Here is a 72,089-nt window from a genome sequence, read left to right on the forward strand (position 1 = left end):
CATTGAAAATGAATATTGCTTTCCACCCTGCAACCGATAGACAGATTGAGATTACTAACGGAATTTATGTTGAAAACCCGTGTTATTGACTTTAAGGGTAATTGGGAAAACCACCTAGAGTCGATTGAATTTCTTGCAACAATAGTTACTATGCGAGCTTTAAGATGTCACATGTTGAGGCATTGTGTGGAAAGAGAGTAGAAATCCTACTTGCTACGATTTTAGTCGAAATATACGTTGGGCACATGATTCGTTGAAATAGAAATATCCAAACTTATTCCCTGAGATGAGTTACGAGGGCGTAACTCGTTTTCTTTAAGAGGGGTAGAATGCGATAGAAATTCGCGCTTTTTACCTATTTTTTATAGAAATTTTATGCATTTTATGCTCATTTTTAGCAACTTATACTTGTTGATGCAAAATAAAGATATTCTTTGCATAAGAAAATGTGTTCTTGAGTAACACAAACAACTTTAAGTTGGCAAAAGAGTGCACATGAGTGGCACAAGTACTTCTCTAGTAAGAATGAGTTAAAGACTTTTGAAAATGTGTGAGTTTTTGTGTCAAGTTTCGGGACGAAACTTCTTTTAAGAAGGGTAGATTGTAATCCCCCGTAAATTTATAAATTTTATTAATATATTTTAACGTACAGTTATTTATTTTAAATGAAATTTATGAATTTTATTAATATATTTATTATTTAATGTATATTTATATTATTTAAATACATTCTAAATATTTTAACGATTTATGCAACCAAACATTTTTAGAATTATATTTCGAAGACAATTTGAAATATATAAAAACTTTTGATTTTGGAAAAGTATTTCTAATCGGGTTGTACTCAAAGCTTTTTAAAATTAGAAAAGAAATTCTAATCCTAACCCAATTAGATTCCTAGGCCCATAAACTCCAAAAGAAAAGAAAAATAACCCACAACTAATTTCTCTCTTCTCTCTCACTATTCTCACGTACGTGATTTCTTTTCTCTGTTCATCCTTCACGCCTCTTTTTCTTCTTCTCTTCCCTGCCCAGCCAACCTCCACGAGCACCACCACTCGGCACCGTGCCGCCCTACCGCCGGCGTCCTTGCCGCGTCGCCCACTTGCTGTTGCACCACTGCATAGACCGTTGGTTGCCTCTTCCCTTTCTGTTTTCCTCGTTACTTCTCGCCCTAGCCACCACCATCAGCCTTCGCACCACCGCCCTGCGCCACCAGTAGCTTCCACCTGACCAACGTACCCGTCGCCGCTGCCCTGCTCAGCCGTCGGCCTCTCTTACTCTCTCCCTTCGCTTTCGCAAACACCAGAACTCTCTCCTCCCTTTTCGTGCTTCTCTCATAACCACCACCATCACCAAGTGTCGCCCAACCTCCGCGACCACCTGCACCGCCTTCGCGCCGCCAGCCTCCGCGACTACCTGTACTTGCTGCCGCGCAGTCCACCGTCGGCCGACCTCCCTCTCTTCTCTTTTTGGTTATTTCTTTAACCCTAAAACTATTTAATTCTTTAATTTGGTTTTAGTAATTTAATTAATGTTTTCATGCTTTAAATCTATGGTTTTAATTATGTAAATATAGAAATCAGATTTCATATTTTGCATAATGAATTATTTAATTTTCAGATTTATTAATTTTGTTAAATAAGGGTTTTAAATTATTAAAGCTTGAAATTTTAAGGTTTTATTAGTTAGAAAATCATAGTATGATGTTTGTGGATTATTAAAATTATTGTTTCAACGTTCTAGCATGTTAAATTGGCCTTGGCGAAGTTTTAAACGAGTTTATATTGCTGAAATTTAAAGTATGTCTTTTGCGAAAAGTTTTCAACGAATTTCAATCACTAATTCAATAATTATGATGCTAGTAAATCAAATGTTCGAGTTTTAATGTTGGGGAAGGTTCTAAATTTGTTTAGGACGCATTTAGAACGCTTTATTATGATCGCCAATGATTAGAAATTGATTGGGATTATTTGTTGGTTGTTTTAGGCGGAGAATTCCCTTTAGGCGACTTTTGAAAGTGTTAAAGTGATCTATCAGTTTGTTTACATAAGGTACGTACATACCTGTGTGCTTGGAATGTGTGCTAATTGTTGAAACCATGTTGAACTTGTTGGTGAACTTGGTTATGTTGATATTATTGATGAACTTGGTTATGTTGAAAGTGCATGTTTAATATTGTTGGATGGACATGTTAAGCATATATATTTCGTTATGAGAATTATAGCATGTTGGTATGGATGATTGATACAGACATGTTGGTTGGGAACACTAGATTATTTTATATACATTGATTCAGATCGATTGATCGTTGTTCCCTTTTTAGCTTTTCACTACTTTATGAGGGCCGAGGACCTCATTTAGTAAGTTGAAACCTTATACCCATATACAGGGTTGATCAGTATTAAAAGAAGGATTGGAGTTAATTGGAATGAGTCTGGTTTGATGCCTTTGTGATCACTTACTTAATTCCAAGATAAAAACAGTTGTAAATAAATGTGGATTGTATGCCTTATGTGATTGTTGAGTCATAACAGGGTGTCAATTTGTAAATCATGTAAAGTGAAACTGAGTAGCAATAGCTTTAGACTGTGCACGTCTAAAGTGACGGACAAACAGGAGTTGGGGTTCATGGTGGTAGCCCATGGCCTTTAATTCGGACCGGATTGATCACCGTGTCCTATTTTTATTCAAACGTTCCTCGATATCGCAGGTCATTGAGGTTACGGAGTCGCGCCCGTACCTCGTCTTCCTTAGTGAAGCATCTAGCTAGAAAACTCGGTCCATTGTCTATTTCAATTAAAATAATATTATTGTTATAAAAGTCCAGTCCAGTCCAGTCTAGCCTAGCCTAGTTAAGTATGGTCGTTAAATTATCATATTTTGTCTGCCCTTGTTTATGTTCATTAGTATCATGTTAGGGTTGTTCGTTAATAGTATCATATTAGGATTATTATTGTTTTAGTATGTAGTACTCAGCTTTGCTGATTACGTGCTTTGTTTGTGTGTGTTGATCATGGCTATGCCTTATTGATCCTGTGATGACCCATCTTTGGTGAGCAGTCTCTAAGGATCAATAAGCGTTGCCCATCTACAGGTTTGAAGATGATGCATCATTGGGATCGGGATTAGAGAGCTTGTAGTTATATTTTCTTTATTAAGTGATTTGGTTTGTTAACTTAAATTTGAAATTTGTCGTACTATTCGTATTTCCTTATTTCAGTTAATTGGTTTTGGACCTAATATGTAATAAGATTATTTATGAACCTAAAAGTTAGTTTTATGTTTTCCGCTGCAAAATTCTGAATAAGCCGTACGTTTTCACACGGGCGATAATACTTTGATAATTCCCTACAGTTATATTTAAAAAGGGTTATTTTAGAAAATGGGAATTGTCGGGGTGTTACAAAGTGGTATTTTAGAGCTATAGGTTTTATTGATTTTTCGTGTTTACTTTTTAAATTTTTAGGCGCATAAACTAACTATTTTTCCTAAAACGAATTTCCTAGAATTGAGCTTCTACTTATTATATCATTAAAAAAAATGCGTACTTTTTTTTTGGGGACCAACTTCATTTTATTTTGTTCGAAAGTATATTAACATTTCTTATTTAAGTTCGGAATTAACTTATTTATTCGAAACTTTTCGTTTATGTGAATTAAGTGCGTTTTTCTTTATTTTCGAAATTAAATTAAATATTTTCAAAAAAAATAAAATAAAAATCTTATTCCTTAAGTATATTTATTCGTTTAATATTTATTCGTTTAATAATATTTATTCGTTTATTATTTATTCGTTTAATAAAAATTTCTTATTATTTATTCGTTTAAAAAAAAAAAATATTCGTTTATTATTTATTCGTTTAATAATTTTTTTTTTTTTTTTTTTTTTAATCGTACTTGTTTTATTCTTTAAATTCTTCAATGTTTGACCTATTATGATTTATTATGAGAGATGGGTTATATAGGAAAGGGCATATAGGATAGAATTATATGTGCATTAGTAGTTAATTGCTAGCATAAGAATTAATTGCTATGTGCATGTGTTAAATGTTTAACTGTTGCATGTAAATGTGCATAGAAATTGTTTGATTCCACCAAACTTATTGTTTTATTGAATTCTGATTATGCTTTGGTTGGGAAATCGTTAGTAAGATCTTAAGTTGTTTGTTTCATGAATAAAACGCTTCTTTCCAAGTACACCAACATAAGATCCTTTGAGAAGATCGACGAATACTGAGGATCTAGATTTCACTTCACAAATTTCCAAGGAAAGAACAGATAGACAAGATGTCTTAAACATTTGAAGTTGTAATAGTTAGTTTGTTCTTAAATGTTTTGGAGAATAAGTAGCAAAGCTACAACAGTTTAAAGTTAAAGCAATAAGAGTTTAAGTTATTCTTTATTCTTTTCAAGGATGTATTAAACCTCTATAGAGTTAGTAATAAAAGTTAAAGTATTCTTTTCGTTTTGAGAATTCTATATTACTTCCAAGTTGCGCTCTAGGATGACCAACAATAATGACCTAGCTGCTGTTATTCGCCTTTTGGCGGAAAAACTGACCCTACCTTTTTAGAAAACCGGGTTGGAGAGTTTGAGAAATCGTTTGGGGTTGTGAACCGTCCTTAGAATATGAGAGTGAGTCAAGTTGTCATGTATTTGAAAGATGAAGCTGATTTATGGTGGAGAGAGAATAGAGTTAGGTTTAGCACTGCTGAGAGATTCAATTAGGATTCAATTGTTACTGCCTTAAGGGAAAGTTTTACCCTACCTTTTATGAGAAAGCAAAAAGTTTGGGAATTCATAAACCTTAGTATGGGGAGCATGACCATTGTCGATTACTATAGCAAATTTATAGCACTGTCGTGGTTTGCACCTGAGGTTGTAGCCACAGAGGAGCTAAAGGCTCTGAGGTTTAAGCAATGTTTGACTGAGGAGATCCAATTAGGATTAGGTGGGGAAACCTTTACATCTTTGGATATTGTGTATGGGAAAGCTGCTCATATTTATGGTTTGTAGTCTAGAAGGGACAAAAAAAAAAAAAAAATCTTGGGGAGAAAAGAAAAGAGTTTAATGCTGGGGAAAACCAAGGGAATTTCAAGAGGAATATGAATGAAAACGGGAATGGGAATGGATATGGAAACTTTCAAGGAAGGAACAAACAAGGGCACAACAATAGGAATCAATATGAGAGAGTGTAGTACTGTAAGATGTGCAGTAACAACCATCCTGGTAGAAACTACAAATGGAGAATTAGTCACCTGCAACTATTGTCAGAAAAAGGGACATAGGGAGTATGAATGCTTTACTAAAGCAGAAAAAGGAGCATAGTGGTAATGGGAGTGGTAACCAGGTGAATACGGGATTTAACCAATCAAGAAATTAGGGTTCAAAGCATGTAGGAGCGCAATACAACCAAGGGAACCTCAATAAGTCTGCCAATGAGAATAACAACCATAATAAGGCTCCGGGTAAACTGTTCGCAATGATTCGAAATGAAGCTGAGCTATCTGTTGACGTAGTTTCTGGTACTTTCCTATTAACTTCATACTAGTTAGAAAGTTATTTGATTCGGGGGCAACTTATTCTTTTGTTTCGTCATCTGTTGTTAAGAGTCTGAATTTAGTAGATTTTGAGGTGATTGATTTACCTTTTAGTACCTACTGGTGTAACCTTAAGGTGTACCAAGTTGTTTAAGAACTTGCCTTTGAAGATAAAAGATTGCGTTTTCCTTCTGATTTGATAAGGTTTAATCTGAGGGACCTAGATGTAATTCCTGGGATGGACTGGCTAAGTTTGTGCAAGGCTAAGGTAGACTGTGAAATTCAGAAAATAAGTTTAAGGAACCCTATTGGAAGGTTGGCCTCGTGTGGATGTTTTGAGAAGTCCAAAAACCTTTAGTTATTTCTGGAATGCGAGTGAGGAAATTGATGAATAGAAAGTGTGAACTATTTTCCTGTAGTGTGTTAGAGGTGAGTAAAGAAGTGGAGTGAAAATTAAGGATGTTTGCCATTGTGAGTGGATTCATTGATGTGTTTCCGAGTGAAATTGCAAGTATGTTATCTGTTAGAGCCTTTGAGTTCATTATAGACTTAGTTCCTAGAATGACGCATATATCTAGAGCACCATATAGAATGACACCTCCTGAAATGAGCTAATTAAGACAAAGTTGCAAAAGTTGTTTGGTCAAGGAATATATTAGGCCTAGTGCCTCACCGTGGGGAGCTCCTGTGTTGTTTGTTAAGGAGAAAGATAAGAGTATGGAATTATGCATCGATTTTAGGGAGCTAAACACCATCAAGAACAAGTATCCCTTGCCTAAGATAGATGACATATTAGACCAATTGAATTGGGCGAGTGTGTTCTCGAAGACTGATTTGGGTTTAAAGTACTACCGATTGGGAGTAGCTGATAAGAATATACTTAAGACCTCATTAGGATTCGTTATTGTCATTAAGGGTTTAGAGTAACGTCTTTTGGGTTAACCAATGCACCTGCATTAATTGTGGATTTGATGAATGAGATTTTCTACGAATTCTGAATTAAGTTCGTTATTATGTTATTGATGATATCCCGATTTGTTCAAGGAATGAGAAAGAGCATGACAAACACTTGAGAATTACTTGGAGACGCTTAGAAAGAATCTAGTTTTATTAAATGAAGTATACAAATCTTGAAGTCATATGTGTATAAGTGACACCGACGGAAAAGTGAAGGACTAAATTGATTGAGAACTATGTTACGTAAGGGAATAAAATTTAGAGAAGATTCGAGTGGTCCAGTATCGTTAGGAATCGTGTGTTGTCTTGAAAAGATGGGAGGAATTATATGAATTAGTGAAAGAGCTAAGAGTTAAGCCCAAAAGTTATACATCCATGAAAGGTGTAATGAAGTTTAGTAAAAAAAAAAGGAAAAGTTGACCAGAAGGAGTCTCTGTAGATCCTGCTAAGATTCAAGCTGTGAGTAAGTGACCTATTCCAAGAACGCGTCCGATATCTGAAGTTTTCTAGGCTTAGATGACCATTATAGGAGGTTGTGGAAGACTTTTGGAAGAAAGAAAAACCAATGACCAACTTGTTGAAAAAGGAATCGAAATTCGAGTGAAGTGAGAAATGTGAGGAAGCTTTCTAGATTTAGTTGTTGTAGCGTCAATTGACACCTTATAAGGCTAATTACCAAACCCATGACCTAGAGTTAGCTGTTATGGTGTTATCTACGAATATTTGGAGACATTACCTTTATAGGGCAACATGTAAGATCCTTACCGAGAACAAAAGGCTGAAATTTTTGCAATAAGGTCCAGTTGAATCTTGGGGACAACATTGAAAATGAATATTGCTTTCCACCCTGCAACCGATAGACAGATTGAGATTACTAACGGAATTTATGTTGAAAACCCGTGTTATTGACTTTAAGGGTAATTGGGAAAACCACCTAGAGTCGATTGAATTTCTTGCAACAATAGTTACTATGCGAGCTTTAAGATGTCACATGTTGAGGCATTGTGTGGAAAGAGAGTAGAAATCCTACTTGCTACGATTTTAGTCGAAATATACGTTGGGCACATGATTCGTTGAAATAGAAATATCCAAACTTATTCCCTGAGATGAGTTACGAGGGCGTAACTCGTTTTCTTTAAGAGGGGTAGAATGCGATAGAAATTCGCGCTTTTTACCTATTTTTTATAGAAATTTTATGCATTTTATGCTCATTTTTAGCAACTTATACTTGTTGATGCAAAATAAAGATATTCTTTGCATAAGAAAATGTGTTCTTGAGTAACACAAACAACTTTAAGTTGGCAAAAGAGTGCACATGAGTGGCACAAGTACTTCTCTAGTAAGAATGAGTTAAAGACTTTTGAAAATGTGTGAGTTTTTGTGTCAAGTTTCGGGACGAAACTTCTTTTAAGAAGGGTAGATTGTAATCCCCCGTAAATTTATAAATTTTATTAATATATTTTAACGTACAGTTATTTATTTTAAATGAAATTTATGAATTTTATTAATATATTTATTATTTAATGTATATTTATATTATTTAAATACATTCTAAATATTTTAACGATTTATGCAACCAAACATTTTTAGAATTATATTTCGAAGACAATTTGAAATATATAAAAACTTTTGATTTTGGAAAAGTATTTCTAATCGGGTTGTACTCAAAGCTTTTTAAAATTAGAAAAGAAATTCTAATCCTAACCCAATTAGATTCCTAGGCCCATAAACTCCAAAAGAAAAGAAAAATAACCCACAACTAATTTCTCTCTTCTCTCTCACTATTCTCACGTACGTGATTTCTTTTCTCTGTTCATCCTTCACGCCTCTTTTTCTTCTTCTCTTCCCTGCCCAGCCAACCTCCACGAGCACCACCACTCGGCACCGTGCCGCCCTACCGCCGGCGTCCTTGCCGCGTCGCCCACTTGCTGTTGCACCACTGCATAGACCGTTGGTTGCCTCTTCCCTTTCTGTTTTCCTCGTTACTTCTCGCCCTAGCCACCACCATCAGCCTTCGCACCACCGCCCTGCGCCACCAGTAGCTTCCACCTGACCAACGTACCCGTCGCCGCTGCCCTGCTCAGCCGTCGGCCTCTCTTACTCTCTCCCTTCGCTTTCGCAAACACCAGAACTCTCTCCTCCCTTTTCGTGCTTCTCTCATAACCACCACCATCACCAAGTGTCGCCCAACCTCCGCGACCACCTGCACCGCCTTCGCGCCGCCAGCCTCCGCGACTACCTGTACTTGCTGCCGCGCAGTCCACCGTCGGCCGACCTCCCTCTCTTCTCTTTTTGGTTATTTCTTTAACCCTAAAACTATTTAATTCTTTAATTTGGTTTTAGTAATTTAATTAATGTTTTCATGCTTTAAATCTATGGTTTTAATTATGTAAATATAGAAATCAGATTTCATATTTTGCATAATGAATTATTTAATTTTCAGATTTATTAATTTTGTTAAATAAGGGTTTTAAATTATTAAAGCTTGAAATTTTAAGGTTTTATTAGTTAGAAAATCATAGTATGATGTTTGTGGATTATTAAAATTATTGTTTCAACGTTCTAGCATGTTAAATTGGCCTTGGCGAAGTTTTAAACGAGTTTATATTGCTGAAATTTAAAGTATGTCTTTTGCGAAAAGTTTTCAACGAATTTCAATCACTAATTCAATAATTATGATGCTAGTAAATCAAATGTTCGAGTTTTAATGTTGGGGAAGGTTCTAAATTTGTTTAGGACGCATTTAGAACGCTTTATTATGATCGCCAATGATTAGAAATTGATTGGGATTATTTGTTGGTTGTTTTAGGCGGAGAATTCCCTTTAGGCGACTTTTGAAAGTGTTAAAGTGATCTATCAGTTTGTTTACATAAGGTACGTACATACCTGTGTGCTTGGAATGTGTGCTAATTGTTGAAACCATGTTGAACTTGTTGGTGAACTTGGTTATGTTGATATTATTGATGAACTTGGTTATGTTGAAAGTGCATGTTTAATATTGTTGGATGGACATGTTAAGCATATATATTTCGTTATGAGAATTATAGCATGTTGGTATGGATGATTGATACAGACATGTTGGTTGGGAACACTAGATTATTTTATATACATTGATTCAGATCGATTGATCGTTGTTCCCTTTTTAGCTTTTCACTACTTTATGAGGGCCGAGGACCTCATTTAGTAAGTTGAAACCTTATACCCATATACAGGGTTGATCAGTATTAAAAGAAGGATTGGAGTTAATTGGAATGAGTCTGGTTTGATGCCTTTGTGATCACTTACTTAATTCCAAGATAAAAACAGTTGTAAATAAATGTGGATTGTATGCCTTATGTGATTGTTGAGTCATAACAGGGTGTCAATTTGTAAATCATGTAAAGTGAAACTGAGTAGCAATAGCTTTAGACTGTGCACGTCTAAAGTGACGGACAAACAGGAGTTGGGGTTCATGGTGGTAGCCCATGGCCTTTAATTCGGACCGGATTGATCACCGTGTCCTATTTTTATTCAAACGTTCCTCGATATCGCAGGTCATTGAGGTTACGGAGTCGCGCCCGTACCTCGTCTTCCTTAGTGAAGCATCTAGCTAGAAAACTCGGTCCATTGTCTATTTCAATTAAAATAATATTATTGTTATAAAAGTCCAGTCCAGTCCAGTCTAGCCTAGCCTAGTTAAGTATGGTCGTTAAATTATCATATTTTGTCTGCCCTTGTTTATGTTCATTAGTATCATGTTAGGGTTGTTCGTTAATAGTATCATATTAGGATTATTATTGTTTTAGTATGTAGTACTCAGCTTTGCTGATTACGTGCTTTGTTTGTGTGTGTTGATCATGGCTATGCCTTATTGATCCTGTGATGACCCATCTTTGGTGAGCAGTCTCTAAGGATCAATAAGCGTTGCCCATCTACAGGTTTGAAGATGATGCATCATTGGGATCGGGATTAGAGAGCTTGTAGTTATATTTTCTTTATTAAGTGATTTGGTTTGTTAACTTAAATTTGAAATTTGTCGTACTATTCGTATTTCCTTATTTTAGTTAATTGGTTTTGGACCTAATATGTAATAAGATTATTTATGAACCTAAAAGTTAGTTTTATGTTTTCCGCTGCAAAATTCTGAATAAGCCGTACGTTTTCACACGGGCGATAATACTTTGATAATTCCCTACAGTTATATTTAAAAAGGGTTATTTTAGAAAATGGGAATTGTCGGGGTGTTACAGCTACACATTATTTTCATAATAGGTGCCGCAAAAATTAAATACTTTGGTGTCTAACTCTAATATTTACATTGACATTACCTTTTACTATTTAAAGTAGTTGTCAAACATGTTACCCCCTCCATTCCTATTTAAGTGTCCACTTTCCAAAAATAGCGTTCTCTTATAAGTGTATGTTTTCCATTTTTAGACTACACTTTTCCCACTTTTCCATATACTTTTCTCACTTTTTCATACACCTTTCTCACTTTTCCATAAATCATGATTGTTTTTTATTCCACATTCTACATTTTTCTCACTTTTCCATCCCAACATCCACTTTTATTTGTACTTTATCAATAAACAATTATCTACTTTATCCTTTTCCAAAAAAAAAAAACAATCTCAATAATTGTTTTTCTTACACACTTTTCATTTTCCTTAATTACCGTGAATTCCTCCAAAGTGGACACTTAAATAGGAACGGAGTGAGTATTTAAAATTTGAGGCACGCATCACGAGCATTTAGATCCAATCATAAGCATGTTGTACCACATGTGCACTTGTACCCGTGAAATATATGCAATATACACGGTTTACAAATCCAAATACCTAATTTGTACAATATCAAATAAGTTTAGTATAATGAAAATTGTTATATTCCCTCCGTTTTTTGTTGGTTACACTTTTTAATTTCATTCTTTTTGTAGGTTACACTGATTAGTCCTTCTATTTAATTGTAGGTATTATTTTTTTGTTTCAAAAAAAAAAGAATTTAAGAAAGACTCATGGCAACCATTCGAGCAGATGAAATTAGCAAAATTATCCGTGAACGTATTGAAGGATATAATCGAGAAGTAAATGTTGTAAATACCGGTACAGTGCTTCAAGTGGGTGACGGCAATGCTCGTATTCACGGTCTTGATGAAGTAATGGCAGGTGAATTAGTAGAATTTGAAGAGGGAACAATAGGTATTGCTCTGAATTTGGAATCAAATAATGTTGGTGTTGTATTAATAGGTGACGGGTTGATGATACAAGAGGGAAGTTCTGTAAAAGCAACAGGAAGAATTGCTCAGATACCCGTGAGTGAGGCTTATTTAGGGCGTGTTATAAATGCCCTAGCTAAACCTATTGATGGTAGGGGTGAAATTACAGCTTCTGAATCTCGGTTAATTGAATCTCCCGCTCCTGGTATTATTTCCAGACGTTCCGTGTATGAGCCTCTTCAAACCAGACTTATTTCTATTGATGCAATGATCCCTGTAGGGCGTGGTCAGCGAGAATTAATTATCGGGGACAGACAAACTGGTAAAACAGCAGTAGCCACAGATACGATTCTCAATCAACAAGGACAAAATGTAATATGTGTTTATGTAGCTATTGGACAAAAAGCATCTTCTGTGGTGCAGTTAGTTACTAACTTCCAGGAAAGGGGAGCAATGGAATACACTATTGTGGTAGCCGAAACAGCGGATTCCCCCGCTACATTACAGTATCTCGCTCCTTATACCGGAGCGGCGCTGGCGGAATATTTTATGTACCGTGAACGACACACTTTAATCATTTATGATGATCTTTCCAAACAAGCACAAGCTTATCGACAAATGTCTCTTCTATTACGAAGACCGCCTGGACGTGAAGCTTATCCGGGAGATGCCTTTTATTTGCATTCACGACTTTTGGAAAGAGCCGCTAAATTAAGTTCTCTTTTAGGTGAAGGAAGTATGACCGCTTTACCAATAGTCGAGACCCAAGCAGGAGATGTTTCAGCTTATATTCCTACTAATGTAATTTCCATTACAGATGGACAAATATTCTTATCCGTCGATCTATTCAATGCTGGAATCAGACCTCCCACGTTTAGCTTCTAGTTCATTCCTATTTTTGAAAATTTTTGTCTCCTAATACCACTCTAACCGTAAATAAAATTAACGAAGGGAGTGCTATTTTATAGTTGACATATTAGTCACATATTCATATCATATTGATTGCCACAATTTGAATGATCAATAGATGTATTATTAAATTGTTCCATCGAGTAATTCATAAATATAGTTAATCGGTTTGAATAAAATTTCATTTCCTCCATATCTCTCCTAATTTAACCACTTTCCCATTGGAGGGAATAAATCTAAAAGAATAGTTAAGTTTATAGGTTAACACTATATCGAAACATTAATTATGATACTAAATGGATAGGAAGGAAGGATCCTAGGTGCTTGTGCTTTATTTAAATTATCAATTTTAAATGTTATATTTCTATAAAATAAAAATAAAATTAAATGTTACATATGTTTAATTTTTGGTTTTATGTGATGCTTCTAATACTTTAAATGTTTGGTACTTTTAAATTTCCAATATGATTCAAATCTTCATTTTAAATATATATAAATATTGGTGATTAAGATAAAATTATTTGGTTTTCACATGGTATTGGGGTTTTCTTTTGATATGAGATATTGGTAATCAAGAATAGAATATTTGAAACAAAATATTTTAGATTGTAAGGTACTTTAAATATTGAGGAATATCAGGAAAGCGCGGATCTTTCTTACTCCATATTACATCAAATTAGCAAGATTGTACTATGTACCAATACCCTTTTGAGTGAGCAAATTTCATGTGGGTTGTAATTTGGTACTTCCCAAAGTATTAATATTCTCACTTTTCTTTTCGAATTCTCTTGGTTACCACTAATCATAGCCTCAATAATAAATAATGAACTAAATTTAAAAAGTAAATTTAGATTATATTTGAACGAAATTTATTCAAACAAAAGGAAAGATTGTAAAGTTAATTAAAAATAGGAAAAATATGCACAAAATCTTTATCCCTAAATATATTATCCTATTCAAACCCTTCTTTTTAACGGGCATTGAGGAAAATTTTCACCCCTTAAATCAATTTCATACTCTTGACTAACATTCTTATTAGTCATATAATGCAATTAAACACTTTAAAATAATATTAAACAGTACTGCACAAAATAAAATAAAGGATTATCGTAGGTGTTTTGTATGGTCACCAGCTTTCTTTGGTTTCACCAACATGTCGTCGATGTACACCTCCATCGTGTCTCCATGCTGATCTTTGAACATCTTGTTGACCAGTCGCTGGTACGTTGCACCTGCATTCTTAAGACCAAAAGGCATGACTTTATAACAATATATTCCTCTATCTGTTACAAAAGCTGTGTTTTCTTGATCCTCGGGGTGCATGAGGATCTGATATATCCAGAATAAGCATCCATAAATGCCAGCAACTCATGACCGGCTATGGCGGCCACCATGGCGTCCATATGCGACAAAAGGAAAAGGATCCTTAGGGCACGCTTTGTTGATGTCGGTGAAGTCTATGCAAACCCTCCATTTTCCATTCTTTTTGCTGATGATGACCACATTTGCTTACCAATCCGGGTACCTGACTTCTTGAATCTTCCCCATCTCAATCAGCTTCTGGACCTCTTCATCTATGATCTTGTTTCTTCCAGGTGCAAACTTTTGTCTTTTCTGCTTGACTGGCTTGAAGTTGGGGTCGACGGAGCTTATGGGTGATGACATATGGGCTGATTCTTGTCATACCTTCGTGCTACCAAGCGAAGAAGTCCAAGTTTTCTCTTAGGAATGTCACTATCTGACTTTTGATGTTGTCATGGAGCGAAGCTCCAATCCTTACGACCTGGTCTGGCTTAGCTTGGTCTAACACGATCTCGTCGATATGTTGGTCGTCTGGCTCGCCTGCTGTTGACCCTTGTTGTAATTGCTAGATAGATGACTTTGATGGCTTTAGTGCAGTCTCGTAGTAGCGTTTGGCTTTGCATTGTTGTCCTTTGATTTCCATGATTCCCCACTTGGTAGGGAAATTGATTGACTAATTATAGGTGGATAGAACTGCTTTCATCTTCTGGATCCATGGTCTCCCCAAAATGACGTTGTATGCTGACGTGCAGTCGACGACGTTGAATTGGTTATCATGTTGACACCTTCTACGTAGGTGGGTAGGGATATCTCGCCCACCGTGCGCAGAGAATCTCAACTGAATCCAACCAGAACAGATCTCCTGATTATGTTTTTCTCAACGATCCCCATCTCTTGCAGAGCTTCGAGAAACAACACATTTGCGGAACTTCCATTGTCGATTAATATCCTTTTGATTAGAGTGTTCCCGGTGGGGAGCGATATCACCAATCCGCCGTGATGTTCATGGTGCACGTCGACTGAATGTGAGTCATGAAAGGTAATTGACATAGCCGCAAGGGACTTGTCGAGCGCGATCTCATCCTCAGTCTTTGACGTCTCCAGATTCTCCTCTGTTAATTTTCTTAGTTGCAGAAGAGGTTAGTCCACAAATATCTGAACCACTAGAAATAACATTTACCACTTTATTGTATTGAGGTGGGACATGTCGGTCGCTACTAGGCGTTGGGCTGGCCTGGTTGGTCTTTTCTTTGTTGTAGGTCTCCTTCCCTTTGTCGCTTAATAGTTCCTTTCAGTGTCCACGCTTCAACAAGTATGCGACCTCCTTTTTGAGGGAGATGCAATCTTCAGTTTTGTGGTCGTTGTCGCGGTGGAATTCACACCACTTGCTCATGTCGTCTTTCATGGATTATGGCTTGTCACTCCTTCTTGGCCACCTGATGTTCCCGCCAATGTTTTGAAGGGCGTTGACGACGCCTCCACTATTGACGTTGAAACCGTGCTCTGATATATCCGGGTAGTCGGGCCACTCATTCTTGTAACCACTGTTAGTATCATCATAGTGATTGACATTTTGTACCTGGTTTTGGCTATTATATGGTTGATGTCGCCAATTGTTGTTCCTTGGTGTGTACGACCGCCTGTCGCTGGTGCCCCTGCTGGTTGTGGCGTTGACGCCCGGATTGCTTCATCGTCCTCTAGATGCATTTGGGCGCAAGCCTTGAACCTGACCTCTTCGAAAGTCGCACAGGGATATTTGGTGATCTCACAGTATAATTCCGAGTTAGGGATGAGACCTCTCTTCAAGGCTTCGATAGCTATCTTGATATCACAATTTTTTATACTGATTTTTTCACAATTAAATTGACTGAAATAATTACGTACCAACTCGGTGGGAGCTTGGACCAACCGATAAAGGTCACTAGTTTGCTTTTCTAGCTGATGACTGCTGGCGAACTGTTGGTAAAAGGCATTGATCAGGTCAGCAAGACAGGCGACGGAGCCGGGTGTGATGTTGATAAGCCATTCTAGCGTTGTTCCAGTAAGGGTTGCTCCAAACGATTTAAACATAACAGGTTCTACCAGGTCCCACGGGATACCGATCTGCCACATCTGCTGCTTGTAGACATTGACATGGTGATAAGGGTCTGTCGTTTCGTCGTATAGGGTGGTCCAGACGGGAATACTTAGTTGGGGTGGGACGGTTACTTTGGCAATCTCCTCGCAGAAGGGCGATGCAACGTACCCATTGGATGGTTCAGTCTCCACCTGCGTTGGAGCCCCTGGAAGTTTGGACATCAACTTCAACATCAACGAACTTTGCTTCTCCAAGAACTTCAGGCGACGAGCCAGGGGGTCGTGGCCTGGTTCATCATGATCATTGTTTTTGGGTGAGGGTGGCTCTTCCTCAGAGGCGACGTCCTTTCCTTCGTCATCGGTGAATTCATGGAAGATCTAGTGAGTTTTCCTGGGAGACTTGGATCGAGATTGGTACTTTGAGCTTTCCGAAGACTCCATCTCCTTCTGGAGGTTCTCGACAGAAGCCTTTGAGGAAACATTTTCTGACGTTAGTCGCTCGTTTTCTACCTTTTGGCGAGCCAACTCGGCTTGGGCCTGGACATAGGCGACCCGCATCTCCTCGAGTGTCATATCTATGGAAGTCATTTTTTGAGAGAGTTGTTTTTTTGAGGTAAACCTAGATAATTTCCCCACAGACGGCGCCAAACTGTTGATGTCAAATTTCATCTAAGGGGCGACACTTGGCTTGAGTTGACACTAACTAAGCAAAGAAGTAAAGAAAGAAAGAAAAGAGAGACGACACAAGGAGATGGTGACGCGGAAAACCCAGAAATAAAGAGAAAACCCGTGGGTGGAAATGAGTCCACCAATCCACTATAATCCCTAAGATAATCCAAGTAAAAATGAATAAGTGTTTGCAATAAAGAGATACAATGATAGTAAATAATTGCTAGAATGCTATCGAGAATAAGAGTGCTTGATTGCTTCCGAACTTGTCCTTGATGTTGAGCCGACTAGGTCTTTTTATACTGCTAGGGCAACGACTACATTAGTTGGGAATATCCCGAAGAAGTAGGAGTCAGTTGGCCAGCCAACTCCTCCACGTCTTCTGCTCATGCATAGTAGTTTACTTAGTCTCTTGTGTTGTTTTGACTCGATCAACTCTCTAGGCGGCGCTTATGGCTTGGATCTTGGCCCATGCTTGTAACCTATTTTCCCGTCGTCTGCTTTCTATCGTCGGTCGCTTACTTCTACTCATGACCTACCCAGGCGACACATCAAGACCTATAGACACGACGATACCTGGCGACATGACATGATCAAACGGCAAACGGTTACGATGTTAGTACAAAAAAAGGGATAAAAATTATTAAATTATTATTATTATTATTATAGTAAGTCTCTTTTTCCCATAATAAAAATCTTGTCTTCCCCTGAATATGATGTTAGGTGATGAAGATGGAGGTGGTCAGGGGCGGACCTATGGTGCCCTCATAGGGTCCATGGGGACCCCCGAACCCCCATTAATTTTGAATTTTTTTAGAAAGTATATGTATTTTGGGAAAAAAATAAAAAATTATATTTAAAAAGGAAAAACAATAATGAGTAGGACAAATAGATTGTTGGAAAGTGGAAAAGTGGGACAATAATTCCCTTTTCAAGGCCAGTCACGTGAGTCATGGTATACCAACAATATAATTAACATTTTTATTCAATAAAAAATCAAAATAGTAAAATCAAAACCTCAAAAGTCTATGCTCTCCCATTCTCTTTCACAATTCTAAAATCAACGACTCCAAACAACAACCTCCCTCTCTTAGTCTCTGATGTTGTAGCTCGCCTGCCGCTCGCCTTCTCTGTCGCCACCCTGCCGATTCTGAGCGCTCTTCGTCGCCGCCTTTTTGATCTCCTTCATTGGTCCCTGGAGTTTTATCATCACCATTTCATATTCTCATGGTATTTATTAGAAGAAGGAAGTATTATAACGTAATTGCTTGATTGTTATTACTGTGAACTTGTCAATATATACAAGGAATTTACTTAGCCTTTACACAGATGTATGCGTGATATACTCCTACTATCAAGGAGTTAATTGACTACAAGAACACTAATTATCCTACAATTATGTAATTGTACGTTAGATTATTCTAGGTAATATTGACTAAATATAATACAAAATATTGCATATTCGATCAGGAAGTTTCGTGTAATTAGGAACCTAATATTGTAAAATATTATGCCATATATTATCTTTATTTAGTTTCCCTGATGGGCTACATTATCAATCATTTATTTCATTTCCGTTATTTAGGCCCTTGTTTGCATTGAACAACAAGGATCGCATATTAGTATTAGAAGGATTAGAATTATGAAAATGAGCTTATGAAATTTATCTGTTACTTATTAGTGATGATAATATTATGAAGCGGTTTTGAGGAATGCAAAATCGTCGCAGATAATTGTACTTTTTGTAATAATTATCATTTGTTTACTTGTATCTTATGAACAAATTATTATTTTGGATTTTGAAATATGTAGGTGGATTTTTTTTTTTTTTTTGTACAATGAAGCTGTATCAAATTTTAGACCCCTATTTTATAATTCCCGAGTCCTCCCCTGACGGTGGTCAGATGGTAGTGAAGAGGGGTGATGGTGATGGTGGTGATGACAATAAGAAGTGAAGGATGAGGTGAGAACTGAGAAATTATTACAAAATAAATGAGATGGGAGGGGGTGAACAATAGAAGGAAAAATCATATTTTCAATTTTTCCTACACTAATTACGAAAGTTTTTAAAAAATGTGGACGTCGAATAACGATACTCTTCTAATTAAAAGAAGTAAAAATCCCATGTATTAATGTATACTTTCATACTGATTTAAAATAGAATCGCGATGTTGGGACTTGGGACTCGGGGGAAGAATTATGTTGACCCCACCAACTATGATGGTTACAACAAACCAGCACCACAGAAAACCCAAATAAAAATAGTTGTGTTTCTTCTCTCATCTTTTGCCTATGGCTAGGAACGAAGAACCCAAGTAATCAAACAAAACTGCAAAATTGGTGAAGAAATGGTAACACCAGCAACTTCTGGGCTTCATTCTCCATTTGTTTGTTCATCTCGCAAACTATCTGCGTTCAACTCTTCTTCCATTTTACCCTCTAAATTACCAAGAAATCAACGCTCACCAACTTCTTATCCATGCATTCGAGCTGCTGATCTTGATCAAAACACAGTATGTAATTTAATTATAAATCCCTCTAATTAATCAAATTAATATTCAATTTGATTTGTAATAATAATGCTATTTGTTTTTTGCAGATAGTAGCAATTTCAGTTGGAGTTGTGAGTGTTGCCATTGGGATTGGCATTCCTGTTTTTTATGAAACACAAATTAACAATGCTGTAAGTCTTTTTTGTTTTGTTTTGTTTGGTTAATTTAAAGTGTTTAATAGAAGTATAAAATACCACTTGTGCTCTGTAATCAAGTTACTCAATGGTAAGCTCATTATTTTAGAGTGATGATTAAGTCATTATTACCCGATTCGCTAGTATCAGATTGGTACGAGTTTGCAGTTCGTTGCCTAATTTGCATTTTCATGTTATAATTGGCCTTTTTGTGGAGTGATTAAGGAATGAGGTAACATTGAGTTACTAGAGTGGGAGTCACATTGGTTTCTTAAGAGCGACACCTATTTAGGAACGTATGAAGTTAGTTAAAGCGACAAATATTTAGGAACGTATGAAGTTAGTTAAAGCGACAAATATTTAGGAACGTATGAAGTTAGTTAAAGCGACAAATATTTAGGAACGGGGGAGCATCAGGGCATACATCAGTTAAACTTCATACGGAGCATTACTTTGTAGTCAATTTTCGTTTGCTATTTTCAAATTATAATCTGCAGATGTTTGTACCATTACTTATGTTTGTAAATTCAATTCACATAATTTCTTGTTCAGACTTACAAGTTGATGTTGTTCATCAAATAGGCCGAGTTCGATTCTCAAGTTATTTTCTAAATAAAATTTTCAGTTCAGTTGAAAAATGGAAAGATAACAACAACAAATCTAGGGAGAAAAACACAAGGTTCTTCGAGTAATTTGCGATTATAAGCACAATCCCTCTTTTTTTTCGTGTTTTGTCTGTGAATGCGCAAGAAAACAGAAATGGGGCGTGTTATTTTGACATTATGAGATTGAATATGATGGCTTGTTTGTTGTAGGCAAAGCGAGAGAACACACAACCTTGCTTTCCATGCAACGGCTCTGGAGCTCGTAAGTCTCCCTCCCTCCCTCCATCACTATTGTTTTTGATATTTGTAGAAACTCTAGTTTCATTGCAGCCTGTAATGCAAGATCAGTTCCTTATTTTCTACTTGGTACTAGACAGTAGACCATGTATTTCAAATTGAGGTGTAAAAAGATGGAAAAGAGCAACTACTATAAATGATTAAATGGTACTTCAGTGTAAATCACAGCATACTTGGTACTGAAATTTCTGGCAATGTGTTGTTGATTAATGACTATGCAAAACTTGGGATACTATACTTGGACAAAGTAAAGCATATCACAGTTAGAACATTCAATAGATAGTGATCATGTATAAGTTGTTCAAGCTAAGGATATATTTCCTTCCCTAGAGAAATGCAGGTTCTGCGCAGGGACGGGCAATGTGACAGTAGATCTTGGTGGGGATGAGAAAGAAGTTTCTAAATGTATCAACTGTGATGCCCTTGGTTCTCTAACATGCACTACATGTCAAGGCTCAGGAATTCAACCTAGGTATCTTGACCGAAGGTATGCTTTTTAGTTTTTACAATCATCAAACCTTTCCACCTTACAAAATTAAGTTTCTCCACAAGTTACAATAGTTCAGATCTGAACAATTTGCCGCGTTTTTCTTGGTAATCAGGGAATTCAAAGATGACGACTAAACATCTTTGCACGGCGGATATTCAACATAAGGATCGAACCAGAGTCGGGCAGTTAATCTTGTCTTGCCAAATACCATAGATTTTTTTGTAATATGTTATACCTATTCTAACAGCATTTTTCTTCAACCTGGAAATACTTGTCAATCTTCTCATTCGATTTATCGATTAATGAACTCATTATGTTTCCCTTGTAAATCAAAAAGTTTGTCATTTTTGATGTTGTTAATCCCTGCACCATTTTGTTTCCTCTTTGTGTATACCATTGAGTGATGTTAATCACAGGTCATAGCCCCAGTAAAAGCGATCATCCCTCATTTATCATATCAAAAAACTATGTACAAAATGAGATATGATTTACTTACTTGGGATAAGAAAAGCCTAGCCTTGAACTGCAGCTTGATTTGCCATGACAGTTGAAAACAGGACAAAAGGCTACTCGAATATAAATGACAAGGACATCATTTAAGCTACAAAAAACTCCGACATGCTTTTGCAGCCTTTTTGGTAAGCGGTAATAAATAATGGTAATGATAAGAGTGAATATGTAACTTTGTACGAAAACTCCAATCTCAATATCCATGGTAAGGAACTTGGTTTCTAAATGTCCATGGTAAGGAGAAAGAGAAGTACATGCTAGTATGTGCATGACCATGTTAATTAGTTGACATGTATATAAGATGAATACTATTATCACCATTTACCGTCTATCAAAGGCCATTTACCGTCTATTAAAGGGGCCGCTAGAGTATAATTATACTAGAGGCAGATTGACTGCTGATGAAGCTGCCTTGTACTCCATGTAGTGTTGATGAGTGAGGAAGGCCAAATAATGGTTGGGAGCCTTTTGCTTTCCACTAGATGAGGGAAATCAATTGTATAGTGAAGACCACGACTCTCGGTTCTTGATAAAGCACTGCTGACTACCAACTTGGCACAACAAAAGAGATTCCTCATTTCACAAGCTTCAAGTCCAACCATTGTTGGTTTCCATCCATGTTGAAACAAGTATTCCTCCCATTTCACTTCTAATTTGGCTATTTTCTTCTCTGCAGTTGTTAATCTAGCAGTTGACCTTACAATACCAACATATTTCCACATGATAGCCTGTAATTCTTTCCTTATCCCGTTTGTCTTTCTTATGAGTTTTCTGAGTACATCATCACCAAGTGATGTAGAGACCATTGGTAGGGCCCACCCATCCGAAGCAGCTTTTAAATTGACTACTGTCAAGTTACTCATATGGTCGATTGAAGGCTGAACAGCTCTTCTTGCAAAAACTAAGGCTTCTAGTAATGAATTACTGGCGAGCCTATTTGCCCCATGCAAGCCTGTGCAAGCTACCTCTCCTGCAACGTAAAGGCCCTTCACATTGGTTTCCCCCTGTAGCCCTGTTCTAACTCCCCCGCACATGTAATGAGCAGCGGGGACCACAGGAATTGGTTGCTTCGTAATGTCAATCCCATACTTAAGACATTCTACTGCTATGTTGGGGAAATGAGATAAGATCTCTTCTCGTGGCTTGTGACTTATGTCAAGGAGAACGTATTTCTCATTTCTCTTTTTCAGTTGATCGTCTATGCTTCGTGCTACAACATCTCGTGGTGCAAGTTCCAACCTGTCGTCATACTGTGGCATAAATCTGTCCATGTCTAAGTTATATAGGATCCCTCCATCTCCCCTCACAGCTTCTGTTATGAGAAACGCATTGTCTCTGGCCTTTTCCGGTGTTACAGGAAGCCCTTCATCTGCTAAGGCTGTTGGGTGAAACTGAACAAACCTTGTACATCAAGCTATAAGTCAGATGTATGTTTAGCTAAAGAGAGCCATTGTCAAAATAGTGAAAGCAACAACGTACAGCAATTCTTACTCCATATTTGCGATTACAGCTTGAGCTCGATGTGCCATAGCAACTCCATCTCCAGTTGCTACCTACATTTTTTTTCATCCCTTAACTAATTAAGGATTGCATGTAACTATTTACAATTTGGTTGCATAATAAGACATGTAATCTGATTCTTTTATAAAGGAAGTAACTATTACCAGAGGATTTGTTGTGGTTGGATAGACATGACCAGCACCACCAGATGCAAGCAAAGTCACCTTTGATAGAAAACGCACCACCTGTTACTAGCAACGAAAATATAGTTAGTAAGTTTGAACTACTCCACATACAATAATGGAAGTTAACACTTTTTTTTTCCAGTTACCTCAAGTGTTTCAGTATTTATAGTGTCAACACCATGACAAACAGTGTCCGAGCCATCCTGTAAAAACAACATCATCAGTCTTCTTATGACATAAGGAGGATTTTCAGAATGTGAACGGCAATGGAAATCCATAGATCTCAGTTAAGGTTCAGAACCATTTTTGCGATATGAAATTTCTAATGCTACCTGTTCTTTTCTGCTAAACATCTAAAATTGAAACTTTTACAATGTGCGCACATTGTGGGAGAGAAGGGGGGGGGGGGGGGGGGGGGATTAATTTCATGATATGTGTCTCGCAGTGTGTGCGTGTGTAACCAAACTACCGACAACTTGGGAACAGTTTGTTAACTTTCACCCTTAAGTTGGTGCCTTTCTGAAACTACCTGTAAGCATATATCTGTTCATTTAACACCTTAGTGAAATTTCAAAAACTGCCACCAGAATGATCACAATTTTAGCCAAAAACAATTCCACTTACAGTCATTAACAGCGTTAAACAAGATTTGATAAATGGATGACATGAGTTCACAGAATGCACTCATTAATCCTTATGTACTTAGAGTTTGGACCCAAATAAAAAAAAACAATCTAATTGACAATAACTCAACATGGTTCTTTTGTTTAGGATGCTAAACCATATAATGTGAGCCAAAGAGCGGCAACAGAAAAATGACTTGAAGAAATTTAACCTGGGAAGTCAATAGATCGATTGCAAAATGATGTCGAAACAAGAAGATATTAGGATCCCTGATAGCTGCTTCTAATAGTGCCCTCTCTATCTCCCTACCAGTCATATCAGCCGCATGAACAATTCTGTGATGAGAGTGGCCACCCTCCCTTGCTAAGTGCAAATTTCCATCATCGCCATGATCAAAGGATGCACCCATTGCAATCAGTTCTCTAATTCTCTCTGGCCCTTCTGTGCACACCACCTGAAGAAAACCAAACATGTTCAGCAATAAACTCAAAATAGCATTACAAAAAAAACTACTACCAGGAAATTATATAAGTAAAACTAAACATACAATTAGAAGCCAAAAGATATGACAATAATCCTATTCTTACACTCCTACCCATAAAACAAATCTTTATAACATGGAATTTGACTGATAACTGGAAACCTTTGTGCAACCATACTATAATTTAATTGCTTGATCTCAAAAAATATTGGTGATGGAAAAATGTATTTCATATCCCTCAATATACATGCCACTCAGGAGAAGTTTCCTTCCCTAAGACATTGTCGCCACTCCAAGTCCAAGGTTCGTGTAAAATTTGAGTTTGGAAGAATTTGCCCGAACCAGTTTTCAAAGAAAAAACTCCGTATGAAGAGATTCATTCAAATAAGCTGAAGGTAAAAGAAAATTCAGGGTAAACTATAGTAGATAACCAACTATTGACCTGAAGCAATATACAAGTATATATTGTTCGATACAAAGTGGATTGAAAGGGAAAGGTACAGTTGCTGAGGTTCAGGGATGGAGAAATTTTGACGATTGCAGAGGTTGTCTTACAAGAAGTGTCAAGCAGACAAGCACGCCGTAAGTTAACAACTAACTAAGGTACAGGCATGAAATCACAATCAAATCTGTCCATAGTATAATTTTAAAGGGAATCTGAGGTCATGACGTGAAAAAATTTCATCTAGAGAAAAAGAACTAGCATTGCCTCGCAACCATGAGAAGACATAATGCTTGATCAAGAAAATAGCTTTCGTTTCTTTACGGAATATTTTTTTTAAGGAAAAGTTATTACAGATTTATTTTCATCCCCAACGCAAAAAATTACAGATAGCAAATATCTGTTTTTCCAGTGAGCTGTAAGTCTGAAACTCTTTAAGAGTCCAACAACCCGTTATTAAACATCAGACTTCCAAATACAGGAACAGGGCGGATGAATAAAAAATATCTGCAGCCATTTATAAAAGTAAACTACATGACCACACAAGCACACACTCAACCACAAAGAAGCGGACTCAAGAGTGCTAAAAAGTTTGTGAACTCTCCCAACTCCTATACAAGAGGAGATTTTTGCTACATATTAAGTGATCTTCTTAGCTAAATCAGTAAGCAACTATTAAGGAAAACAAGTAACCAGACAGTAATGTAAGAGGAATCTTAAGAACTTGTATTAGATGACAGCAGAAATCAAACTAAGTACAAGTCCAAGCTAATTACTCTTCAAGAGGCGATTTGCCTCCCAATGTATTTTCTCTCGCTACAACCCATATATCCACTAATAGTGCTCTCTCCCCATTCGTTACAACAGCTCATCTCTACCTCACTGCACAATATCCTCCTAACAAACTCCTCACTGATTACCACACATTTTTTCCTTTCTAACGATCTCTGAAAATAACCAACTACTTTATGCTTTTCCCATTCTACCCTTAGGATGCTTTCTGGAATAAGTCTGTATATTGGGAGGTCTAGGCTGATCAGTAGCAATTTTAAGGCCAGGGATACTTTACCACCAAAAATATTATAGAAAAAGGCATAATGGGCCATGGACGAGGAGAGGGAATGAAAATAAGTCGCTCCAATGTCCAAAATCACTTTGCTTTGTCTCTTTATTTCAATGGTTTAACCCATTACGCACAGGATACACTATATCATTGATCCTTGATCAGACACAGTTTGCTCGACTAATTAACAAACGGTGAATCAAATGACATACTGATTTGTCTCGCTTTGTCTGTATGATTATGATGAGTTTGGGGGGGCAATGGATGGCCTCTATGAACACGTAAGCTAGTAAAGTTATAATAATCATAGCAGATACTGATTTTCTGATGTAAAATTCAAAAGGCAGAATAGTCTGAGGTGTGTATAGTCTGTATACAATGCTAATTGCAAACTAACAACATATGCTTCATCCTCTAAAACAAGACCTGCACTGATGTACACTTGGCCTCCAAAACTTGGAGCAGCACTCCAAGTTTGGCAAACACACTGAAAGCAGATCACATCTTATGAACTCAATTGGAAACCCGAGAAGGCCAACACTTCTTAGTTAGTGCCTTAGTGGTAATTTCTGACATTGCAAAAACCACAATCAATAAGGAAATTTTGCAACCTCAATCATTGAATCACCTGGTGTGCTTTTTCTTGACAATTAAGTCTTTTTCGATAGATGCAAGACTTAGGTGATGATGACAAAAGGTGTACAATTTGTCTTTCACATGCCAACTATAGGATTATTGAAGATGATGCTATGTCACTATAATTTACCATGATTATCTCTTCTCATAGACAATCCCCCATAAGTTGTAGGCAAAATAAGGAATGTGCTGCTCAAACTTACCCTGACAGTCTCCTCATCACAAAGATAAGCTCCCGCAATAATGGTATCTTGCATGTGACTTTCTACAGAATCCGAAGGGGACAGCACTGCACTAACACCACCTTGAGCATAGTTTGTGTTGCTCTCATGAGCTTCAGCCTTGGTTATCACAGCAACAGTTCCATGCTTTGAAACTTCAAGAGCATACCGAAGGCCAGCAACCCCACTACCAATAACTGCAAAATCAAAGTACATCGATGTTTTATCGCTCATACAAGATGCAGATATTGTTCCTAGAATTTTCTTCTGGTTTCTCATGTGAGAAAGCCAAACATTTTGATGAGGGTGAAACAATTTGGATCGCGTCACTGCACAAGACCTGGAGATTTCATGAATTTCATTGGTGTTAGGAACAAGTCATATGCTGAAATAAGTGGGGACATCCAATAAACCTTTTTGTGACAACATAGATATGCAAATGAAACAGCAACAGGAACTGCAAACTGCTAAATGACAGTCAGATAACTAGACAAGACAATAACAATAGCCTCGATCCATAGATAATGAAACTGTCGTTCTTCAATGTATCTAATATGGTTCTTCAAAAATCCTCTAGAATACGACAAAATCTTGTATGAGATTGTATCACAATTAACATAAACTATATTTTCTTGAAATAACAATTAACTTCTCAGATTGAAAGTGAGAGACGATGATCTCACTTAGAAGATAATCATCCAAGAACAAAATGTCCATGTGCAAGATACAATCTTCAAAGATGAGTTTAAAGCATTGTTACCTGATTCGCTAGCATGAGATTAGGTACGGGTTCACAATTCGCTATCTAATTTGCTAAATTAGACCAAAAGTATCATTTCATGTTATAAGTCGCTTTTACGGTACGCGGTTAGTGGGGTGATTAGGGAACTAGGCAACACTGGTTTAAAGAGCTTAAACTATCTTAAACAAGGCAGCAAATCAAAGAACTTCGAAAAGCACAAAACCAAAAGTAAAAGTTACAAATATAATCATAAGCAAGAGAAAGAAAATGCACAATCTGAATACCTACTACTACATCACACAAGAAACAAAATCCATATTGTCCCCTCCATGGAGCATTGGAGCCTATGTTAATATCCGATAGTGATCAATCTCACACAGTCACACATATGAACAAGGTAAAACCGGTAATTCAGGTAGTTCGTACCATGAAAGCTCCAATCTTGTTGATCCGGCGAATGCAATTTGAGAATTCCTCAAAGTAGAGTTGAAACCACCTTGACCTTGTCCTTTAAAAAGGGTTTTCTCAAATAGCAAATGCCTACTTCCTGTTCCTGCTGCTGCCACACTTGCTGCTGCCATTTTTTTATATATAATTTACTCCCTACAAACAAACCCACATCAAACATACAATACTTTAACTAAACAAATCAAATAAATATACAAGTACCATCATGAAGAATTAAGCCAAAAAAAATTAACATTATCATATGTAGAAACTGAATTTCACTCCTTACGCATGCCTTGCATGCTATTGCCGAACAACAAATCTTTACCCACTTCAATGTGAAAACTCCTTGCACAATTAAATCTTGCATTGCAATAATTTTTATTATTCCTAAATTTAAGGGGCATAATTCACTATTTTTAATAATTCAACGCCAAATAAAATTAATTATATATAATTGATGAAATTATATTTATTTACAAAAAAAAAAAGAAAAGAAAAAGGACAGCAAACTCACAGTTTAAACTCTCAAAAAAAAAATCAAAATTCGCCACAGTCTAAAAATTAATAACAGAGTAATCGCATGCAGACAACAAAAAATACATAATAATAAGAGTAAAATTGTGAGAAATTTACAAGATAGAAAGAGTAATTTGCACGAACCTCTGAATGTTTGTTGGAAGAGAGAGAGAGAATTCAGAGGATGTTTGAATTGAATTGGCTGCGTTAGAACTCAATCAGAATATGAATATGAATAAGAATTTGGTGGGGTGCATTTTCTTCTCCCTTTTCCACTTTCTTCACACTTTTTTTTTATTTTTTTTATTTTTTATTATTGTTTTCTATTGATATATTTATCGGACAAATTAATTTTTTCATTTCATTAAAAAAAAAAAACTACTCCGTACTTGTTTTTTAGATTCGGGTGATGCCAAGTTGTAACTACCTTAATTTCATAATATATATTTTTTTCGGAATATAATAATCAAGTCCCTTGGTTTATTGATAAATTTCAATTAGCATATTGAATGTATGTTTTATCTTTATCATAATAAAATTATATCTTACTCATAAAATAATAATAATAAAAAAAATATTTTACTCGTAATAATAAAACTATGTGACATATAAAGCAGTACCGAAGTTGTTCTATTCACCTTATTTTTACTTATTTTAGATCTAATAACATTAACTTTAGATAAATTCGAGGCAAATAGATTCAGGAAAGATTAGCTAAATACATTATCATTCAGATAAAATAGCTAAACAATTTAGATTAATTAGTTCAGATAAGTTGAGACTATGTTTTTTTGTAGGTTCGAATTATTTTAACCTACTTTAGACAAAATAAGTTAACATAAGTTTTTATTAAGTTTAAATGTTCACTTAAATTTAGATTAAGTTCAGTTAAGTTTAGTTCATCAAAAATAAGTTTTTTTCGAATATTTTCACACACAAATAAATTTATTTCAGATAAAATAAGTTAAGATAAATTCAGTAAATTCAGATAATATAAATTTAGATAAAATAAGTCGAATATAACAGGGCTTTAATCAACAAATATTATAGACAAAATTCGACCTACATTTTAGGTATCCTCCATTCAAAACTTGAACTATTAATCTAGTTGGTGAAAATGATGATGGATGCTTACTTTGTCGAAGGCCCGTGGCTACCGGGAATTGAGAAGAAGTCTTGAAAGACGTGCCTTTGAAATTGGTAGGCTCTTGCTGTGGATAAAAAAGCATAAAAAAAGGTGTTCAAGTTGACTAGTAGTATTAACCGACTAACCGTAGTTGACAATGACACTAATAAACAATTTCCTTGTCCTACCTTTGTTGTTTGCCTATTTGGGTTGGATTTCGTGACCTTGTATTGGAAAAGGTAAGAGTTAGTGTAGGGAGTACTACTTTAGATTTCCTCCACTTGAATAAAAAGTGAAAAAGTGCATTGAAGTGGTCAAGTGTTTCATTGTGTGGTTTCGTAGTGAGCCGATTTCAAGTGAAAGTCTACATCACCGGGTTACATATCTGTGGGTATCAATCGGGTAAACGGGTAGAGTCTTGATTGACTACAATGAATCGGGTATAAGTCGAGTCGAGTCCATTCAAGTCTAAGTCTGGGTCGGATTAGGTCAAGGCCATTCGGGTCGTGCATTAATTCGGTTGGCCTCTTATCGGACTTGGTTCACCCGATTCGTGTTTGAACGAGTCAAATTGGGTTCGGTTACACTTTTAGTCGAGTAAGTTATGTTTCGAGTAGATAACGGAGCAAGTTACAATCGTGTAATTATCGAATCGTTATTGAATCATTCTCTATATTGCATCATTATCGAATTGTAATAGGTCATTGTTTGGATCCAACCATTGTCGGATCACTTGCTCTTAACCATCAATGAAAATTGCAATATGATTATATAAACACCCAATCATTAAAAGTATGAAAATCATATTTTTTTAATTAACTACGGGGTCACTTAGCATGTTGCATCGGTTTTTGATCGCCCCACATAGGGGCAGCAAAAAAATTAAGGTACCCTAAACTAAAATATGAACCTGTTAAGAACCAGCGGTTCCAATTTCGAGTACACAAACTTTTAGGAAAGACGGCCTAATGTTTAGACCACTTTTATGCACTGGACCAATTAGTTATGCACTTTAACTAATTAGTTAACCACTGAAACCAATTAATTAAGTATGAAATTCAATTAGTTAAGCAACAAAACCAATTAGTTATGCAACCGAAACAATTAGTTAAACAACTAGTATAGTACCCGTGCGATACACGATTTTTAATCCAAATATAAATTTATATGAAATATGATATAAAATTATCATCAAAATAGAGCTTATTGATATTCTCCAATTTAAAGTTAATGATGGATAGATTAGTTATTGCTCATTCGGTGTCTTATTTATTAAAACAACTAGATTAGATCCCGTGCACGCACGGATTTTGATAATTTTTTTCACAAAAAATTAACTGAATATCTCCCAAACTACTATACAGTTATAATTTTTTTAACATACTCGTTTAAATTTATTTATCTAATATGCATATTTAAAATGCTAATATGATAAATTAACCAAAATATTGAGTGATATATTTTCCATTATTAATATAGCAATTTGACTAAAATATTACCAATTTAGAATAATTACCATTACTTCGTATCTATTATTGTCATAATTTATAAACTAAATTTTGTTTCCATACATAAATAGTTTATAAAAAAAGGTAGAGAATAAAAATAAAATAAAACAGATACATTTTTTTTAGAAAGTGGTTTTTGGCGGGAAAAAATCGCACCAGGAATTGACACGTGTCATTCCTGGTGTCTCTTTTAATATCTAGTGGAGTAATAGATAAAATAAAACAGATACATTTTTTTTAGAAAGTGGTTTTTGGCGGGAAAAAATCGCACCAGGAATTTACACGTGTCATTCCTGGTGTCTTTTTTAGTATATAGTAATAGATTAAAACAAATAAGGTACATAAACAAAGTTATTAATTTTCATTCTCATTCACCACACGTGTCATTGTGTCAAACATAAAGTTATCTCACCCACCCTTCATTTTGATACTTCGTAATAATACCCCCTTAAAACTCGCACAATCGCCTCATCAATATCATTACCCAATCACTTAACACCTACTTACACCATTTACTTTATTCAGTTAGAGATGACTTTAAGGTGGACAGGGGTTGCACATCCGTAACCTCCAACAATTCTTTTCACCCCATCATCCACGATTGGAACGTTACCACCCCTTGTAATCCCCGTCTTGAGAAGTGCAAAATAGAATTCATCCCCTCTTCATCACCCCCCCCCTCCCGTGTATCCTCACCAGCCTCAAACCCACCCCTAGACTCAATATTTTTTTTTATATATATATAAGAGATTTTAGAATTTTAGAACTCTATTCTAGAGTCTTTGCTATTTGTTTGGTTGATTAGAGTAATTGAGTAAATTAAAAAAACATTACAATATGTAAGCAATAACCGTATTCAAGAAAATATTTTTAATTCTTGTTTCAAATTAATTTTTTCAAAGCATTTTTTGTTATTTAATATAAAATAATATTTTATTGATGAAAATGACTATATATTAGAGTTAATGTATTTTTTTAAAAAAAACAAACTATTCTTCCGCTATCATCCGATCCACCTGTTTCATATGCGGATGATGGATGGGTGGACGCATGTGATGGGTTAAGCGGGTGACTGATGGATACGGGTGGAGCAGATTGATAAACTGGTGGATGCGGGTGAAGCTCCACCCAATCCGAATCCGGCCCATCTATATATAGTGTCGTCTTCTAACGAACTTGCATATGAAATATTCCTCATATATCTTTGCCTAGCTACTTTGATTTTAGATTTTTAGTGTTTTGTTCATGTATTTTGCACGTTCATCCTAATTAACATACGAAGTATTAATCAACCCCTTGTATTTTTTTATTTTTTCTAACATAGGCTTAATTTTATATAAATTAAGATGTTTACACACTAAACAGAGTATTAGGGTCTTTATAGATCATTACACGTACTACAAAACAAACTAAATGCATAAGCAACTCTTCTCCGTTGGACCCTCGATTGTTGACTTGGCTTTGTTTACAACGCCAGACCACACATAGCGTGCCAAAACATTTTTTAGTGCGTTCCTTGAAGATTGAATTGCTGGGGAGGTAAACTATTGGAGGCGACCTTAAGAACCTGTAAAACTTGACATACAAGGAAAGAAGTAGAAGAGTAGTAACGACACGAGCCGATTGCAAATAGCCTGAGATTTGCTCACAAGCTATATGAATCACCAAAAGTGACTCGGAAAGCATGCTATGAACCCCCCGTAGAACGGGGAGCGGCGTTGAAATAAAAGTTTTTGAAAGCGATAAACAAAGTCATGCTAACCTAAATTGAGAATTAACATTAGTTAATCTCAACAACGAACAGACAACCATGACCCATGAATACCAAAACCCCCTCCCACACATAAGTATTAATCAACCCCTTGTAACTTAAAATTTCACGTGAGTCTAAGCTTGTAAACTACGTATATGAAATAATTTTTTTTGGGTGTGAATAATAGCAATACGAACTATAAATGGGGAAGAAGACTTGAACTTATGACCTATCGTATAGAATTCCTCAATCTTAACAAATATGTCAAGATCATTAATATTGAAATTACTCCCTCCGTCTCTTTTTGCTCTTTACGTTTTTCTTTTTGGGTGTCTAAAAAATGTAAAGAACATGTTGTTTTGTCTCAAAAATGTAAAGAATATTTTGTTTTATAAAAAGAACATTTTATAAATATCTTACTATGTACTCCGTGTAATGGTTAATTATATTATAAAAAGATAATCATATTGGTTATATTTGTTAACAAAATATAGAAAAGATTTTACAAAATATTCCACATGTATAGAATAGCATCAAATACTTTATAAGGAAAATGTTAACAAAATATTTTAATTTTTTAATTTTTTTATATCCATAAGAGAGGCTAATCAGAGAGTGACATTTGTCAGCTCCACATTGATTTCCTCTATTTTAGTATAATACTCGTGCGATGCACGGTTTACATATTTTAAAATTTAAGTGTAAAGTTCAATTAATTTAGAAAAAATAACATAGATAAATACGTAGATTTTTTTATTCCTTTTCACGCACCACACATGGTTTCATGTTAGGTATAAAAATCAGTTATCATCCTGTATTATGAGATGTAAATTCTCAAGTTAAACCGTTGAACTCGCTGGGTTGGTCCGATCGTTATGAACCCAAACCGTTAATAACCCGCGAGCTGTAACCCAAGACCCGATCCTATTATATTCAACCCGAATCGATGGGAAAATATTAACCCGATTAAGATCTGAAACTCGATAACAAACCTGTTCCACAGCAACCCGATTCGTTTCAACCCGAACCGAATGGATCTGAAAGCCGTTAGTGACCCAATTCGTTTCAATCCAAACCGTTTGAACCCGAGGAAAACGCGTTTACAATAGAAGTTGTTTTAACGCGTAATCCGCTTAGTTTGAACCGTTTACAACCCGTAACATGTTTAATTCGAATCGTTTATAACCCATAACACTTTTAATCCCGCTATTTATCGTAAATTATTAACACTTTTAAATTTTAGTTATTGCCTTTGTCCCCTAATTAAGGCCTCAAACATTAGAATTTATAAACGTATTAAAAATTGTGATTTTATAATTTGGAATCGAATTCACCTGACCCGAAGTACAACCCTCTACCCATTTCATTTCGCACTGATTTATCCACATTGTATGAACCTATCGGTAAAAACCTGAACCAAGATAAACTTGAACCCGATGTAACCCAGCCATACATGTTCAACCCGACCCATTTCTGAACCCATATTAAGTTCAAATACTATCTCATCCTGTATTATGTTACCCATACTCATTTTAAATACCCGGCCAATCTCAAGTTTATTCTCTTGAAATCAAGTCTGATCAAATCCACAAATTTCATTAGATTTAGTCAGTTCCGACCCTAGTAAGTTTAGATAAGTTCAGATAAATTCGAAAAATTTATTTTCAAATAAGGTGAAGAGAACGCATCTCCCCCTCCATTTTTCTTTTTTCTACTAAATTATTATATATGTGGTCAAAATAATAAATAAATAAATAGTTATACTTTGTGGAGTATTTATAAGAAATTATGTTTGCTAAAATGCAAAAACAAAGAAAACCCACATACCACTTACCACATCACCACGAAAAATATAATTTTATCTCTATAAATGTCCATCACTCGTCGAATCACTACTTATATATTCCCGTACGTCTAATAGGGTGGAGGCAGACAAATGTTCATTCAACTCACTTCACCGACTTTATTATTTTAGTTTGTGACATAAAATATTTTATGGAGATATTAAAGATAATAATATCATGGAATTGAGAATACCCCATACTCGTAAATTCATAAGATTCAGATATTAGTAAATTTATTTGGTAATAGTTTTCATATCTTATTGATGTGTTTCCAATATGGTAATAAATAGCAGGACAACTTCATATTTTTAAAACGTTAATAATAAAAATTAAAGTAGCCAATAGAAAAGTATGTATAACACCTAATTGTTTTAGTTGTCAAATCGGTTTATATATTTTTCCATAAAAAATTTTACGTCGCACTTACAAGTTAAAATTTGTAAGTCGTGCATCACACGGGTCTTATTTTTCATATATGCAAAGATATTCATAATTTCATTGTATAAATGCGTGAGAATGTATCATGAGATTGTATAAAGGATTAAAGGAGTATGTATGTATATTAGTAATATTGTCAATAATATTATTGTGTATAAATGTAGTACACAAAATTGTATTCCAAATAAAATGTCCATGATACGTTATTAAGTAAAATATACTAAGATAGGATTATGTCAGGTAATACTCTTTATGATTAAGATATTATGCATGAGATTGACTACGTAAAACATTGTATTTCATGGAATTTTGCATATTGATAAGTCGTTGTTATCATTCAGTCAGCCTAATCTGACAATAATATATCAATTAATTAGTTTATGTGTAATATATACTTTTTTTTTATATATATAATAATATAAACAAATAAAAGATATTTTTTAAAATGATATATATTACCTACTTATTATATATCATATAGTACCCTTGAAACTCCACTATAAAGATTTTTTTTTTTTTAAATATGGTTCATTATAACATAAAGTATAGAACTCGTTTAGATTATTACTAAAACGTTTGCAATTATTGAAGCCATATACTATCCATACGGGTAATTTTGAAAACGTTTACCAAACATTTAGATTATTACTAAAAGGATTTTTCATGAAATCCTCTGCAATTGCATAAGTTTATCGGCCTAATATAGTACCCATTTTAAAAAATAGATTCGGAGTATTTAGATTATTACATTGAATCTACAATTATTTCACATTCAATAGTTGGTTTATTACGTAACTCAAGCAATATAAATCATACTCCATAATATTCCACATTCAATAGTTGCATTTTTAGGTCGAATTTATATTTTAAAATGTTATATTATGTATAAGATATTATACATTATTAGTTATATTTGGTCATTCTAAATTTGTTTGGAATCATAATTATTTAAGGTTAACCAAATAATAGATCGATCATTATATTAGGAAACTCTTGTTAAGTATGACAAAGTAATAGAATTATTTTATTTTTTCAAATACTCCGTATATGATAAAATAGATTTGTAAAAGATATTGATCGATTACCTTAAATAATTATTTAATATATTTGTAAGTAAAAAAAGTAAATAAAAAATACTAAAAGACTGGGACACGTGTCAGTTTCATAGATAGTGTCATGTCTTTTAGTATGGTATATAGATAGATATAGATATATAGATGTTACTCAATAACTAATAGTGTCTTATATATTTATGGGAGTACGTAGTATGGTGCAAACCCTAGACAATTCAATATAAGTAATTATTTGGTATCAGTTTTTTATTGGCATATAGTTGTACACTTGTACGACAATATCAACAGATTTTATACGGTATATGAATTTGGTTAGATCTATTTATTTTAAGTTTGCAGCCATGTTTTTTATTGCACTTAAATCAATAAAATACCAAATTCATGTATTGTATAAAATCTTTTCTAGAATCAAAAGATTTCCTAACTATAATCTAACGTATCTAATAATGTAAGTTTGCTACACACAACGTAAAAAGTAGATTGAATATTATATAATAGATCATAGTAGATTTTATAGTAGATTTATAAGCTAATTAATCCGTGCACATTGAATATTCTACAGTAGATATAGTAGATTAAATATTCTATAGTGAATTATACCAAAAGTACATAACGTATTTAATAATGTAAATTTGGTAGAATTTAGTTAAATAAAAAAAATGCAAATGTTAGAGTAATTGAGGAATAATCGGAATAATCTACATATTGAACCCATGCATAGCAATATCATTTTTAAGGCTTTCCTCATGTTCATTATCAGATTCATCATGTTTAATATTAAGCCTTTAAAATGATATTGCACGAGTCTCGAATTTAGTGCTATTGTAAAAAAACATTCTAGAATAACTTTTCACTTAGATTCATATTCTATATATTGAATCGTAACATCTTAATATTTTATAGTAGTTTATATTGTATTGCCATCTAAATATTTTATAGTAGATTGCTAACTATATTTAAATATCATCCGAATATTCTATATTAGATTGCGAAATATATTCTTACGTATCTAATTATGTAAATAATAATAACAATTTAGTTTTTCAAAATTAATTATATTTTTTACACAGGGACACTTGTCAGCTCTAGACTGAGCGCCCTGTGTTTTAGTAGAGTATATAGATATATAGATTAAACTGATTAGTTTAACCAATATGAAATCAATTAGTTAAGATTTTATGAGTTTAAGTTTGTTAAAAAATAATCATTATTCGACTCATAAGTTTAACTATTTGCCTTTATACCTTAACTCTTTTATTATTCAATTAGTTATGATTTTATTACTTTTAGTTATGTTTTACACTAATTTAGTTAGTACCAAAAAAGTGGTCTAACCTTAGGCGGTCTTAAACAAAAGTTTCTGGTGTAAAAATTGATTTCAATTTCGAGTATCCAAAATCTGGAACCGGAAACGGATGAAAAGCTATACTCCCTCCGTCCCGGAATACTTGACCTGTTTTCCTTATCGGGCCGTTCCTTAATACTTGACCTGTTTCTAAAAATGGAAATATTCTAACAATATTATATTATTTCTCACTCCACCCCTATTAACCCACCTACCCCCTACTCCATACAAAAAATAATTAAAAATTCAACACCTACTCTCCCCCAACCCCACCTCTTAACCCACCTCCCACTAACTACATTAAAATAATACCCCACACTATCAACTACTACCTATTAAATTAAATAAGTCAATTCAAGTCCCTTAAACTCTGTGCCGGTCAAATCGGATCGAATATTCCGGGACGGAGGGAGTATAAGCCTAAATCATAAAACGATTGAAGCTCATTGTCTAATCATTATTCGCAGAAGCAGAGATTAAAAAAAAAAAAAGGTAATAACCAATAAGAGTTTTTGGTTTGCGTCTGCAAAACGAAAATAAATGAAGTCTAACAAAGTAGTTCGTATTATTTTCGCAGCACTACGAGAATGAATGCAAGAAATGCAGGCAACTATTGACTAACCGCTGTATATCCTACGAAATGTTAACGCTGCTTCAATGTAGCATATAAATTACCTATCTGTAGCTCATCTACATTCAAGGTTGAATAAGAGACTGTAAATTTTCAAACAAAATTGATACATATTCTCAGATTATTGACATCTACAGATGTATACTACACGTGCAACTTTTGAACTCAATCATAATACAAAGATGTCCCTCGTTAACATGTGAATAATCGTCAGTATAAACCCATTAACCCTCTATCCTCGTCATTTTTAAGCGTTTGTTTGGATGAAATATCAAGAAGCAGCTCTATTTCAGTGCAGCAGCCTCTTCTTCCTCCTCGTCCAACTCTTGTTCCACCCCTTTGACCTTAAAGTAGAAATCAAGAACTTTCAGCAAAAAAGTAAAATAATAAGGACAATTCTGAGTCTGAACACAAATTTTGTTTATAACATACTTCGTATGTCATTGGAGTACACACATGACACGACTTCATATGCAAAAACTAGAAGAGGTTCTTTTTTCTTTTCTTTTTTTTAAAAAAATCTATGGGTTGACTGAATTCTCCATTAAAGCCTTTGCATCCAAGCCTCAAAGGGTTGATATATAGAGGAAGCTACTCCTATATTTGAGATGAAGGGGCAAGAAGAAACAAGTGTTGAAGCTCAAAGAGGATCTATATGGCTTTAAGCAGGCTTCAATACCTTAGTAAAGTTGGATAAATGACTTTTTGAGTACAAAGGCTTTGAAAGATATCTTAGGCTCTGTTTGACTCAACATATTGATTCTGAACTTTTTGTCTATAATTGTTTTATTTTGTGTGTAAAATGTCTGAAACAAACTTATTTTGCCTGAAATAAGTGAAAACAAGTTGAACCAAACAGGGCTTGAGTACGCGCACACTTTAAATTAGAAACAGGGAAGCACAATGATGAGAGATACTTGATATTGTAATCAGTCTCACTGATCTATCAAAAAAACAAAAAAAACACAGATGGTAACAATCCCAGTTGTACTTCTGCTTTTGAGAGAGATGATGCAGTGCTATGAGATGACAGATCTAAAGGTATTTTCGTTAACTAATAAGTATGCAGGAGACTGAAGAAGATCGATGGAGAATTAGCATCCTAAAAAAACACTACTTCAAAGTTCAAACTAATAAGGACCAATGCATGGTTGAAGGATTTAACAAGGCCCATTAGGAAGTTCTCAAAAACATAATGGATAACTTGCTCAATCTTGCAGCAACTAAAACAGGTATCAGATATGTCCATCTGATATAGCAATCTGTGTTTTGGTTTTGAAGTTTGTGCAAAATCCTAGTCAATTCACTTAAGAGGTCGTCAGGAGGTATTCTTGAGTTATATATGTCAAACAATCTAAGAGCTATATTTCACACAATGATTGAGACAGTTTCCTAGACAGCTTGAAAAAAATAGCTGCAAATTCATGTATCTTCATGTCTGTCAAACAAGCGAGACAGCACAATCCACAAAAATCATGTTTATCTAATTATCTTGTCTGATCTAAGGGAGTTATACATATCTCTTGTCTGATCTATAAGACAATTGACGGCATCCATAGCAAAGAAACTTGTTTCCATCGCAAAACCAAGCATATAAGGTGAAGCATCCATAAATAAGAGAAGCTGAAATAAAAGGTCGAAGTTAAACATGTTCAATGCAAGGGAGAGGACCAACTAGCAGAAAATACTTCTAAATGTAGGCTTGGCTGGTTTAAGCAAATGCTCAGGATGAGAAACAAGATATCCACGGAACGTTGAAATGTGGACCTCTGCTTATTATCTACACTCACAAGGTAAGAAATAATTGCTAGTCTATGTTATAACCCTTTATAGAAAGATACAAGTGAAGATTCGTCAGTCACACATAGAATATTAACCAAGCACAAGCAGATTGGCTCCACAAACTGCAACTTCTAGTCCACAGAAGAATTAATGTAAACATAAAAAAGTACAGTATATACAAATAGGTGGTAATTGTGAACTAATTTATCATTTATCTTTTACATTCTCATACGTGGTATCAATCTAAATGACGTAAGAAAGGAGGCTCACCTCAGGCACATAGTGCATTAGCATGTTCTCAATGCCAGATTTTAAAGTCACAGATGAACTAGGACAGCCACTGCATGCTCCCTGCATCTGCAATTTGACTATTCCAGTCTCCCTGGGGAAAAAACCAAAAAGTGTCAAATGCGATAAACACTAAGATTAGACCAAAGAACATTCCTAAATTTTGTGCAGAGACACAGAAACATACGTATCAAATCCTCTATACACAATATCACCACCATCATCCTGCACTGCTGGCCGTATGCGAGTCTCCAAAAGCTCTTTTATCATAGCAACAGTTTCTGAATCATCCTGCAATATAGCTTATTTACCATGAACAAATTGCCTGAGAGTAAGACAGCTCACAGTTGTTTAATGGGCCTTACAGTCTCTGCTCTGAGCTTAAGCAAAGTTTCTGCTGGTTTTCAAAGTTCAAAAGAACTGTATTGAATGGGATGCAAGTTTTCTGAATTACAAATTCCAGATCTTTAACTTACAAAATAGTGTTTCAGGAAAAATAAGTTCAAACAAAATAAGTTACAAATTTATTTCAGTCAAAATCAGGTGAACCGAAAGAACCCTTAACAGTAACAGAACATGAGAAAATGGAAGGTCCAAGCACTTACTTCATGAATAGCTGTGTCCTTGGAAGCTGCGGTGCTTTCATCCAGAAACAAAGGCTGACCAGATGTATAGAAATCCATAACTGCAGCAAAAATCTCCGGTTTCAGAAGATCCCATGAAATGTCATCAGACTTTGTGACTGTTACAAAGTCGGACCCAAAGAAGACTCGTGTAACTCCTGTAAAATGAGTAACTTATATGGTCACAACAAACATCATCGAATGTCAAAATAGCATTGAGTATTTAAAATTTCACCCATATACGTCTACCATGATTTTTAGAGTAGCAGATTAAGCCACTGACTAACTCGGTAGAAAAGACTTGTTAAGAAAAATAGAGCAAAAGCCAAGCACACAAAACGACGAAATTGTAATTATGAGGTATTTGGTACCCACGTTTTAAGAAAATAAAAGAGAATCAGCAGCCTTTTTGATGTTTTCCTTAGCTAGTGTCTAGTTGCCGCGGTATGACCTAAGCCTGACCGAAACCATCATTATAGTGTCAACAACCACCTTCCACCAAAAGGTGCCACAACCTAAGCACCACCATCACTAGCCTGCCCAAAAGTTCTAAACCCGAATTACCACCAACATAGCCACCATCTAAACCACGAAATCAATACACTGCACACCATTAAACCTGAATTACCATCATGGTAATCACTAAAATAGGAACTGCCAGAAAATCACCACCACAAGGACAATGAGAGAGCACTTATGAACCAACCGAACAATTAAGGAATCATTACTCACCAACCCAATCAAGAATGATAAAAGTTGGTTTTTAAATCGGTCGTTAAGGTTTCAGATCTGTTACGGCCGACCACCAAAGACTAAAATCTTGCCCAACCTATACATTGTGCAGCTGAGAAACAATGAGATTACGGTGGTTTCACGGTGATTGTGGTGAATGTGTGAGAGAGAGGACAGAGATGGTGAGAAAGAGAATGAGGATGCAATATGTTTAACGGAGCACCTGTAGCATATGTTGTCAAAGAGAGGTATGGTGGTGCGATGAAAGCTAAAGATTGAACATGGACATGGGGATGGGGATGTCAAATTGCAAGTTTGACAAGTTGATTTGTTTTTCAAAAGCACTAAAGGTACAAACTGTTAAAAGTTAAGCTCAAAATTAGTGTGCTAGTGTCCCTTAATTTTAGGAACACTATTATTTATGAATATTATTAGTGGGCAATAATGTGTAGGTGGGTTATTCCACATTCTAGCACTGTAGTATGTTTTATGAGCCTATAAAGGTCTTTTAATGTAACTTAATTAATTGGATTGAATGAAATAGTAGTATAACTTTGCTATATTCTTTCCCCTCTAATCTCTATTATAATTTCAACATGGTATCAGCGTCGGGTTAGATCCCTAAAAACAAGGTGAGAGAAAGAATGAGAAGTAAACCATCGCAGGCCATATTCCATTTGTGAGCGAAAAACTGAATGGGCAAACCACCATGGAAAAGGTGGTTGAAAAAAAAATGTAGATGATGATGATGATTATGTGCATCGTGGTGAAGAGAAGTCCTTCACAAGTTCATGCGGAGAGAGGTGCTTCGAAGACATGACGTTGGTGATAATGTGCACACTAATTTTGAGCATTAGGGTGTTTCTCTTCTTTCTCTCTCTAAAAACTATTTGAAAATGTAGGAAATTAAATGTACATACAAAGAAGCTACCCTAAAACTACTTATAGCCTCAGAAAATGAATCAATGCCACCAGCAAGTTATACCAAAACAACCTCTGGGTAGGTTCGACCGAAGTACTCATCAGATTTGGTCAAACAACCTACAAATCTCTAGCGGGAGTAGAGAGCTTTTATATTTACTAATCGTCATCCTTTTTAATCTATGCATCAAACTTATTTGGAATTCAAGTCAAAGATGATTAACATGAGGCAATAATTCATGCACCATTCCACTCTTTGATCTTCTTTATTCTCATCTCAAACTCGTATTTATCCAAAAAGATGTTTTAGGTTGTCACGTAGAGTATGGTGGTATGAAGCTGAAGGTTGGGACCAGTGTTTAAAAAAGCGCGCTTAAGCCCTGAAGCTCAAAGCTCTAGGGAAAAACGCTTAATTAGGTCCGAGCGAAGCTCTTGTGATTAAGCCCGCCGAAGCGCTTAAGCACATGAAGCCCGCAAAGCGCAAAAAGCGCGCTTTTGGCGCTTCATTGAAATTCTTTTATTTTTTTATTACTTTACGTTGAAAGCTTGTTTATATGTTGTTATTGTGTTTTGGACCACTCCCTATTAATCCTTAACAATAAAAAGTAGACCAAGAGTCCAAAAGAAAAGGAAAAAGAAGAAAAGAAGAAGACAACAGTCACAACAGCCGACCCTAGCTTTTGGATAAACACAATGTTATATGCTTTATTTTTGTTAAAGCAAAGAGTAATATTTTGGAAGCAAATATAGTGTTTACATATTTTTATGATTATTTTAGTAAGATATATATGCATAATAGTAAAAAAACCTTTAGTTCTTTAAAAGTGCGCTTCACTTCTATGAAGCGTGCACCTTGCGCTTGCGCTTAAGCTTTAGGACTCATATCGCTTTAGTGCGCTTTGCGCTTTTTTATACACTGGTTGGGACTGGGGTTGATGATGGTCGAAGAGAAGATTTGTGGGGTAGATAATGGTGGCCTAAAGAGTAAGTTTATGATGATGACAATGATAAGGAAAGAAGTTCAAAATTGATTGAAAAAAGTCAATTTTGTTTTCTTAAACCAAATATTTAAGAAGGAATCCCTTACTAAACTCAAACAAGCATAAAACTTCCTTGTCTTGATTTCTTTCCCTTTCCTTTTGTGTAAACTAAATGTCCCCTTTCAAAAAATACATGAGCATATCTTTTTCTCTCTTTTGGGGATAAGTGATAAGAACATGCTAAAAACAAGCATCAAAGGGATACCAATTGTTTACGGAAAAGGAAAAATAACACGAAAGGCGGCTTCTCAACCTCCTAAGCATAAAAGGCGTAGAAATGTAAAATGATAATGTTTTCAAGCTAAATCAAGAGAATTCTTTTTCCCCGTCTTTCTTTGAGATAAGGAAATTACCACTAGTGGGGGGAGAATAGATAAAACCATTGAGGCAAGTAGTCTTGTCACGAATTTGGAAACAGTAGAAAATGAGAGAGAATGAGAAAGAAAGAAAGAAAGAAAGAAAGAAAGAAAGAAAGAAAGAGAGATTACAAGGTCACAACAATCACCTATCCTAGAAAGAAGCGCCGTTAAGGGTTTGTTTTGGCCAAGCTTCTTAGAAAATAATTTTCATTTCCCAGGAGTTGTTTTCCAAAACTGTTCTGGAGAAACATTTGTGACAAAATATTTTGTGTGGCCACAAAATAAGCACTCTCAAGAAATAGAAACCGTTTACTTTGTTTGGCCCATTGTACCAAGTGCCAACCGGAATTTTTAGCAAAGTTAACTTTTTGTTGTAAGAAAAAAATATACTTTTAAGTATATTTTTAGTACTTATAATGCAGTATTCTTTCACCAATTATGTAAGCTTTAATATTCCCCTAAAAGAAGGTAAGATGAGAACTAAAATTATTATAATATAAATTAATAGTATCATGGGCTTTATGGCCCTTGGATTAAGTGATGCTCCCTCCGTCTCAGTTTAATTGTCACACTTATGGCATGGAGCTACAAATACTTTTACCTCTCTCTTCCCACTATCATAAGTCATGGCCCCACAACCTCTCTCTTCCCACTATCATAAGCCTTAATCCCAAAATGATTATTAAAATGTCCCACACGTTTTAATTCTCTAGCACCAGCTTGGCATATTTTGTGGAAATCATATCTCATCGGAGGCTACTATGAGATTCGATGTTTTCAATGGACAAAGTGAAATTGTTAGGCTGAATCGAAGGGTGAAAGGGGGGGAAGAAATACTACAACAAAGCCTTAATTGGTGCTTCTGGTCAAACTGTTTCCTTCTTTGAAAGTGTCCGAGATGACGAATGAGGGTGCATCTAACTAGGGATTCTCTTCATTAGGAAATCCCTAGCAATCTTCCAACAAACCAAGGAATAAACTAAACTAGATGCAAGTCTCCTCATCTTAGTAGGAAATAGGTAGCCTGGTCACAAAGTATTGACATGCCAAGTCAATAACGCATCAGAGTAGTATTTCTATGTTTTTGCATAATAGTCAACTGTCATCTTGGGCACTCTTCCTTGCACTATGCCAAATCCAGCTTCTGTATCAAAGAGCATTACACACAATAATCCATAATAAACACCAAAGTCTGTCTAGCAGTAGCCACAATATCCAACAAAGACTGTCTAACATATAGAATAAATCATGCTCGATAATTAACATCCAACCAAACTATCAATTTCAAGTAAGGCATAGGCTTCAAGATGACGGGTCACCTTTTATGGTTAAGACGTTAAGTATGCTAGGAAAAAAGTAACAAAAATAAAAACAAAAGAAACACGCTTTCACTAATCATCCAAACGCTATGCCCTCCAGTCCTCCATCCTAAATATACCATTTTGTTTCTATTAAATCCCTTCATCATCCAAAAAAAAGTTTACACAATGAAGTAAAATATATCTTACCCCCCTCAAATTTTTTACATGATTTAACCAAGTAACCAATTCAATTGCCAGAAATCCCTCACTCCCTAACCACTAGTCTTTGTGAGCCTCTGAATAGTCTCCCTTTTTAGGCCTCCAACATCCCCATAAACATTGTTCTGCAAATTAAACCTATCCTTTGACAGATTTTGACTTCCTCATAAATCTAAAAACTCTACTCCTCTTCACATTCTTGTCAGTACTCAGTACTCCAGAACTTAAATAACATCCGAGAGAGTTTACTACAAGCTCTCTAAAGAAAGGGGGTAGACCACACTAACCTAGAAGACTCCAAACTTAGAGGGAAATGATAAGAAACAACTCTTTATCTTCTACAAAATACACCAAATTCAAGAAATCCTCCACAAAACAGTACATTCCATTCCCGAGACCATGACACTGAGCATTCTGAAGAGGTAAGTCAACAAGACTACAATTACCAGCTTGACCGAATAAAGACCCTAATGCTGCCATCAAGTATTAAATTCTACTAAACATTAGATGGTTACTAAGGAGCAGGAGGGAAAAAGGATCCAAAGTAATATACCAAATGAGATACCCTCCCAAGATAGAAGTACAAGCTTTGTGTATCTGTAGGTTACCAAGAACAAAAGACCCCAAAAACATAAGCATGCAAATTGGCATCCTTTTTTTTGTAAACCACACAAAATTGGGAATTCTTTAGGGGCAACCATCAATGTAAGGGAAAAAACAGTCACATGTGCTACTAGAAACCGTAAAAATCAAGTAAATATGAAATGAGTAGATTGGTTACCGAGGAGTGGAACATCAAAAATAGAAAGTCAAAACTCAAGAGATGCACAATTTCTATACCAAAAACCTTTGAATTTTGTAGTCAATAACGTCAAACATAACAACCAAAATGATGTTATTGCTAAGAAACCTCATCACAGGGGCTCCCATTGTCCCTCAATAATAGGCCACAATCCTATTTTAGGTCATCCCAAAACACAAACCTTTCTACATATGGTTTTTAAAGTAAAAAATTGAATGTTCCTTGTGTTACCACAATAACTCCATTCACATTTCGAATAAATATATGATCAAACCACGTATGGCCTTGCTAATGCATGATTTCAAACATTAATATCTTCAATTATGAGAAAGTAAAATTATAAAAAGTTGATATGAACAAGTAAAAATTACAAAGAGTTATAGTATTTGGAAAATATTCATTGATACGAATCTAACAAAATCCAACATTAGTTTTTTCTAAGTGTAAATCACAAAAGGAAGTCAAAGTAACTTGTGTGAAAAGTGCTAAAAACCTATCAACTAATAAGAAACGGATGAAGTATTTAGAAACAATGAGAGTAACATATTTTGAAATATTTCTAAAAGATGGTGACAAACATAAATGTCAAATACATAGTATATACTCTAAGGTGGTTGCTATCCTAAAATAGAAAACATAACATACATCACAATACTTCATACTAAAAAACATGAGTACTACCAACGAGGTCTTTGCCCAGTGGTTAAGATAGAGGGTATGTGCACAATAGGTCTCATATTCAAATCCTCCTCCCAATTTTTAATTTGTAGGTCACTTATGGCTCATCCGCACCAAAATAAAATAAAACAAGGAGTAATTAAACAAGCATACCATCAATCCCAAAAAGTGATTTTGCTAAAGGTGAGTTCATGGCAGTGCGAGCATTCGGAAAGTCCGAACTCCCAATTTCCATAACTGACTTCCCCGGATAGAACATCAATGATGCCGGATTCGGAGTCGGCTGTGTTTGAATAAACATCGTCCTCCTTTGCCCTGTTCAAAATCGGTGTTTGTGTTAAAAAAACATAGTTACATACGGAGTATATTCTTGATCTCATCATTTCAAATACACTTTCATAACATACACTCATTAAACCGCAAGAATCATTGTTACAACCAAATATTTAAACAATACCAGAAAACAACAAGCAATTTGCCCAAATTTTCAACATCAATTACCAAGTATTTCCAAAAAAATAAAAATCTGACCTAGAAACGGCCCCCATGGCTTCAAATTCAAATGGTGGCGAGGTGAATTCTTCAAATTTACGAAATTGGAAGCGTATGAAGAATCGGAAGCATGGAAACTAGATAACAGTGATGATGAAGATGAGACCACCGATCGAAAGTTCATGCAGCGGTTGAGGAAAGGGTTTGAATTAACGGCGACGAAAGCGTGATGAGCTAATCTCAGCTGCCTGAAAACCCTCATTTTGTCTTTCCCCCGCTCAAACAATCGACGGGTTTTGAGAATTGAATTGGTGGCAAAGATTCAAAGGTGTCTGGAAGGAGTTGAAAGCCTCTCTACTGTTGTTTGGCGGTAAAAGACGACGGATGATGATGATGATGAAAAGCCTCTCTACTGTTTTTGTTGGACTTTATTTGTTTTTATTTTTGCGCTTGTGCTTACAAATCGCTAAGTACCGATTGATGGTTGGTTCAGGGGTGATTGGAGCTAAATTTGCAGGGAAGATCCATGTTTGATCCTCGCAATAATAATTTCAAAAGGTCTTGCGCGCACAAGGTGTACAATAAATTTATTGTACACCAAGATAACTTTTATCCAATTTTTGTAACTTTAACTAAGTTTTGATTAACTTTTACATTAGTAAAAAAAAGTTGATAGATAAACATTTTAAAGAGTTCAATGATTAATTTTATATATTATTAGAGATTTTGAAGAAATAAGTTTTATTAAAATGAAAAAATTTATCACTACAAAAAATAGATAACATTACATATATAAGCTTAACTTTTAAGCATTTTGAGTTAACTTTTATTCCGGTGTACAATATTTATTGTACAACTCTTGTAAATAAGAATTTGTGTAATAATTTAGAGGGGAGTGGAACCTATCCCCCAGAACTCGCTCCGAATACGGATTAGGCATAAGAGTAACCGGGTGCTAACACCAAAAAAAAAAAATCACTACGAGCACGTGGATCAATCAGCTTAGATGGTACGGTGCTCCCTCCATCCCTATATAGTCTCATGTAAAAATCCATTTTATTAAAAACCTAATATATGGGGATTATAATCGACGTCCGCATACGTTAAAAGCACCCGCGTATTTATGGTGAAATGACGTTATTACCCTTTACAAGAAAATCATCTCACCTCTCTCTTCATCTCTCCCAAACTTCACTTCTCTACCTCTGTATTTCCGGCGAAGCTTTGACCACCACTAACCACCCACCGGCCAAAAAATCCAATCACCCCCTCCCAAAAAAACCGGCCACCAACAGAAACTGCTCTGCTAAAAAAGTACGGCCACCACCCAACTGCTCTGCTATGCTTAGCCCACCAACGACATTGCCCTGCATTGAAGTTTCTAAAAGTCACAGAAAACATTGAACTAATTTAACGAAACTAATGAATAAAAGTTAAATATTTAACAAAATTATTAATACATTGGTCGAGTTGTTTTCAAGTCAACAATGCTCTAAAGATGTTGCCATTGTCATCCAAGGTTTAATGGACACCGCTGAGAGGTTCGAGCTTTGTGTTAAACCTCGAACTAATTAGGAATCGCAAGTCTGAATTAGCAATCGACTGTTATTTTTTATTAAGAACGAAACACACTGCCGCCCACAAATGCAGCTTGAACCATGGTCCAGCCGCCATGTGTGGGCGGCTGGACCATGAATCAGACCGCCATTTGTGGGCGGCAGTGTGTTATTTTTTTAGAAAAAATTAATTTTAAATTGTTTCAAAACTGCCAATTAGAACTTTATTATATAAAAAAAATTAATTTTAAAATTTCAGTTATTTTTTTTTATTATTATTATTATCACTACTATTATACTCAAATCTGTTTATTATTATTATTATTATTATTGTTATTATTATTATTATTGTTATTATTATTATTATTATTATTATTATTATTATGGGATATAATTTTATAAGGTCAAAACTGTCTTTTAATGTACAAAATGCGGGCGATTTTAACGTACGCGGACGTCGAATATCGATACACAATATATATTTCCTCCATATTTAACTAATATAGATATACACGTTTTGTAATCTCTCGTATTTAATTAAAAGATACACTTTTCTTTTTTGGCATGTCATGTTCCACACTTCTAATTATATAAACTAGTCTTATATGCATGTGATGTGTGCGAATATAAAAAAGCAGATTTGAGTTATTACATCTTAATCTGAAATATGTAAGTAAATTGTTCAAAAAGTCCCTCTAAAGAAATGTTTTCACATATTTATGTTTAGTAAGCATTGAACCAGTGCAACAACGTAATAACAAAGAAATAAAATTAAACATAGTACCTCCTTTGTTTTTATTGATCTAGTCACTTACTACAGATACAAATTTTAAGAAAATCACTGAAAAGTTGATTGAGTGTGTGTAAAATAAAGTATGAGAAAGAGTGTAAAAAGGTGCATGAGTATAGATAAGAAACAATGGACAGGTAAAAAAAAGAATGCAAGAGTGCATGTGTAGAAAAGTATATTATTGTGGGATAAAATAGGTAAGACGGTAAATATATAGGATATCCAAAATGGAATAAAGTAAACTTAGTAGAACAAAAAATGACATACATAATGGAAAGTGGGTAGAAAGAAAAAAAAATTGTGTTTCACTTGTTTACTTTCCCCCATGGTGCTTACCTAACTTTTTTTAAAGCCCGGAGAACGATTGTTTAACAAGACCCTTCTCTATTCCCTTACTAAAATCAGAAAATGAAAAAAGAATACTCGACATTTACATATTTAACCGTTTTCTTTTGCATCACAACAGAGAACTACTGCGTTAGACAATTGTTCTCTATTATGTCTTTTTTATAAAAAAATGTTAAAATAAATAATAACCTTTTTTTTTGGGACGGTATTACTGGCAAGCTTCACGTGGTGTGTTGAGAATGAATAATGTAACAATTGATAGAAATTACAAATATAACGAAATTGCGAGTCAAAACCTTAAAATTACATAAAGAATAATAGTAACTTGAACAATTAGGTTAAAAAGAAATTACAGCAAGGCAACATTAATCATATTAACCAAAAATATTGATCGAAGTTCCCCAAAAATTCAAAACAACATCAAGAAATTAACTATGAAAATGAATTACTACTTCAATCTCAGATCTATGATCTAAGATGGGAAAAGAAAGTAAATCAGGTCTAAAGTCACACTTTGTGACTGTATGTATTTCGTCATTATTCTTTGTTCTACTTTTAACTATAATGTTCAGTCGTATTGCACCTCTATTTTGATCCCTTAAGTAAGCATAGTGCAAAATCAAGATTAAATCATCAATATTAACAAATAACACAAAATTTACATAATTCTTTTGCTTTATCTTAAAAGAATTTTTAAAGGGAAAAATATGTAATTTGAGTTATACGTAATCAAAGGCGAGAAAATAAGCGATAATTCATTGGAAATTAAAAAAATAAGAAAAAAATACTTTACTGAAAAATTACAACTCCTACTTGGAACCGCAATTACTCTGCAATCCTCTTTCCTTACGTTGATCCAAATGATCTTTAGACTCATCCATCTTCCTTTGACTTCCACGTGGAGGAATCTCATCCGTGAAATAGGTTAATGGTGGGGTTGACATTGAAAAAGAAGGAAGATAAACAAAGGATCCACCGATTGAATGAAGTCGATGGTAAAAGTGGTGGAGAAGACAAAGAAGATGACATCAACATTTCATCTAAATAACTTAATTCACCCTCATTAGCATCGACATTACCACTAACTATCCTTGAATGATCAATGTAATCTTTGTATTCCTCTAAATCTTGCATATACTTCAACGGTTGATTCTGCAATGATTGGTTTAAATTCCTAGGAGCCGCCAAAAGGGTTGCCGGAGAATCGGAGAAGGTTAACTGTAGGAATATTCGTCGGAATATTTCAGAAAGTGACATTCTTGAGCTTGGCTTTGCTGCCCCGGAATTGTAGAGCAACATCGTCGTAGGCTCGGGTTGTAACACCCTAATAATTCCTTACTTTTTATAAAACATTTTCCAACTTAAAACAAAGGAATTACCAAGATATTACCGCCACCGTGATAACGGTTAAGGCTATTTACCAGAATTACGCAGTGGAATGAACTAACTTTCAAAACGTATTAAATTGTTAATGGTCAATTAACAACTTGGAACCACCAAGGCCCCAAACCAAAGTATTAAATAGTTTTAAATCCGTTAACTATATTCTAAATAAATTAAGTAGTCATGACTAGAAAATAAAAGTAGAGTTTATAAAGTACGGAAGAGAAATAAACTCTCAAACACGAATCCCATGATAACTTCTCCAGCAAGTTATCTCTAGAAACCTGTTTTTATTAAAATCTACTCCCCACCAACGCAAATGCAATGATGGATCTTCTTAGGGTCATTAAGGCGAAGGCCATGACCAGAAGACATGAAGCACGAAGTCAGCAAAAGCTGAGTACGAACAAGCTAGAATAACATTCTATCCTAACATGCTTCACTCAACGAATTAATAATCCACTTGCAAAAGCCAATTAATAAACAAGTAAACATGGAGACAAGACTCGACACTTGACACGACTCTTGACTCACAGTTTAACAAAGAATTAGCTTCGAACGGGGAAAATAAAGTATCCTCAAAAGGAAAGAAAAGGGTGATGGGAGCCAACCATACACCAAATAAAAATAAGTCGGACTCCTACCGACAGTCGGGCCATACCGACGGAATTCCAATGCATAACAACATAAAAAGAAGAATGAAATAACGTCTTGTATCATTCAAGGAGTACAAGTTTTCCGTCAAGACTCCCCCTATTGTTCATACTCGAGGTATATACGTTCCAAGAGTTTTGAAGCTCATTCGGGTTGCACTTTACGTTAATTAGTATGTTATGTTCAAAACTCAACCTAAAGACATAACTCACAAATAATTCAACAAGTACACCAACACGTAATACAACAATGACACTTCATTTTAATCCTTTAGGACTTGTGATCAAACATAAGACTCAAGTGAAATTACTCCCATTGTTCCTTCTCAAAAACACTGTTTGAGATAACCCGATGTAGACACCTACTTTTGTCCCCATTCCCGAAAGGGAAAGGTTCGATGATGAAAGCATAAATCTCCACTTGACAACGCATCTCCTATAAAATAAACGAATCTCAATTCCCCTTTTCATTTCACCCGAAACCTGCTATTTATGGAAACCTGCTAAAAATAGTAACTACCGTAATGGGCTGCTGTTAAAAGTGGCAAGTCATAAAAGATAGAAACCTGTCAGAATTAGGCGTTGCACTCCAACATAAATCCTAAATGAGATAGAAAACTGCGAGAATCTTATTCCTAATATGATTCGGAAATAAGAGTTACGTATTAATTAAAATCCTAACGAGCCTAGAGTTCGTAACGGGCCCAGACGCATTCCGTCATGAAATTGATATGCACTAAAAGACTCGATTAAGTCTCAAACACTACGGATTTCAGGAATCCAAATCTGACTAAGAAAACAGCCCATACCCTATTTTCAACGCCTGGCTCTGGGTGCCGAAATCTTCGGCGCCCAGGCCTGGGCGCTGAAAATACCTGGGTACGTGTTTTTTCCTAATTCTTTGTGGATTAGAACTCTGCAATTCTATCTTTCCACGAACTCTTCCCTATAAATACAGCCCCAAATTCGACGTGAAAAGAACACACACAACACACAATTCATATTATGAGTATTGACTCTAACCCCTAAGCCTAAGCCTCACGCTGCGAAATTGATCACGCGTTCTGTCGCAATCGATCCATAAATCGAACAGAACGTATCCTGTCCCATAATTTGAGATTCGTTAAATAAAAAGGAGAAATAGCAAAGTCAAAGTGGTTAGTATTCTGAGAACCGTGACGCACCTCTCAAGGGTGCGTCGTAATGTGTCCCTTTTCGATGATTTAATTGCTTTCCTCGCCCTTTTTATGAACTGTTAAACTAACTAAATCTGATTGTTCTATCACGCCTAACAAATATAATATTTTTGGGAAATTGGATTATCATGCTAGGTCCCTTAATGCAATCTAAATCAGATAATCGCAATTGATCTAGTATTATATGTTGCATATTGCTAAAATCAACTCAGATTAGTTTAATAGTTAACGCATGTCCCTTCAATTATTTATGCTGAGCTAGTAAGGATATCCTGCCTCTGGAGTTATCGACGAGCGAAGTACTCCTCTCGGTAGTTACAGTCCCCCGAACCCTCAATCTCTACCTTGCGGGTGTATGTTGAGAGATCCCCACACCAGGGATCACAAGGGAACCTGTGGCCGTCGTGGTCAAAGCTAATTGCACTCACTTTATGTCACGATAACCGGGTTTTGTCAGTTTTTCTCATTGTTGTTAAAAACTGAATGGCGACTCCTATACTACTAGTCAATTGGGTGTAAACTCACAGGAAATCCAATTACACTTGATTGAATAAAAAGAATCGTCACACCCACGAGGGGCGAGGTCACGCATTAGCCTCGTGCTATTTCGACCCCCTCACAGTGGCGACTCCACTGGGGATAGTGAAGGAAATACTCGTGCTTGTAGGTAATCAAAATAGCCGAAGGGTGAAACGATCCTACCCCGCGTTTATTTCCCCATCAAGTTGGGACGACCTGAAAATCAGCATATTAATGTGAACGGGCAGAACCGCATAACGAATCTCGGCTCCCTCGGGAGTTGGGACTAAGGATACCTTTTTTCCGCCAATAGGGGGGTGCATACGCCGCGCATGTTGCCCACTCGGTACTTGTGCAGGTAGTACACCTATCCCGAACCCAATCGCTCGCTCATTAGGTCCCTCTCGCCTGCATGCCCCCTTGGCTTGCACTTGCGGGTTGGCCTCTTGGGCGAAATTCGTCTGTTGAAGACACTACCTCGACCGGGGCATGTGTTGGATCTACGATAGAAGCGGTACCAAGCCAGGCGCAAATAAACTACCCATAGAAGCCTATCATAAACTACGTGACATACTTAATTTTCAAGTCCATGTTTGTAATGTAGTTATGTGTAGCGATATGTGATTGTGTGTGACAAACTATCCTAGAAAACCAACGACCTTAAAAATTGCCCAAACATTCATAGACTAATTTGCCAAAGAGTTATACCGAAACACGTGTTCCGCAAACCCGAATGATCGCCACAAAAATAATCGACGCTCGGGATGGCCTGTAACGAATCTCACAAACGCTGCTACGCGTAAAGGACGTTATTAGGCAAGCACGCAAATCGAAGTCGCATAAACAGAAGACAGAAAACGAGAACCAGCTAGGGACGCATTTTCAACGCCCCTGGCTGGGCGCCAGAATTTCTCACGCCCCTCGCTGGGGGCTGAAGTTGCTGCTTGGCCTTCTGGTCAGGCGCAGCAGCCTCGGTGCCCGCGCAAAAGGAAAATACGTAGCACAAAAAATCTTCGTAAAAAGAATTGCTACGAGGGCGTAAGAAAAGCACTCGATTTCAAAAGCGACTCGTAAAAAATTAATAACTCTTTGTGTCGTTGTTAGGCCTCCTACGACCACAATGCTCGGCACCAAAACCGAACATGCTAACAACTATGAATGTCACACGGGCAAGTGTTTCGAAAATCCAAAGAATGACAAAAAAAAAAGACCAAAAAAGTGTAACCAACAAAAGAAAGATGAAGAACCAATAGAGAGAGCCGAAGTCTAGACTAAGTAATGCTTGAAACTTTGGGAACCTAAACTTTAGCTTATCTTATGCCTAGGACTGGTCCTGCCACTTGGTGCCGATCAGGGAATCAACGGTTAGTGCGTCTCGAAGATACATCACCAACATCAGGTTTAGTGACTCCAAGCTCCGTCCGTCGTCCCTCATTTCAAGGATCTCCGCTTCCCCAACCTCGATTCGCACCTTCAAACATGTCCATCGAAGATTTGCGAGACCAGATGGTCCAAATGACCCAACTTATGGGCCAATTGAAAATGGAAAATGAAGCTTTAGCGGCTGCGCAAGCCAAAAATGACCTCGATAACGAGAAGAGGATTGAAAAAATGGTCCTACAGCAAACCATGGGGAGCAAATACTTCTCCCTCGATCCTGAACCTTTTCCTGGCAAACTACCAGAAAAGTTCAGTTCATCTGACTTACCAAAGTTCAAGGCCACGGACAACCCCCGTGATCATCTACTGAGCTTTGTGAATGCCATGAACTTGAAAGGCGTGGACAAGTCCATGTATTTACATGCCTTTCCTTTGTCCTTGGAACCTGTGCCGCTCAAATGGTACTATCACCAGGACCCTAAGCTCTTCCCCACTTGGGAAGACTTTGTCAATGTCTTCATCAAGCAATACTCGTCGAACATGGATTTCCAAGTAACCATGCGCGAGCTGGAAGTTCTCTTCCAAAAGCAAAATGAGGGTTTCACGACCTACTTTGCTAGATGGAGGGACCAGGCGGCCCAACTAATCAATAGGCCTCCCGAAACAGAATTGGTCCAAAAATTCATTGACAACCTGGACCCGGCTTACAGACAACACCTTAGGTACCTGAGACTTGACACTTTCAAAAGATTTTATGATGTGGGAATAAAGATCGAGGACGACCTCGCCAAAACCATACAAAGCAAACCCACGTATAAAAACAACACCTATCTGTAGAAGAGACTCCCGCCCGAAGAAGCCCTGGAAGATGGGTCCGAGACCGAAAGTTTTCCCCACTCGGGTCGACTTTGGTACAAGCCTTTGAAAGACTAACCAATCAAGAAAAGTTGAGACCTATAGGCCCCACCCATGACCCTCCTGTCAAAAGCAAATATTGGGTCGAAGGTACTTATTGCAAATTCCATCAAGGAAATGGGCATGACACTGAAAACTGCTGGAATCTAAAACATACGATCCAGGACATGATAGAGGATGAAGTGATACCTCTCCCTAACATTGGCAAACCCAACAACAACAAGAGCCCACTCGGCTCTTGTCACATCTCTCTCGACCAACCAGAGAATTTCGACCCCACGGTGTACATCACGCCTCAAGGTGCACCACTCGCTGTGGTCCCTATGGATCGAATCGAGAGAGAAGTGTGCGGTGTGTGGAATGATGATGCTGAAGATATTTACCTATCTCAAGTATCGGGCCAGGACCTCTTCACCGAAACTTGGCCCGGGTATGCTCTCATTGACACCACCCCTCAGGAGAACGAGGTCGACAACCTCACCCGATCCGGAAGAATATACCAACCGGATATTCACCCACCTCCTATGGACGATGTCCCGGTTAGGCAAACTCCTGAGAATGGACGGCACGCCACCGTCGCAGAAGTCATTGAAAATCCTCTCCTGAAACAACTAAAAAGAACCAAGGCCGAGATTACCATCTGGGATCTCATGTGTACTTCAAAGGAACATCGCGAAAAGCTTATTCGCTCACTCGATCTCATCTCAGTACCTACTGATATCACACCTGACTCATTGGTTAGCCATGTCACGAGAGATGCCGGAGAAAACGCCATAGTTTTCACTGACAAAGACTTACCCAAAGAGGGGGGTGCTCACAATAAAGCCCTTTACCTAGTGGTTGGATGCAAAGGACAAAACATCCCCCTAGCGCTTGTAGATAATGGTTCGGCAGTTAATGTCTGCCCATTGCGAACCGCCCATTGCTTGGGGCTAGGAAATGATGACTTCCAAACCTCCATACAAGGGGTACGAGCTTATGATAACTCCCGAAGGCCTGTATTGGGAAAAATCAATCTTACCATACAAACCGGGCCTGTGGCACGCACCACGGAGTTTCAAATAATCGACATCAAGCCCACTTTCAACCTCCTCTTGGGGCGACCTTGGCTCCATGACTTAGGAGGTGTGACTTCTACCTTGCACCAAATGGTTAAACTTAACCATAACGGGGTAATACTAGAAATTCGCGCCCCTCCTCTCGACGTCAGTTACACTATGGTTGGAACTGCCGGAACAGCAGACGACCTTTACGGGTTTCAAATGGAAGAAACAATCCAGTTCATCGAAGATTATGATCCAGCATTCCTAGACCCGCATGCATCCCGAGTCATCCCTAGAATGCTGTTAGCTCAAGGTTATTTCCCAGGAACCCCATTGGGCATAAGGAAGAAGGAATACACATTCCATCCTTTTCCCAACAAATCTACTCCCTTTGGCTTAGTCTATGAACCAACGGAGGAAGATATTGCTGACCGCCTGTCTAGGCTACGCCTTAAAAATGCCAAACAAACCACCCTCCTTCCCCCGTATCAAAGGACCCTTAACGGGATGTTCGTTCGAGAAGGAGAAAAACACCCATGTTGTGATTTCCCTGAACCCTTCGTTCAGGATGGCTTGCTAAAACTCGGATTTGAAAATTTCCATGACTGCCACACCTTGGATGAGGCACCCCACCTCACCAAGACTAAAACAGCTGAAATATTGGACAACCAGGCTCTATGGACATTGTTTAACGAATCGAGGCCTATGGAGAACGAGACTGTGATGACTACCCTAGCTTTACAAGATGAAGGTTTCGATCCAACCCGGTTAATCTCTCCTGCATCAACACTAGAAGAGGTCGAGAACGGATGGGTGAAGACATATCAGTGGGTCAATGCAAAAGGAATGGAATTCAAGATGAGTACCGATGAAGGACCGAAGTTTTATGAGACTAAACCCCAGGCTTGAGCCATATAGAGCACCATTAGTAAAAAGCGCCTAGTAGTTCTTTAGATTGATTGAAAAAAATAATAGAGACTTTAGATGGTCCTAAGGCCCCTTAGAATATAGGTCAGTTTTATTTCAGTGTGAATCAATAAAGGCGTAATATTTCTCCTAAAATTTTTATTCTAACATTAAATAAGCACCAAATGTACTTGCAAAATACTAAAATAAAGAGGCGGCCCACTCTAGGCCCAACAAACAAAGCCCACTCGGTTTTGAAATAATGCCATGGGAACCAATTCCCGAAACCCACAAAATAAACCGCACTATCCCATTCATACCCCCAAAACCTAAAAAGCCAACCAGTGTCATCATAAGAGTCAATCCATGCAACCCAAAGAAATCAAAGGAAATCAAAATCCTAAACAATGCAAATGTTACCAAAGAAACAGATTCATAAAACATAGATTCCATCATACCCTTCACTAACAACACGCACTTCAACCCACCTCAAAATCCTACACAAAGATCTTCATAACTTCCGCACCCTAACCCCATTTTCAAAACTGTTTCGAGTCACGAATAGAAAAAATTAATCCGGACAAAAACGCATTTCACGCTAACAGCCAAAAAAGCCTCCAAAATTAGCCTCAAAATTGACTTTTAAAATATCAAGGCACAAAAAAGAAATAAATGCAAGAACATGTGAAGCAAAGCGTCAAAAATTGACCGCCCAAGTCATTTTCAGCGCCCAGGGCTGGGCGCCGAAATTTCTGACGCCCCAGCCTGGGCTTTGAAACTCTCTGCCTGACAAAAATTTTCTTTTCAGAAGTGCTCGTCATTTTATCCGCACACAACGGAAAAATAACGAACACTTGGGGGGTACAGTACGTATCCAAATAGGCTTACCAAGAATATAGCCATACAAATTAGTCGAATTTCGAATTTTATATTTTACGCGACTTATGGCAAAAAAAAAACGGCAGATGAAAATAATGATAATACTTCACTCATTTGACCGATTAAGTAATATGCTTCCACCTCAGGGCATATCTACCGAAATCCGGCATACTAGAACTTATTCTAAAGCTAGAACTACGCGCGACCTGATTCTGACAAGATACGTAGGCAATCCTTACCAAGGATTCGGTCCCAATAAAAAAATACAAATATTCTTTGTGCAAAAAGTGTTAGACATATAAAATACATAAAAAAGAGGAGAAACAAAAATAAATGAAAATGAAAAATAAAAATACGCCTTTATTGAGAAATAATAAGAAGGAAAACAAAGTGCTAGGAATAAAAACAAACACAACTGAAATAAATAGAGGGCACCTACACCCTATCAAGAACTACACTACTCTAGTTCTTCCGGATCATCAAATAAAGTCTTGTAGAGGGCAATGTTCGCAGGATCCACCCCCACAGTCTTCTGCGCTGCCCCAATATCAATCTCCATAAGAACCGGCTCCTGGACACTAACTTCCAAAGATGCCAAGGCTTCAGAAACATTCTCAGTTATAGCCCGCTCAGCCTCAAGGGCACAGACAATGGTGGGAGAAGGATTATTATCATCAACTAGACTAGCCACTGTTTCTACAGGCGGCTGAGCCTTCCTAACCCACACATTGTTCCGGCGACGATCTCCGCGAGAGCTTGCATTTCTTTTAACAACAACAGGCCCCTTCATGTTAGGCATCTTTTTAGGCCTAAAACTGGAACGGGGAGGAACTTCCTTTCGCTTTCGATCAGGACGAGCTTTCACAGTCTTAATACTATAGGTACGAGGTCTGGCAGAATCAGGACCATCATACTTAACACGAATACGAGGTATCAAAAGCTCAGCCGGCTCCCCATTACGAGCCTCGGCCCTCACATCTTTATCATCGGAGCTCATCCACAACTTGTAGTTTTCAGAAAGACCCACAAAGCCATTTGTAGCTACGGCCCAACGCGGGAGACCATCATAATACTTAGCCCACACTAGAACCCGTGTTTGTGAAAAGGCCGCTACCTTAGGTGGTACCGTATTAGAAAAGGGGATAGTCTGCCTTAAACCATATTGACGCATGACTCGGTAAGGGAAAATATAAATGGGACGAGATAGCCCCAACAAAGAAACATAAACCGATACATCAGAACCCCCTGTCATAGTAGTCAAACCCCACCATGGTACCACCCACTTAATAGAACAAATGCCATAAGTAAAAAAGGAGGTCCATTCGGCCTCGTCCTAGCCTTGGTGCAAGTATTTTCGGTTACCCAAGGCTATAGGGCGATAATGTTTAGGATCGGCAGGAGCTTCCAAAAGTCTAAGCCGTTCCGCAAGCCAAATCTGCAAAAACAGGTACGACCGAATCAAAAGAATGAAAAGAAAAAAAACGGTCCCTGGGGCGCAGTTTCAACGCCCAGGACCAGGCGCCGAAAACTCCAGCGCCCAGCCCTGGGCGCTGAAACTCAGCCCCAGGCAAAAGAAATATATGCAAAAGGGGCGTATGCGTGCGCAAAGAAGAAAATCGATTACCTGCAGTAATAGGGGGCTTCCCTTAAAATGTTCAGATTTGACATCCTTCTTCAGCTCATCCGCGCTCAGCAAAGTCTCGGCAACAACCAACGGCATAATAGAATAACAACTTTCCATCTGGCTAATCAAGGGGATCAACCTTATGTCACCGAACTCACCATTGTTATTCGACAGCAAATAGTGATTCAATAAGCAAAATACAAGGGCTCGAATATTCAATTTCTGTTCGGTCATATTCTTACTAGGCCTAAAATGATGTTTTACAAGTTTTGCCAAGTTAACCTTGTCATCTACAACAATTTCAGCAAACATGTTATCATCTAGTCCTAGGAAAGCCCTTATGGTTGTTTTACCCTTTTCAATAGTGCCAGGAGTAACAGGAGTAGCATTAGTAGGATAACCAAGGATCGCAGCAAATTCATCGGGCAAAGGACATATTTCGTTGCCCCGAAAGGCAAAAACATGATGATCGGAGTCCCAAAAGCTTAGGGCATCATGCAAAAAGTTAAAATCAATATTAATTTGTTGTAAGCCTAAAAGTGCCTCTAAGTGGTATTCTTTTAACAAAGCCTTTTCTGTGGGAGTAAGGGCCCGTAGCCAACGCCTAACAGTCCGTTGGAGTGAGAAAGTAGGGATCGACATGGCAAAAGCAATGAGTAATTAAAACACAGCAAAAAAGAGGGAAAGAATTTGAGAGTGGTGGAAAATAGGGACGTATCTAGCCCCTATATATAGCTGGACGCACCCAGTGACATCCTGATCCCATTCGGAAACGTGTTAGGAAATCCGAAAGTCAAATATCACCAGGAAAAGACTTTCAGCGCCCACGGCTGAGCGTCGAAATGTTTAACGCCTGGCCTCGGGGGCTGAAAATGCAGCCCAAGGCCCAGATTTCACAAAACGCGGAACAGGAAGACCGTGTTGCTAAACACGAGGCCCTATTGCAAGTAGGATCAAGCCCAAAGCACCTTTAGCTCCCAAATAAGCAAATATAAACATTAAAACTTGGTCGAAACTTAGACTCGTCTCAGAAAATACTTATGTACACTTTTCAAAAAAAACAAGTTAAATATCATGGTCATTCTTCGAAACACCAAAAATATGTGTCGTCAAGTCGTTGGTTTTCCAAATAAAAAATGTTTGTGTGTTAAAGGATTAACCCGGGCCTAGCTAAAACCGGATGTCGCCTGAAAACTAAAGTCGCACTCCACGGCTTCGCTAAAGTAGCACACTACTATAAAAGGTCGCTCGCACATACGAGCATGACCCCAAACATAATTACAAGATGCGAAAAACAACCGACGAGCCCCAGTGCTTGGGGGCTCGCGAAAAATAGACTCCAACAAGGAGCGCACGATCAAAATCACATTCCCGGACTGCGCCATACACCATATCATGTTTGGATATCTCAAAAAAAAAACAACAGGTTCGACCTCATCGAAAGGTCGTCATTGACACTTGTGCACGGTCCTCTGATCGAAGACCAAGTCGAGCCGTAAAGACTAGCTCAAAATCACGAAAGCAGACGGTCGCAAGACAAAGGTCCGTTTGAACACGTTGTCATCCCACGTTCAGGTTACAACTAAATTCGAGCATCCCTCGAAAGAATTCGCTCTTGCAAGAATGAATGAAAAGAAATTCTCAAAAGAAATCACAAAGAACCAAAGAAATAGGAACTTGCCCATCTTCAGTCGGCAAGATCGCGTCACAAACCGCGCGAGTTCCCAAATCGAAAAAACGAATTCAGGGACGTCCACCCTTAGCGGACAGGGATCACCCACCTTCAGCGGGCGGGGTCTGCGTCACTAGCCGCGCAGGTCCTCAATTTTCGAAAAAAGAATCTTCCAAAAACAAAATGAAATAGGCTCGCCATCTTCAACCGGCGGGGTCTACGGCGCAAACCACGTAGGTCCTTATTTTCAAAAAAACACAAAACAAATTTCAAAACAGATTCGTCCACTTCTATCGGACGGGGTGTCCACCCTTAGCGGACAGGTTCGCCGTCTTTAGCCGGCGGGGTCATTTCACAAGCCGCGTAGGTCCTTATTTTCAAAATTCAAAAACAGATGCGTCCACTTCTATCGGACGGGGTGTCCACCCTTAGCGGACAGGCTCGCCATCTTTAGCCGGCGGGGTCTGCATCACTAACCGTGCAGGTCCTTAGTCGCTGCAGCGATAACTTTTTCTGGTTTTCCCTTTTCCAAAAATTAAAAGGATTGGTATTCCGTTTTTTCCAAAAAAGAGTGATGTGCTGGATTTTCCTTCGTTTTACGTCCCATAAAAACAAGGGGGTTTTCTCGTTTAGCTAGCCCTAAAAATGAGAATCTTTAAAAACATTTTTACCTCGTGATTGGGCTTGGCCAGGCCCAATTACACTTTATAGCTTTGATTTCGAAAACATCTGTAGCTGCTCCCAATGACAAAGTGAGGGAGTTTCTACGCACCTTTAGATCCTTCCAATGACAAAGTGAGGAAGTTTCTATACTGCCAGTTGACAAATCCCAATGACACGTGAGGGATATGTCGACATTTCAAGTGATGACCCTTAAGTCAAATGTTATCACTCGGGGGCTCGTGAGACCCTCGCAAAACAGGTCACATACACCATGGCTTGTGTGACGCACTCCGTCTAATACTTTGACCATCGTCTTACTCCAAGACTCAGTCAAAGTGGGGGCTAACTGTAGACACCTACTTTTATCCCCATTCACGAAAGGGAAAGGTTCGATGATGAAAGCATAAATCTCCACTTGACAACGCATCTCCTATAAAATAAACGAATCTCAACTCCCCTTTTCATTTCACCCGAAACCTGCTATTTATGGAAACCTGCTAAAAATAGTAACTGCCGTAATGGGCAGCTGTTAAAAGTGGCAAGTCATAAAAGATAGAAACCTGTCAGAATTAGGCGTTGCACTCCAACATAAATCCTAAATGAGATAGAAAACTGCGAGAATCCTATTCCTAATATGATTCGGAAATAAGAGTTACGTATTAATTAAAATCCTAACGAGCCTAGAGTTCGTAACGGGCCCAGACGCATTCCGTCATGAAATTGATATGCACTAAAAGACTCGATTAAGTCTCAAACACTACGGATTTCAGGAATCCGAATCTGACTAAGAAAACAGCCCAGACCCTATTTTCAACGCCTGGCTCTGGGCGCCGAAATCTTCGGCGCCCAGGCCTGGGCGCTGAAAATACCTGGGTACGTATTTTTTCCTAATTCTTTGTGGATTAGAACTTTGCAATTCTGTCTTTTTTCCACGAACTCTTCCCTATAAATACAGCCCCAAATTCGACGTGAAAAGAACACACACAACACACAATTCATATTATGAGTATTGACTCTAACCCCTAAGCCTAAGCCTCACGCTGCGAAATTGATCACGCGTTCTGTCGCAATCGATCCATAAATCAAACAGAACGTATCCTGTCCCATAATTTGAGATTCGTTAAATAAAAAGGAGAAATAGCAAAGTCAAAGTGGTTAGTTTTCTGAGAACCGTGACGCACCTCTCAAGGGTGCGTCGTAATGTGTCCCTTTTCGATGATTTTATTGCTTTCCTCGCCCTTTTTATGAACTGTTAAACTCACTAAATCTGATTGTTTAATCACGCCTAACAAATATAATATTTTTGGGAAATTGGATTATCATGCTAGGTCCCTTAATGCAATCTAAATCAGATAATCGCGATCGATCTAGTATTATATGTTGCATATTGCTAAAATCAACTCAGATTAGTTTAATAGTTAACGCATGTCCCTTCAATTATTTATGCTGAGCTAGTAAGGATATCCTGCCTCTGGAGTTATCGACGAGCGAAGTACTCCTCTCGGTAGTTACAGTCCCCCGAACCCTCAATCTCTACCTTGCGGGTGTATGTTGAGAGATCCCCACACCAGGGATCACAAGGGAACCTACGGCCGTCGTGGTCAAACGTAATTGCACTCCCTTTATGTCACGATAACCGGGATTTGTCATTTTTTCTCATTGTTGTTAAAAACTGAATGGCGACTCCTATACTACTAGTCAATTGGGTGTAAACTCACAGGAAATCCAATTACACTTGATTGAATAAAAAGAATCGTCACACCCACGAGGGACGAGGTCACACATTAGCCTCGTGCTATTTCGACCCCCTCACACCCGACATTGCCTATTAATAAGCGGGGTGTGCCCTTAGCACGAATATGATAGGTTATGATTCATATGACAAAACATAAATCATGCGGAAAAACCATAAAGCCAGGAAAGCATATTATTTACACATAATCATTTAGCATAGTTTAGATGCATACACTTTGTTGCGTGCCCTCCCTAGCTGCGCCCGAACCGAACAAGAACAAGTCTTTAGGAATCCAAGTGTCGTCCCTCCGGAGATAGTCCACAGCACGTCCGGATCCGCCTTAAACTTGACCAACTAGAATCGCCCTTAAGGTTGCTTAGGAATTTCGGCTAATATGGTGCAAGTGTACGGCTGATTTTTCTTCAAAATCTTACCTTTATGTAACGCCCCGACCTCTAATTCAATTATTAAAGCATAGTTAGCAGCGGAATTAATCTAATTGGTCGGGACATTACCTGCCGTAACTTCCTTTTCGGAAATTACAAGGCAAACATCAATCATAAGCCTTTAAATACTCCAAAATATATATAATAATCCTTTATATTATCAAAATAAAAGTGCATAACTTACTAAAAGTCTTTAATTAAAACTATTAAAACTATTAGAACCGTAAACATAAACTAGGTGGATAATATTAAAGTGAAACTCCTCGCCACTACTCGTGTCCATCATCCCCCGCAGTACCTAAAACGGAAAACAAAACGGTGAGCCGAAGACTCAGTAACGAACTATTCTAGCAGCGTAAATTCATTTTAATTCATTTTATTTAATAACACAGGGAGAATAGAATGGTTAAAACATTTAATAAAACATCATATTTAATGCATTCATAAACTTTGCAATTTAACATGCTAGTTGTCGGCAAGTACGAACCGTGAAGGAAGTCTCCACTAGGCCTGGGCCCATAAGAGCCTGGGCTCATCGTAACATGGGGCCTGGGCCCTGAGCCTGGGCTCATAAACCATGGGAGCCTGGGCTCGTAATCCATGGGTGGACAGGTGTCCGTGGTGCATGCATGACCGATAGATAGGAAGATGGTAGTTTATATACCACCAGACAAACCAGGTCTTTCACTTTCATTTATCATGTTTTATGTATTTTTACCAAGCCTTGGCTTGTATTTCAGTTGAAACAACATAACTCATTTAGCTCATAAAACATCATTTTGATCCTGGGATCAATAAACATATTATTTCTTTCAAAGCATTGCATAAACATAATTTTATGAGAAAACTCAATCAAATCATATTATAATAAACAATTCAAACAAATCATATTTCATCCCACAATCCATAAAACACATCAAAACATTTAATTCTTAAATTCAATCATAACGTCATAATTTCATAATACATTTATAAGGGGATTGCGGGTACTAGCAATAGCCGTTACCTCACTTCCACGACTTTGCTAAGGATTTTTGTTGGTTCGTTCGTCCTGAGCTCCAAGTCCAATTTCTTTAAAAATATTAAATAATTGAATTAGTACCAAAATGATAAATAATTTAACTTAATAATTTCGAAACTTTATAATTAACCAAATTTTCTAATAATAATGTTAAAAAAATATATAATTTCATAGTTTTAATGAAAATATAATTAAACGCCAATTTTAGTGAATAATATAATTAATTGGAATTTCAATCGAAATATATATATTTTCCTTAATTAATTTACACGAAAATCTTATTTAAATTTTGTCTTTGATAAATCCATTTAGTAACTTATTTTAGTTAAATCGATAATATGATTTAAAATCAATATTTTATAAAATCATAAATTTTATAAGTAATGAATTTTATAAATAACGAGTTTTAATATAAATAATGAATTTTTAATAAAATTATACTTTCTGAATTTAACGAAAATGTTATTATTTATCGAATTTTCAATCGAAATACATATATATTTTATAATTGATTTTCATGTAAATAATATTAAAAATTCCGTTTTGATAAATAAAACTAGAATCTTTATTCTCATAAAATTGATAATAAAATCTGAAAAATAATAAACAATTTTTATTAGTAAATATTTATTTTGTAAAAATTATTAAACCCTAAGAATTGATAAATTAGATTCTGAAAATTATAAACCAGGCTTAACTCACCCAAAAAGCCCAAATTATAAAATGGCCCAATCTGAATTTAGGTTTGAGGGAGGATTAAATCAAGTTTCAAATGAAACTGATTTCTTTCTCTTTTTCTTCCGAATGGAGGCACGAACAGGGGAGCAAGAAGGGAGGAAGAGAAGAAGAGAGTGTGGAGGCTGGGCTGGGCTTCGCCGGTGATTTCGACGGAGGTGGTGACGGCTGTTGAGCGGCGGCGGAGCAGGCGAGAGAAGGAGGAGGGAGTGCGAAGGAGGCAAAAAAAAACAGGGGAGTTTGGGAGTGAGTTTTTCGATCGGGATTTTGGGAAGGGGAAGGGAAGTTCGCCGGAGTTTTAGGGGCGGAGGTTGGTTGGAGAGATGATGAGGGTGGCTGGAGGTGGTGGTGGTTGTGGGAGGTGGTGCGACGAGAGAAGGAGAGAACGAGACAGGGGAGGCGAGAAGAGAGGAGGGAGCAGGGGAAGAAGGGTGTGCGTGCGGTGGTGCTGCAGGGTGACGGTGGTCTGGGTGGCTAGGGATGTTGCGACTGGTGGTAGGTGATGGTGGTGAGGGTGGGCGGTGGTGTGTGGCGTGGGTGGTGCAGCGTGGCAGAGAGGGCAAGGGAGACAGGGGAACGGGGCAGGGGACGCGTGCGGAGGAGGGAGAGGGTGAGGGAAGTGTGGTGGTGATCGAGGGTGGTTGGGCGGTGTTGAGTGGTGGTGATAATGGTGGTGCACGGTGGTTGAGGTGGTTGTTGTTGGTGGTTGGTTGGATTGAATCACAGAAAAACAAGAATTGAGATTGAGATTGAAATGGTGTTTTTGTTGTTGAAATTCCATCCAAAATTCTGAATTTGTACATGAGAATTGTGAGGAACAAGCTAGGAATTGTGCTTGGGGTCCAAGCATCTGCATTTGGACTGAAATGTGGGAAGGAAGGAAGCTTTTGACTTCCTGGTTTGTGCGTGGGGAGCAAGGAAATAAAGCAGACATTTTCATTTTTTTTTTTAATTTAATAAATTCACAATATTTGGCAAAAATTCAGAATTTGTAATTAATTTTCAGAAATAAAAAAAAATGTTTAATTAAAATAATTCCTTAAAAATAAATAAATTATCGTTAACGAAAATAAATAATTTCAGTTTATAAATTTATCGTTTAAAATAAATCGTAAAAACGATTAAAATAACGAAATTCGATTATTCGTAATTTAATTAAAACGAAATTAAGTTAATAAATATTTTCAATTTTAATAAATTGAATTTAAAATTTCGGGGTATTACATCCTTACCCCCTTAGAAAAAGTTTCGTCCTCGAAACCGGAGCTCAGAAGAACTAGCCATTCATAGAAATCATACAATTCATACTTATTCGTTATATTCGTTTATACAAACATGGCGGAATATCATTATAACATAATCATTCAAATAACATATTAAAATTCGTACATCTTATCGTTTCTAAACGAATAACTGGGGATATTTCGCTCTCATTTGCGCTTCGACTTTCCATGTAGCTTCAGATGTCAAGTGATTGGCCCACAAGACTTTAACCATTGGAATTACTTTGCTTCTAAGTCGTTTTTCTCTTCGTTCTAGAATTTCAATTGGTTTCTCCTCGTAAGTCAAATCGTTTCGCAACATCAAGGGTTCGTGCGTAATCACATGGCTGGGATCAGGAACATATTTTCTTAACATCGACACGTGGAACACATTATGCACCTTTTCCAAGTCGGTTGGTAAGGTTAGTCGATATGCTACTGCACCTACTCTTTCTAATATCTCATATGGCCCGATGTATCTTGGGCTCAACTTCCCTGTTTGACCAAATCTCATTATTCCTTTCGTTGGCGAAATTTTCAAGAACACGTGATCTCCAACCTCAAACTCTAGTGGTCTTCTGCGTTGGTCTGCATAACTCTTTTGCCTACTTTGTGCTGCCGTCATTCTTGATTGGATTAAACGAATCTTGTCAGTAGTTTCTTGAATCAATTCTGGTCCTATAACACGTGCTTCATCGATATCACTCCAACATAATGGTGTTCGACATTTCCTTCCATAAAGTGCTTCGTAAGGTGCCATACCAATAGTGGCCTGATAACTGTTGTTGTACGAAAATTCAACCATAGGTAGAAACTTTTCCCACGTTCCTTGAAAATCCAAAACACAAGCTCTCAACATATCCTCAACAATTTGGTTAGTGCGTTCTGTTTGTCCATCAGTCGTTGGGTGAAATGCGGTACTGAAGTTAAGTTTCGTCCCAAGGGCTTTCCGCAATTCTTTCCAATAGGTTGATTGATACCTCGTATCACGATCAGAAACGATCGAACTAGGCACTCCATGCAACCGCACAATGGTGTTCACATATAGTTCAGCAAGTTGATCTAAACTCGAATTGTTCTTCATGGCTAAGAAATGCGCTGACTTTGTTAATCGATCAACAATGACCCAAATAGCATTCATTCCCTTGGTTGATCTTGGTAAACCTATGATAAAATCCATTGAAACTGAATCCCATTTCCATTCTGGCACATCCAGAGGTTGCAACAAACCTGCTGGTCTTTGATGCTCGATCTTGATTCTCTGGCATGTCAAACATTTAGCCACATATTCTGCCACTTCTTGCTTCATGTTGCTCCACCAATACACTTGCCTTAAATCCTTATACATCTTATTTCCTCCAGGGTGAATCGAGTATGGTGAACTATGAGCTTCTTCTAAAATTCTCTTTTTCAACTTCTCATCATTAGGCACACATAATCTTCCCTGAAACCTTAACGTGCCATCCTCTTGAATGACAAAACCAGGTGACTTCCCATTTTCCACTTCACTCCTTATTCTTTCTAATCGCAAGTCCTTACATTGCGCTTCCTTAATCTCATCAATCAAAGTTGGTTTCATTACCAACACATTCAAGCAAGCATCTCCTTTGATAAACTCAATTTCCATCTTTTGTAGATCATCTCAGTTGACTCGGGAAAAAGTTAGGATAGAATTTAAGTGAGACTTCCGACTTAATGCATCTGCAACAACGTTAGCCTTTCCGGGATGGTATTGAATATCAAGGTCATAATCTTTAAGAAGTTCTAACCACCTACGTTGCCTCATGCTGAGTTCTTTTGGGGTGAAAATATACTTAAGACTCTTATGGTCGGTGAAAATTTGACACGAAACTCCATACAAATAATGTCTCCAAATTTTGAGGGCAAAAACAACAGCTGCAAGTTCAAGGTCATGGGTAGGGTAATTTTGTTCATGAATATTGAGTTGGCGTGAAGCATAAGCTATAACTTTTCCGTTTTGCATTAAGACACATCCTAACCCATTCTTAGAAGCATCACTATAGATTACAAATCCGTCAGTTCCAGATGGAAGGGTAAGAATAGGGGCAGTGGTGAGACGTTTCTTAAGTTCTTGAAACGCACATTCACAATCATCATTCCACACAAATTTGGTATTCTTTCTAACTAATCGGGTTATGGGTAAGGCAACCTTAGAAAAGTCTTGAACGAATCTTCGATAGTATCCAGCTAAACCCATAAAACTCCGTACTTCGGGTACATTAGTTGGTCTAGACCATTCCACAATTGCTTTTATTTTCTCAGGATCAACAGATACACCTTTCTCAGAGATAATATGTCCTAAAAATGATATTTCCTTAAGCCAGAATTCACATTTCGACAACTTAGCATATAACTGGTTTTCAATCAACATATCTAACACTTTTCTCAGATGCTCCTCGTGTTCCTCATTACTCTTAGAATATACCAAAATATCATCAATGAAAACAACTACAAACTTATCAAGGTATGGTTTAAAAATACGGTTCATCAAATCCATAAATACAGCTGGCGCATTGGTTAATCCAAAAGGCATCACAACAAACTCATAGTGACCATATCTGGTTCTAAAGGCTGTCTTTGGAATATCCTCAGGTTTAATTCGAAGTTGATGGTAACCTGACCTCAAATCAATCTTAGAAAACACTTTTGCACCTCGAAGTTGGTCAAACAAATCATCAATACGGGGTAAAGGATACTTATTCTTAATGGTAATCTTGTTTAACTCTCGATAATCTATGCATAACCTCATAGTTCCATCCTTTTTCTTCACAAACAAGACAGGGGCTCCCCAAGGTGAAACACTAGGTCGAATATATCCTTTTTCAAGTAACTCATCTAGTTGTTTCTTTAATTCTTGTAACTCAGCTGGTGCCATTCTATATGATGCCTTAGAAATAGGGGTGGATCCTGGAATTAATTCAATGCTGAAATCTAATTCTCTTGGTGGGGGCATACTAGGTATTTCTTCTGGAAAAACATGGGGGTACTCACAAACAACGGGTATGTCGGTAATGGAAGGTCCAGAGGTATTTAAGTCAATAACACTACACAGATAACCAGATAAACCACTCTCAATCATTTTACGTGCTCTCAAAGCATGGACAATTTGAATCGTTGGTTTTCTTACTAACTTATGGAATGAAACTCTATCTCCATCTGGCGTTATAAGGGTCACACTTTGCCTCGAACAATTTAGGTTAGCTTCATACTTAGTCAACCAATTCATTCCCAAGATTACATCAAATTCAGATAGGTCAAAAGCTATTAGGTCTGCTCGGAACTCAACTTTCTCTATTACAATAGGGCAATATTTATACATGGTTCTACATTTCACACTTTCTCCACTAGGAAGGGAAACACTCATAGCATGAAAGTCACAACATGGTTTCAAATTTAAATATTTTGCAAACAATGGAGAAATAAAGGAATGTGAGGCTCCAGAATCAAAAAGAACATGGGCTGCTAAAGAATGGATAGAGAAGGTACCGGTGATAACATTATCATTCTCATTTGCCTCATCCTGTCTCATCACAAAAACTCTTCCAGCTGGCGGTGGTCGGGGTGGGTTGCGGCTTGAACCTCCTGTGTTGTTGTTGTTCCGACCACGATCGTTGTTAGTTGAAACTAGTCCTCTCGTGGTTGGGGTTACCTGCTTCGGACAATCTCTGATGTAATGATCATGGCTCCCACATCGAAAACAAGTGTTCGATCCTACACGACATTCACTCTCGATGTGGCCTCTTCTCCCACATTTGGCACATTCTTGCGCCCTATTATTCTGGTTTCCACGATAACCTTGTCCTTTGTTTCCAACATCGTTCCTCCTTTGGTTTCCCTGATAGCCTTGGTTAGGCTTCTTTACTCCTCCTTGACTCTGGTTTTCATTTCTCCTTTTATACCCAACATTCTTCGCTTCTCGAAGCAGTACCACTCTCTCTACATTAGCTGCAATATCAACCATATCCTGATATGAAGTAAACCTCTGAGTGGAAAATCTATCCTGGTACTTAAGGTGCAGACCTCACTCGAAACGGTTCATCCTGGACTGCTCTGTCGACACCAAGTCTGGTGCAAACCTTGACAACTCCATAAACTTATTTGCGTATTCCAACACGCTCATTGTTCCTTGTTGCAAGTGTAGAAATTCATCTTCTTTTTGTTTCCTCAGGGATGGTGGATAAAACTTGTCTCTCATTAACTTTTGTAGCTCGTTCCAACCAAATCCAGGCCCATTCTTTCGTTCCTTGTTAACTTTCCACCATAATCCTGCTTGACCTGTCAAGTAGAACA

At 36.9% G+C, this 72,089-nt stretch overlaps 5 protein-coding genes and 1 long non-coding RNA gene across 6 annotated transcripts; 3 read left to right on the plus strand and 3 right to left on the minus strand.

The window, feature by feature from the left end:
* The first annotated feature begins 607 nt into the window (after nt 1-607).
* LOC130461215 (uncharacterized) lies at nt 608-3,290 on the plus strand. The gene is made up of 2 exons (XR_008921618.1): nt 608-2,054; nt 3,064-3,290. It is a non-coding gene; the product is annotated as an uncharacterized lncRNA (long non-coding RNA).
* An 8,141-nt stretch (nt 3,291-11,431) lies between these two features.
* LOC130461360 (ATP synthase subunit alpha, chloroplastic) lies at nt 11,432-12,578 on the plus strand. Its single transcript, XM_056829439.1, has one exon. The coding sequence runs from the start codon at nt 11,493-11,495 to the stop codon at nt 12,576-12,578; it is 1,086 nt and encodes a 361-aa protein (XP_056685417.1). The 5' UTR covers nt 11,432-11,492.
* A 1,085-nt stretch (nt 12,579-13,663) lies between these two features.
* Nucleotides 13,664-17,957, minus strand: LOC130460721 (uncharacterized). The gene is made up of 2 exons (XM_056828207.1): nt 17,667-17,957; nt 13,664-17,225 (listed from the first exon to the last, which is right to left on the minus strand). Exon 2 carries the CDS (start codon nt 16,212-16,214, stop codon nt 15,306-15,308), a length of 909 nt encoding a protein of 302 aa, XP_056684185.1. The 5' UTR covers nt 16,215-17,225; nt 17,667-17,957; the 3' UTR covers nt 13,664-15,305.
* Nucleotides 17,958-18,909: 952 nt separating this feature from the next.
* Nucleotides 18,910-21,087, plus strand: LOC110802700 (protein SPA, chloroplastic). Its single transcript, XM_022008152.2, has 5 exons — nt 18,910-19,162; nt 19,249-19,332; nt 20,151-20,202; nt 20,568-20,724; nt 20,840-21,087. The coding sequence occupies exons 1-5, from the start codon at nt 18,998-19,000 to the stop codon at nt 20,859-20,861; spliced, it is 480 nt and encodes a 159-aa protein (XP_021863844.1). The 5' UTR covers nt 18,910-18,997; the 3' UTR covers nt 20,862-21,087.
* A 187-nt stretch (nt 21,088-21,274) lies between these two features.
* Nucleotides 21,275-28,410, minus strand: LOC110802698 (L-aspartate oxidase 2-a, chloroplastic). The gene is made up of 8 exons (XM_022008150.2): nt 28,242-28,410; nt 27,558-27,734; nt 26,372-26,729; nt 23,758-24,000; nt 23,069-23,125; nt 22,902-22,982; nt 22,729-22,790; nt 21,275-22,638 (listed from the first exon to the last, which is right to left on the minus strand). The coding sequence occupies exons 2-8, from the start codon at nt 27,710-27,712 to the stop codon at nt 21,618-21,620; spliced, it is 1,977 nt and encodes a 658-aa protein (XP_021863842.1). The 5' UTR covers nt 27,713-27,734; nt 28,242-28,410; the 3' UTR covers nt 21,275-21,617.
* A 9,375-nt stretch (nt 28,411-37,785) lies between these two features.
* Nucleotides 37,786-47,469, minus strand: LOC110802695 (nifU-like protein 4, mitochondrial). Its single transcript, XM_022008147.2, has 6 exons — nt 47,092-47,469; nt 46,714-46,875; nt 40,491-40,666; nt 40,073-40,176; nt 39,868-39,979; nt 37,786-38,159 (listed from the first exon to the last, which is right to left on the minus strand). The coding sequence occupies exons 1-6, from the start codon at nt 47,312-47,314 to the stop codon at nt 38,100-38,102; spliced, it is 837 nt and encodes a 278-aa protein (XP_021863839.1). The 5' UTR covers nt 47,315-47,469; the 3' UTR covers nt 37,786-38,099.
* Nucleotides 47,470-72,089: the final 24,620 nt, after the last annotated feature.

This window comes from Spinacia oleracea, chromosome 5 (genome assembly GCF_020520425.1).
Source record: "Spinacia oleracea cultivar Varoflay chromosome 5, BTI_SOV_V1, whole genome shotgun sequence".
Taxonomy (NCBI): Eukaryota; Viridiplantae; Streptophyta; class Magnoliopsida; order Caryophyllales; family Amaranthaceae; genus Spinacia; species Spinacia oleracea.

Bases quoted from the DNA above. Each gene is read 5' to 3' on its own strand.
- LOC130461360 (XM_056829439.1), top strand. From the start codon at position 11,493: ATGGCAACCATTCGAGCAGATGAAATTAGCAAAATTATCCGTGAACGT.
- LOC130460721 (XM_056828207.1), bottom strand. From the start codon at position 16,214: ATGTTGAAGTTGATGTCCAAACTTCCAGGGGCTCCAACGCAGGTGGAG.
- LOC110802700 (XM_022008152.2), top strand. From the start codon at position 18,998: ATGGTAACACCAGCAACTTCTGGGCTTCATTCTCCATTTGTTTGTTCA. The intron at 20,203-20,567 runs GTAAGTCTCCCT...TTCCTTCCCTAG, and splicing joins ATGCAACGGCTCTGGAGCTC to AGAAATGCAGGTTCTGCGCA. The intron at 20,725-20,839 runs GTATGCTTTTTA...CTTGGTAATCAG, and splicing joins CCTAGGTATCTTGACCGAAG to GGAATTCAAAGATGACGACT.
- LOC110802698 (XM_022008150.2), bottom strand. From the start codon at position 27,712: ATGGCAGCAGCAAGTGTGGCAGCAGCAGGAACAGGAAGTAGGCATTTG. The intron at 22,983-23,068 runs GTAACTGGAAAA...TGCTAGTAACAG, and splicing joins TAAATACTGAAACACTTGAG to GTGGTGCGTTTTCTATCAAA. The intron at 22,791-22,901 runs GTAATAGTTACT...AAAAAAATGTAG, and splicing joins CAACCACAACAAATCCTCTG to GTAGCAACTGGAGATGGAGT.
- LOC110802695 (XM_022008147.2), bottom strand. From the start codon at position 47,314: ATGAGGGTTTTCAGGCAGCTGAGATTAGCTCATCACGCTTTCGTCGCC. The intron at 46,876-47,091 runs GTCAGATTTTTA...GATTTTGAACAG, and splicing joins GCCATGGGGGCCGTTTCTAG to GGCAAAGGAGGACGATGTTT. The intron at 38,160-39,867 runs GTGAGCCTCCTT...TTCTACTTTAAG, and splicing joins TAATGCACTATGTGCCTGAG to GTCAAAGGGGTGGAACAAGA.